Here is a 72089-nt window from a genome sequence, read left to right as displayed (position 1 = left end):
TGTTCATATAGTTCCTGTGTTTGTCTCGGAGATAGATTCCTAGATATTTTATTTTATCTAAGGTGATTTTGAATGGGGTTTCTCTTTCTAGTTTTTGCTGCTGAGCTGTGTTGGAGATATATAGAAATGCTGATGACTTATGTGGGTTTATTTTGTATCCTGCAACTTTGCTAAAGTTGTTGATTATTTCAATTAGCTTTTTGGTTGAATCTCTAGGATTCTTTAAGTAGACCATCATGTCATCTGCAAAGAGCGATAGCTTAGTCTCCTCCTTGCCTATTTTGTTGCCTTTTAATAGGAATGGGTGTTGTATTTTATCAAAGGCTTTTTCTGCGTCTATTGAGATAATCATGTGGTTCTTGTTGGTTTGCTTGTTGATGTGGTCAATTATGTGGATGGTTTTCCTAATATTGAACCAGCCCTGCATCCCTGGTATAAATCCTACTTGATCATGGTGGATGACCCTTCTGATCACTTGCTGGAGTCTTTTTGCTGGTATCCTATTTAAGATTTTTGCATCTATATTCATTAGGGAGATTGGTCTATAGTTTTCTTTCTCTGTTTTTGACCTTCCTGGTTTTGGAATCAGTACCATGTTTGTGTCATAAAAGGAGTTTGGTAGAACTCCCTCTTTGCTTATTATGTCAAATAGTTTCTATAGTATTGGGATCAACTGTTCTCTGAATGTTTGATAGAATTCACTGGTGAATCCATCAGGCCCTGGGGATTTTTTCTTAGGAAGTTCTTTGATGGCCTGTTGGATTTCATTTTCTGATATGGGATTATTTAAGAATTCTATTTCTTCTTCTGTTAGTCTAGGCAGTTTGTATTTTTGTATATATTCATCCATATCACTTAAATTTGTATATTTATTGCCATATAATTGGGCAAAGTAATTTTTAATGATTGCCTTAATTTCCTCTCCATCAGAGGTGATGTCCCCCTTTTCATCTTTGATGCTGTTAATTTGCTTTTCTTCCTTCCTTTTTTTAAATTAGATTGACCAGTACTTTGTCTATTTTGTTTGTTTTTTCAAAGTACCAGCTTCTTGTCTTATTTATTAAATCAATAGTTCTATCACTTTCGATTTTATTAATTTCTCCCTTAATTTTTAGGATTTCTAGTTTGGTTTTCTGCTGGGGGTTTTTAATTTGGTCACTTTCAAATTTTTTTATTTGCATTTCCAATTGATTGATCTCTGCTCTCCCTAGTTTGTTAATATATGCACTCAGGGATATGAATTTATCTCTGATTACTGCTTTGGCTGCATCCCAAAAGGTTTGAAAGGATGTCTTGCTATTGTCATTTTAATCGGTGAAATTATTAATTGTTTCTATGATTTCTTCCCTAACTAAATGATTTTGGAGTATCATATTGTTTAGTTTCCAATTAGTTTTTTATTTGTTTTTCCATGTACCATTACTGATCATTATTTTTATTGCCTTGTGGTCTGAAAAGGCTGCATTTATTATTTCTGCTTTTCTGTATTTGTGTGCCATGTTTCTGTGACCTAATGTATGGTCAATCTTTGTGAATGTGCCATGTGGTGCTGAGAAGAAGGTGTATTCCTTTTTATCCCCATTTATTTTTCTCCATATGTCTATTAATTCTAATTTTTCTAAGATTTCATTCACTTCTTTTACCTCTTTCTTATTTATTTTTTGATTTGATTTATCTAAATTTGATAATGGTTGGTTCAAGTCTCCCACTAATATGGTTTTACTGTCTATTTCTTCCTTCAGTTGTCCTAGTTTCTCCATTAGAAATTTGGGTGCTATATTATTTGGTGCATACATGTTGATTAGTGATATTTCCTCATTATCTAAAGTCCCTTTTAACAAAATATAATTACCTTCCCTATCCCTTTTGAGCAGGTCTATTTTTGCTTTGGCTTTATCAGATATCATGATTGCAACTCCTGCCTTCTTTCTGTCAGTTGAGGCCAGAAGGTCTTACTCCATCCTTTAATTCTGACCTTGTGGGTGTCTACCGCCTCATGTGTGTTTCTTGGAGACAACATATGGTAGGGTTTTGGATTCTAATCCATTCTTCTATTCATCTACGTTTTATGGGTGAGTTCATCCCATTCATGTTCAATGTTATGACTGTCACTTGTGGACTCCCTGGCATTTTGATATCCTTCCCTAATTCTAACCTTTCTTCTTCAGCTCTACCTTTTAGTCCAGTGATTTACTTTAAATCAATCCCCTTTGTATTCCCCTTTCTACCCCCCTCCCTTCTTATTCCCTCCCTTATTTTCCCCTGTAGTCTTTTTAAAATTCCCCCCCCTACCCTCTCCCTCCCTTGTACTGCTTCCCTCCCCACCAGTCTTTTTTTTACCCTTCTACTCCCCTATAGGGTGCAAATCTATTCTCTTCCCCAATGGATTGGATTGTTTTTCCCTCTTTGGGTCAGTTTCAAAGTATGTAAGAGTTGAGTATTTCCTATCTCCAACATCTTTACCCTTCTAGTATATCGATGTTCTCCCCCCTCCGCCATGAGCTTCTTTGTGACATATAGATTTACCCCCATTTGTTTCTTTTCCCATTTCTTTTATTCATAACCTCTTTTCTTTTTTAGCTTTAGTCATGTATATATATATACATACACATGTATATGTATTTATGCATGCATATATCTATATACCTATTTATGTCTTGTCCTTTCATCCTATACAGTTTGTCACTGTTCCCTCTGAGTGTAGTTCTTCTAGCTGCTTAGGTGATAGCAACAGTTTTTAAGAGTTGCCAATGATCTCTTTTCTTATAGGGATACATATCATTTTAACTTATTGAGTCTCTTAAAAAAAACCTTTTTTGTTGTTGTTGTTGTTTTCCCCCTCTTTTTTAATTACCTTTTGATGATTCTTTTGAGTTCTGTGGTTGGACTCAAATTTTCTGTTCAGGTCTGGTCTTTTATTTATGAATGCTTGGAACTCTTTTGTTGTGTTAAATGACCATACTTTCCCCTGTAAGAATATAGTCAGTTTTGATGGGTATTTTATTCTTGGCTGTAGGCCTAGTTCCCTTGCTTTCCGGAATATCATATTCCATGCCTTTCGGTCCTTCAGTGTGGATGCAGACAGATCCTGTGTTATTCTCACCATGTTTCCATGGTATCTGAATGGTTTCTTCTTGGCAGCTTGTAATACCTGTTCTTTCATCTGATTGTTTTTGAATTTGGCTATAACATTTCTTGGTGTTGTCCATTGGGGATTAAATACAGGGGGTGATCTGTGGATTCTTTCAATCTCCACTTTCCCCTCTTGTTCTAGGATTTCGGGACAGTTTTCCTGGATAATTTCCTCTAGTATTATGTCCAGGCTTTTTCTTTTGTCGTGGTCTTCTGGTAGTCCAATTATTCTTAAATTGTCTCTTCTTGAAGGATTTTCTATATCGTCTGTTTTGTGAATGAGATGCTTCACATTTTCCTCAATTTTTTCATTCTTTTTGTTTTGTTTTATAGTGTCCTGTTGCCTTGTGAGGTCACTTGATTCTAGTTGTTTTACTCTGGTTCTTAAAGATTGGATTTCATCTTTGGCTTTTTGGTCATCTTTTTCCTTCTGGTCTGAGTTTCTTTGAAGATCGTCTTTCATCCTCTTTATCTCGTCTTTCATCTCATTTGCCTCATCTTTCATCTCCTTTGCCTCATTTTCCAGCTGTATGATTTTGGCTTTCAGGACACTATTTTCTTGTTTTAGTTCAAGTGCCTCTGTTTCCAGATGACTTATCTTAATTTTTAAGTTCTTTCCCCAATTGTCTTCAGCCTCTCTTAGTTGTGTTTTGAGTTCTTCCACAGCCTTTATCCAATTCGCTGGGATTTCTGGTTTATCATTTGCTGATCTCTCCCCCTCTGTTCCATTTGGTGAATAGTAGCTGTCTATTGTAGTTTCTTTCTTCTGTTTCTGTTGTTTGTTCAAATTCACCCCTTCTTTCCTCCCCGTATTTGTCTGTGCTCTTGTTCCTCTCATTTTTTTTTTGTTTTTTGGGGACTTCTATCAGTCTCCCCTCTTGGAGCTTTAACAGAGGATCTCTTGGTGCAATCTCTGAGGGAGGGTTGTTGGGGGTTTGAGCTTTCCTGTCCTCTGGAGGCTTTTGATTGGCTTAAAGTCCAGCAGTCAATGAGGATGGATGGGGAGCCTGGGCTTCCCTGTGTTCTGGAGACTTTTGATGGGATTGAGTTCAGCTTAGTTGGGCTGGGTTTACTCTGAGTTTTAAACTTCCTGGACGGCTGGAGCAGATATGGAGGATCTCTAAGGCTCTGGCCAGGCTGCCAGGTCTATGCTCCTTCTAGGCTGCCATCTTGACTTTGCCTCTAGGTTTCTGTTTTTTCAGAAGATCCTGCTCTCTAAGGAGGGAGGGGTTGTGGCTTGCCTGGACTCTGAGGGCTCCTGATGGGATTAGGTTCAGGTGGTGAGGGCCGAATGATCCCCAAGCCAAAAAAAGGAAGGAAAAAAAAGCAGCCACCTCCTCTTCCACAGTCTGTGTTGAGTGCTCAGAAACTGGCCCGGGTTACTTTTAAGGTAAGCTCTTTGGAGCAACCCCTTTGCCAGCCCTGAGTTTTCTGTCCTTTCAGTAGCTCTGAGGGCTCTTGATGGGATTGGGTTCAGCTGGTGCCCTAAAGCTGAGACCTCCCTTGAGACTCAGATGGAAGGATCCAGCCAGGGGGCTACAGGCTTCCCCCTTCTCTCTATGTTTCCCTGCCTTCTGTGTTGGGTGCCCCGGAGACTGGCTCAGGTTGCTTTCAAGATGAGTCCTTAGAGCCCTGAGGTTCCCACTGCTGCCGTGGGCTCAGCACTCTGGGTTGGGGGGGATGGGTCCTGGGACCTTCTTTCTGTCCACCCCTTAGATCCGAGTGATCTAGGGTTCTGGCTTTTGGGGTGTGGTACTTTTTGATCCAGGTCCAGGAGGAGGTTTCCCCAGGTCTATCCTGTTGTTCAGCTTGAATTTCGGTGGCCTAGGAGCACTCTGTTTGCGATCGGTAAGGAAGGGTTTCCGAGGTCTGAACTTTCGCTGCTTCTACACCGCCATCTTGACCGGAAGTCCATACATTAGACTTCTTTTTTTTTTTAAACCCTTACCTTCTGTCTTGTGTATTGGCTCCAAGGCAGAAGAGTGGTAAGGGCTAGGCAATGGGGGTCAAGTGACTTGCCCAGGGTCACACAGCTAGGGAGTGGCTGAGGCCGGATTTGAACCTAGGACCTCCCGTCTCTAGGCCTGGTTCTCAATCCACTGAGCTACCCAGCTGCCCCCCATTAGACTTCTTACAATAAGTTGTAGCAAGCATTCTGTAAATTTTGTTTTCTGGCATAGTCTATAGGAGTTATTAATGAAAGAATCTCAGAAAAAGAAAATTTCCTTCCCCACCCCATTTTTTAAATGAGGAAACATAGGCCCACAGATGTAGCCACCTTCCCAAGGACACACAAATAGTAAGTAACAAAGTCAAAATTTGATTCCAGGTCCTCTGACTTCAGATTCAATATTCTTTTTAGTCTGCTTTAAAGTTATCAGAAATCAATTCTTGATTCCCATTCCCCCCTCCTTCTACCAAATCATGATTCATAACAAGGTTTTACTCACCTTCATCATGTGTAGGACCAATTGAGACTTTTTTTTTAATGGGAGAAGCTAAATTAGAACTAATGAAATTTTAGAATTATCTAATAAGCTTTTCCCATTTTCCTTGATGATGATTTCTGAGTCCATTTGGCCATGCACATTTTGGTGATGTATTGAGAATTCTCAATCTTTTACCAACGAAAGAACAGAAAATAAATAAATCTCTTTTTTCCAAATGACAAATAATTTTTGGCTGAAAATCAAATATTTGCATAGTACCCTAATAATTCTGATCAGTCAGATTAGGGATTATTCACTGAAGTGCAACTCAGTACTAGTTTACTTCTTGGTAAGATTCATTCCTTTGCATAATGATCTAAAAGATGTTTGGTATTTAGCACAGCAACATAGAATGATGGCTACATTTGTTCTTGTTGCTATTGTTGTCAAATCATTTCAAACTTTTCGTTACCCTGTTTGGGATTTTATTGGTAAAGATCCGAGAGAAATTTGCCATTTCCTCTTTCAACTCATTCTACAAATGTGGAAATGGAGGTAAGAGGATTAAATGACTTGCCCAGGGTCATGATTTTCCGTGAAATGTATATCATTACCAGGTATAGTAATGCTCCATTTAACTTTAAGTTTTTTTATCTTAGTTAACATTTTTTAATTCATCTTAGTTTTATGATAAGAGAAGTTTATTTCCTTAAATGATAACAGTTGTAAACCTTAAAATTTCCCAGACCCTACTTTATAAGATTGGATTAAGACCATTCCCCATTTGGGCAGTGAACTCTACTTAAAGCAGGAATGTGAGAATTCTACTTTACCTACTTGGGTCTGCCCTAGGGGAAGATAAAGTTGTAAACTCTTTTCTGAACAATGAAAAGTACTTAAACCCATACTTTTCTTAAGCTAAGTACCTATAAAGGTCAAGCAACTTGTGAATTTAGAAGGAACAAAGAACTGGAAAACTTATTCAGAGCTTTCCTGGTGTGAATTACTCAAAAATCCACACCTTCTTAGGTGTGGACTAAGAATGGGCGGTCCTTTAGAAACATCTACAGTGATTGGTAGATGTAAGGACTTAGGGGAGGTGACAGAGGAGATTTTGCCCTTAAAAATATGAGCTCAGAGAAGAGCAAGAGGATCTCGATTTCTGACTCTCATTCTGGAGGAGAGTTCCTTGAGGAGCTCCTCTGAGGGACTCTGTCCCTCTGGGGTAGGAGCTCTGGAGGCTCTTGAGAGAGGCCCTTTGAAACAATCTCTGGCTGGAAGACTCTTTGAGGAAGGACGCTGGCCTGGTGTTACTAGAATCCTTGTTTAGTCAGACCTTGTGGTGAGTTATAAAAAACTGACTGATTTCTCTTTTAAGACTCAGGCCTAGGCCATATTGGCTTGAGGCCCTTCATACTTATTCCTTTCTTACTCTCTCTTTCTTTGATTACTCATTGTATTGTTAATTAAAATCTCTATAAAACCCAGTTGACTTGGGTATTTGAATAATTGGGAATATTTCCCTGGCGACCACCTTATATTTAATTTTAAAACCCAAGACACTGTAGTGAAACATATTTCTGAGGTCAAATTTACTCACCCTCTCTTATATCTATCACAATTTATATCTTCCACCATTTTAATCACTACAGTTTAAGACCTCAACCATTTTAAATCTCACACAGTATAATTAATTTTATTGGATTCAATTCTTTTAAAAAAAAAAAACCCTTATCTTCCATCTTAGAATCAGTACTAAGTATTGGTTGCAAGGCATAAGAGTGGTAAGAGCTAGTTAAATGGGGTAAGTGATTTGTCCAGAATCACACAGATAGAAGGTCTCTAGGGCCAGATTTGAATCCAAGAACTCCTGCTTCCAGGTCTGGTTCTCTGTCCACTAAGATTCCTAGCTGCACTAATTAAATTATTTCTAACATGGATATTTCTCCCTGCCCTATTAGATTGTGAACTCCTTGAGAGTAAGAACTATTATTTGACTCTCATATCCCTAGCTCTTAGTACAGACCTTGGAACATAGTAAATGATGTTTATTATGGTGCTTAATGATGTTTTCTGATGGGCTAGAATGTTTTCTAGTAGAAAGTACAGTTACAGTTTTCCCATTTGTAAAATGGGACAATAATAATTGTATTCTCTGTCTCAGAGAATAAATGAGATAAAACTTAAAGACTGAAAACTTAAGCAAAGTGGAAAGGGGCCTAGAAAGGGTACTGAGAACATCTTTCCTTTAGTCTGGCACATCTTCCTTCCTCTTCATTTATCAACTTGCAAAATACATATTTTCGAAGCTTAGATACAGCAACATGGTAACTTTGCTGGTATTTATTTTTTGGCATAATGTATCATTTTTAAACCTGGGAAATTAGATCCTTGCTATATTGTAAAAATAGTTGAAGATAGCCAAAAACTTTCTTGTTAGCCTAAATAGCAGAGATGGACTTTGAAGATATTATTTGGGGGATTTAAATCACACATATAGGTTTAAAAAAATCAGATTATCTTAAATTTAGTTACAGTTATAGGCATGATATCACAGATTTTTTAATGGAATCATTGAGTGGCTGACTTTATCTGCATTATTTAATAAGAAGAAAAGTAATGTAGGATAAAGGACACTTGATTGGGGGCCAAAGGATCCAGGTGCTAATCCTATTTCTTCTGGAAGGTAGTTAGTTGTCTGACCTTGGTCCCATGAGTCCCATCATTTCTCTATAGTTCATTTATAAAATGAGCCATTTGGAGTTGATGATCTTAAAAGATCTCTTTTAGATGATATATTCCAATGCCTACAAAATCCATCTGTTCCTGAAAGCCCAGGTAGAAACCCATTAACTCTGTGAATTCTTCCTGGGTCACTCCAGACTACAGTAACCACCTTCTTCCTCTGAATTTCTATAGTACTTAATCTCCAAATGCATCATCTGACTCCTAAAATGAATATGTTACCTTATAGTCTGACATATGTGGCAGCTGGGTGGTACAGAGGATAAAGTGCTAGGCCTGGAATCAGGAAGACTCATCTTCCTGAGTTCAAATCTAGTTCAAGTACTTACTGTGTGACCACTAGACAAGTCATTTAACCATGTTTTCCCCTGTTTCCTTTTTGCCAAGAAATCCCCAAATGGGGTAACAAGAAGTTGGAAATAACTGAAAAATGAGTTAACAACAAAAGTCTGATGTGTGCACACCCACATATACATTTTCACCATCAAAATTATATATTTATTGAAATATTTTCCCTTGTTCCACTCTCAGCTATGATCACTGTACTATCTAGTATAATGAAGTAGTAGGAGCATGATAGACAAAAAAAATCATTAAATGATTTTTTTCTATACTACATAGAAGTCACTGTGCTAAAATTGACCTCAAAGAGACCTTATTCTACTGGATGAGATAGCATATAAGACACAGGCAGTATAAATGCACTATTTCCATGGAGAACATGGAGAAGTGGGATTAGTAGCAGAGATAACAGGATTTTTTAAAACAGAATCTTGAAATAAGCTAGGCAGCAGAGGTAAGGAGAGAAAACATTTCAGGTATTAAGGAGTGCCAGTGAAAATGCAGTTGGAGTTGGAGTATCTTAAGCAAGGAGCAAAAGGGAAGCCAGTGTCATTGGATCAAAGAATAGGGAGAAAAGTAAAACATAGGAAGACTAGAAATGTAGGAAGATGCCAGGTTATGAGTAGCTTTGAAAGTCAAACAGAATAACATAGTGTCATCGGGGTGGAACCATGATGGAAGAGAAGGTATAGTAACCTAAATGATTTCTATTAAATTATCTCCCAAAAGCTATCTTAGAATGCCTCAAAATGAATTCTGGAGAAGCATAACCCACAAAAAGACAAGATGATATAATTTCTCAGCCAAAAACAACTTAGAAGACTGGCATGAGGAATCAAGTAAACCAGAATGGAGGTGAAGTACATGGAACCAGGGCAGGTCCCAATGAGGTAAAAGGTCTTGGGTACAGCTTAAATAGTAGCCTTGGATTTGGGAACTGTTAGCCACAGATGGGAATGGAAGTGGGGTCAAACAACTACTCAGAAGGAGATTACAGGGGCCCTTTCCTGATTCTGTGTGCAAGACTCTCCTTGCATTGCCCATACATAGAACCCAGTTGCAGTCTTTGGGCCAAAGTCCCCGGGTGAAAAGGAACACTAGCATACACCAGCATGTGTAGCCACAGGGGATCAGGGGATGCTAGACACAATTCCAAGGGGCAAAAGTGTTTTGGGGGTGACTCATAGATCAGAGCACAGACAGGAGAGTATCAAACATCTCTCCTTATATCATACCACCTTGGAAGAACCAAAACAGATAGATCCCCAGTGCTAGCTTTGAAGGCAACTGTACAAAGAACCTAAAACTCTGAACAGTGCTCTCTTCCCAAATACAAAACCCAACTAAGGCAGGAAAATGAGCAAGTAAAAAAAAAAAAGAAACTCAGAAGAAGACAACAAAGTTAATAGTGCTGCATCCAAAGCCTTTGTGAAAAATATTAATTGATCTCAAGCCCAAGAAGAATTAATGGAGCAACTGAAAAAGGATTTTAAAATCAAATAAGAGAGGTAGAAGAAAGATTAGGGAAAGAAATGAGAATGATATATAGGAAAATCATGAAAAAAGTCAATAGCCTTGGTAAAGGAGGCACCAAAATACAGAAGAAATTAATAACTTAAAAAATAAAATAGGCCAATTATTAAAAGAAGCACAAGAATACAAAGAAGAGAACTTCTTTTAAAAAGTAGAATTGGCCAAATGGAAAAAAGATATACAAAATGCACTGAAGAGAAAAACTTGCTGAAAGACAGAGTTGGTCGTTTGGAAAAAGAGGTACAAAAATTCACTGAGGAGAAGAACTCTTTAGAAAGTAAAATTAACCAAATGGATAAGGAGGTACAAAAACTCACTCAAGAAGATCATTTCTTAAAAATTAGACTTGGACAAATGGAAACTAATGAGGTCATGAGATTTCAAGAAACAATCAAAGTCAAAAGAATGAAAAAAATGTGAAATATCACATGAGAAAAACAACTTATCTGGAAAATAAATCCAAGAGAGATAATTTGAGGATTATTCGACTACCTGAAAGCCATGATCAAAAAAAGAGCTTAGATATCATCTTTCTAAAAAATTATCAAGGAAAACTGCTCTGAAATTCTAGAACCAGAGGGAAAAATAGAAATCGAAAGAATCCACCAGTTACTTCCTGAACGAGATTCCAAAAGAATACTTCCTAGGAATAAAATAGCCAATTCTCAAGGCAAGGAGAAAACACCACAATCAATCTGAAAGAAAAAAATCAAATATCATGCAGTCATAGTCAATTTAACACAAGAATTAGCAGTTCTACATTAAAGGTTTGGTGGGTCTGGAATATGATATTACAGGGAATCAAACAGCTAGGACTTCAACCAAGAGTAATTTACCCAGCAAAACTGAGCATAAACCTTCAGTGTAAGAAAATGGGTATTCAATTAAATAAAGGATTTTCAAACATTCCTGATGAAAAGAATAGAGCTGAATGGAACATTTGACTCTCAACTACAAGCCTCAAAAGAATCATAAAAAGACAAACAGGAAAGAGAAATGAAAAGACATTCAATAAGTTTAAATTGTGTATTTCCCTACATGGGGAAATGATATTTAGAATACCAAAGAGCTTTGTCATTATTAGGGCAGTTAAAAGGAATATACATAGGCAGAAGGCAAGAGTGTAAGTTGACTAAGATGGGATGATATAAAAATAAATAAAATGAAATCAGGAGAAAGAGGAATGCATTGAGAATAGGGAAAAGGAAAAATAGAATGAAGTAAATTATTGCACATGAAAAAGGTATGAAAGAGCATTCACATTGGTGGGGAAGATGGGGAAGTTTGGGAGGAGAGCATGTGAACCTTATTCTCATTAGAATTGGTTCAATGAGGGAAGAACATATGCAGTCAGTTGGAAAGTAGGAGGGGAAGAGGATAAGAGAGGAAGCATGGCGCTGATACAGAAGAGGGAAAATTGGGGGAGGAGGAGGTCAGAAACTAAATAGGGGTAAATAGGATGGAAAGTAATATATCATAATCATGATGGTGCAAATTTTTTCTATAATTCTCTCTAATAAAGGTCACATTTCTCAAATATATAGACAAATGAGTTAAATATATAAAGAATACAAGTCATTTCCCATTTGATAAATAGTTAAATTATAAGAAGAGCCAGGTATCAGACAAAGTAATTAAAACTACAGTCATTCAAAAAATGCTCTAAATCACTCTTTAAAGAGAAATTTAAGTTAAAACAATTCTTAAGTACCTTTCTTCCCTCACCTATCAGATTGGCTTTTGTGACAGAAAAGAAAAATGAGAAAACTTGGAAATCTGGGACACAAATGCACTGTTAGGGGAGTTGTGAACTGATTCAATCATTCAGGAAAGCAATTTGGACTCACTGTATGCCCAAAGGTCTATAAAACTGTACATACCCTTTTACCCAGAAACACCATTACTAGGTTTATGTCCCAAAGAAACAAGAAGAATAAGGACTTATATATACAAAAACATTGAAAGGACCTATTTTTAGTGGGATAAAGAATTGGGAAAGTAAATTGTGAATGACTAAGTTATAGTATATGATTGTAATGAAATACTATTTTGCTGTAAGAAATGACAAGTAGGAGGAGCTCAGAAACCTAGAAACACATAAACTGAATCAGAGTTAAATAAATGGAACCGGGAAAACATTGTATGTGGTGACAGGAATACTTTACAATAAAGAACTGAGAATAACAGCTATTCTCAGCAATACAATGATCCAAAACTAAAAAGCCATCTACTTCCAGAGAAAAAGAATTATGTCTGAATCCAGACCAAAGGAATTTTTTTCACTTTCTTAATTTTTTTTCAATTTGAGTTTCCTTCCACAAAAGGATTCATATGGGAAAATGTTTTACATTACTGCACATGAAAACTCCATATGAAATTGCTTTCCATATCAAAGGGGGGAGGGTTTGTCAGAGAAGGTGGAAAGAGAGAGTTTGAAACTCAATATTTGAAAAATGTTGGAAACTATTTTACATGTCATTGTGGGGGAAATAAAAATAAAATTTAATACCTTTAAAAAGAGTCAAAACAGAATTTTATATTTGATCTTGGAGGTAATAAAGGCATTGAAGTTTATTGAGTATGGGAATGGCATCATCAAAGTTAAGGTGAATAGATAGCTGAATAGAGGTTGGATTGGAGAGGGAGAAAGTGGAGGTAGGGAGACCAGTAGGCAGCTTTGCAGTAGTCTAGGCATAAGGTGATTGATATGGGCCATGTTCAGGTAATTGTTGTGCCAGAAGAAAGAAAGGGACATATATGAGAAATTTTGAGAGAGCAAAATTGACAGACCCTGGAACATATTTGGATAAGGAGGAAGTGAGTGAAGAGTCAAAAATGATGTCTAAATTGCAAGGCCTAATAATTGGGAGGATGGTGGTAATCTCTAGAAAAATAGGGGAGTTTAAAAAGGAGAAATTTGAAGGGGGAAGATGAGTTTTATTTTGGATATATTGTTCAATTTTAGATTTTTATGGGGCATTTTATATAAAAAGACTAGTAGGTAGTTTGTGATATGAGTCTAGAGATTTGGAGAGTATTCAGGGATAGATAAATAGATCTAAGAATCATTGGCATAGAAATGATCATTGAATTTATGAGAGCGAATAAGCTCCCTATGGAAGATAACATAGAAGAAGAGAAAAGAGTCAACAGGCATGATCCAGATGAAAATACAGTAAAGGAATCCAAGAATTCAAGTAGGAGAAGAACAAGAAGAAAAGTATATCATGAAAACTCAGAGAGGGGAGAGTATCTAAAAGAAGAGAGTGACCAATTTTATAAAAGGTTCCAGGGTGGTCAAGAAGGATGAAGATTAAGAAAAGACCATTAAATCTGGCAATTTAGTGATCATTGTTAACTTTGATTAGTGCACATTCTATTGAGGTTAGGAGTCAGAATGCAGATAGTTCAGGAAAGAGTTTGAGAGGAAGTGGAGGCATTAATTATAGAAGACTTTATCAAGGAATTTAGTCACTAAAGGGGACACATAGAATGATAGCTGAAATTCAGATCAAGTGAGAATTTCTTAAAGTAGGAGTTATATGGAGGTATTGATAAGTAGCAAAGAAACAGATAGTAGACATTAGGTTCTTTATGTTCTTTAAAAAAATAGATTTGCTTAGATCAAAAAGGAGTATTTTTGAGGTCTCTCACAATAGTTTTATTGCCTGTTTCTTTGTTTAATTTATTTAGATTTTTAAAAAAAGTATTTAATGCTCTTTTTCTTGGCGTGTACACATTAAGAACTGAAATTAATTCATCTTTGGTACTTTTCAGTAAAATGTAGTTTTTCTGCTGATCTCTTTTAATTAAATCTATTTTTGCTGAATCCTTCTCAGAAATTATAATTGCCACCCTTTTTTTGAGTTTAGTTGAGACATAATAGATTTTACTGCAACCCCTTATTTTAAAGTCTTTCTAAGTTATTTTATTTCAAGTGTGTTTCTTGTAAACAACATATTGTTGGATTCTGCTTTCTAATCCATTCTGCTCTCTTCTATGTTTTGAGTTTACTCACATTAAAATTTATGATTTTTAATCGTGTATTTTCCTAATCCTTTTATTTTACATTTTTACCTTTCTGTTCCCTACTGCTTCTTTATTATAAATTTTAATCTTTTCTTTCTTTTTAATCCCCTTTTCATGATTCCCCCTACAAGTTAAAAGTTTGTTTTGTTTATGCCTATTCTCTCCTGAATCTACTTTTTTTCTTCCTTTCTTTCCCTTCATCCATTTTCTCTGTTGAGTGGAAAAGATTACTACACCAAAATCTCTTTATGTGTGTTCTAACTTCCTTTGATCAATTCAATGGAAAATGACTTTCAAATGGCAGTTATTCCCTCTACCTTTCCATATTTGTATAGATATTTACTTGCTCACTCCAATTATGTGAGATTCATTTCTTCCCATTTAACAATATTGATCACCCCCTCTTCCTTTTTCTTTCTTGTTTCAATATCATCAAAACATTACAAAAGCACCCTTAGGTTCTCTGTTGCATTTGACTCCCTCTATGATCCTTGTAGGGATTAGAGTTCTGAAGATTTCTTGTATCATTCTCCCCTTCATTAGAAAACAAATGGTTCATCTTGATAAAATCCCTCCTGATTATTTACTTCTATTTACACTTCCATTTTTTCCTCAACTTCTATATTTGTAGTGCAAAGTTTTTATTAAACTCTGACCTTTTCATTAGGAATGCTTGAACTTTGCTTATTAAATGAAGGTCCATTTTTTACTCGCCTAAAAGATTATACTCATGTTTGTTTGTTTTGGACAAGTTATTCTTGTTTGTATGACTCTATCCAGGAATGTGCTAGAGTGAGCCTGTATTATTTCAGAAATGCTGTTTATTAAAATTCAAGGTAAGCACTTATGCCTTGGAAATCATCAAATGCTATATATGAAGGTATTGATTTATTGTTTTGTTCATTTATATAACTAAAAGAAAGTGATGGAGAAAATGTAAATGGTCCAGATTAAACTTAAAAATGTATCACATATTTCAAAGATCCAATTATTAAACATTTGCCAGCATGCCCCTTCCTATAATTTTTGCCTTTTGGAATATCATCCTTGATTATTTTCTACTTTTTAGTGGTAGTTGGCAAATCTTGTATAATCTTGACTGTGGCTCCTCAGTACTTGAATTCTTCCTTTTTGGTTGCTCATGATATTTTTCTTTGATCTGTAATTCTGTTTTCATTTGGGAGTTCTTTTAGGAAAGGATTGTTGGATTCTTTCTACTTTCAACTTTACTTTTTTGTTATAGTAAGCACAAATAGTTTCCTTTCAAGATTCGTGAAACATGACATCCAGGCTCTTTTTTGGTTATAGATTTTAGATAGTTCACTGACCCTTATTTATTTATAAATAATATTTTGTTTTTAGGCAATTGCAGGTAAAACAAATTTTAGCATTTGTTTTCTTTAAAATTTTGAGTTCCAAATTCTCTCTTTTCATCCTCCCTCTTTCTCCCTGAGATGATAAAAAGAAGAAAGTGAATATAGTATGTTTCAGTCTGCATTCAAACTCCCCCAATTCTTACTCAGAGGGTAGATGGCATTTTCATCATGAGTCTCTGGGATTATCTGGGATGACTGCATTGCAGAGAATAACTAGGTCATTCATAGTTGTTCATCAAAAAATACTGCTGTCACTTTATTCATTTTTTTTCTGGTTCTTCTCATTTCACTTTGCATCAGTTTATGTAAGTCTTTTCAGATTTTTCTAAAATCATCCTGCTATCAAAACATTTCTCAAAGCACAATAGTATTCCCTTACAACAATATATCACAACTTGTTCAACCATTTCCCAAATGATAGATAGCCCCTCAACTTCCAATTTTTTGCCATTACAAAAGATTCACAATAAATATTTTTGTACAAATATCCTTTCCCCTTTTCTCTATCTCTTTGGGATATAGACCTAATAGTGCTTTGTTAGATCAAGGGATATGCACAATTTTAGAATCCTTTGGGCATAGTTCCAAATTCCTCTCCAGGATGACTGAATCAGATCATAATTCCAACCATGCTCCAATTTTCCCACATCCCCTCCAACATTTGTAATTTTTATTTTCTATCTTATTGCTTGATCTGATAGATATAAAATAGAACCCTAGAGCTATTTTAACCTGAATTTTTCTAATCGAGAGTGATTTAGAGTGGTTTTTTTTTAATGATTATAAATGGCTTTGATGTCTTTATTTGAAAATTGCCTATTCACATCTCTTCACCATTTATCAATTGGAGGGATTATATTTTTATACATTTGCCTTAGTTCTCTGTATATTTGAGAAAGGAGACTTTTATCAGAGATGCTTGCTGTAAAATTTTTCTCAGCTTCCTACTTTTCTTCTTATCTTGGTTGCACAATTAAAAAATTAATATAATCAAATTTATCCATTTTACATTCTAGTATTGGTCTGTCCCCAATCAATGTCATTCCATTTCCCAATTTTCCCAATGTTTTTTGCCAAATAGTGAGTTCTCATCCAAAAAGCTTGGATATTTTGATTTATCAAACAAAATTGCTCTGTTTGTTTATTCCCAGGTATTGTCTACCTAATCTAGTCTAATGATCTATTATTATATTTCTTAGCTCATACCAGATTGTTTTGATGATTTCTGCTTTGTAATACATTTAGAGATCTGATACTACCAGGCCACCTGCTTCACACTTTTTTTTTCATTGATTCCCTTGATAAATTGAACTTTTGTTCTTCCAGATGAATTTTATTATTATTTTACTTAGCTCTGAAAGATAATTTTGAGGCAGTTTAATAACTATGGGACTGAATAAGTAGATTAGTTTGGATAAAATTATCATTTTTATTATATTTGCTCAGTCTATGCATAGGCAATTAATATTTTCCCAATAATTTAGATCTGACTTTTTTTGTACAAGGGGAACAAATGTAATTGAGTTCCTATAGTTCCTGGGTTTGTCTTGTCAGGTAGACCCCCAATGATATTGTATTATTTACTCTTAAGTGACAAACTAATTACTTCAAACTAACAATCTATTCTTAATTGACCAGATTACTTAATTAGCTCTTAATTAATTATTACAATTAACTAATTATTTTTTCTTTGTGAATGATTCTAATATTTTCTCCTTGATGTATGAGCTCTGGAATTTGACTATAAATTCCTTCAAATTTTCATTTTGGGATGGATCTCTTTCAGGAGGTATTGGTAGATTATTTCAATTTCTATGTTATCCTCTGAATCTGAGACATCAGGGCAATTTTACTTGATCATTTCTATAAATATGATGTCTAGACTCTTTTTTTTGTTTGTTCATGACTTTTGGCCTACCATTAATTTAAGTGGAATTTCTTTTTTCTATCTCTTGCTGCTGAGCTTTGTTGGTGATATATAGAAATGCTGATGACTTATATGAGTTTATTTTATATTCTATAGCTTTGCTAAAGTTTTTAGTTATTTCAACTAATTTTTAGCAGATTTTCTAAGTATATGATCATATCATCTGCAAAGAGTAATAGTTTTGTTTCTTCATTACCTATTCTAATTCCTTCGATTTCTTTGTTTTTCTTTTATTGCTATCTAGCATTTCTAGTACAATAGTGAATGATAGTGATGTTAACGGGAATTCTTGTTTCACCCCTAATCTTATTGAGATATTTTCTAGTTTGTCCCCATTACAGATAATGCTTATTGATGGTTTTAGAAAGATACTGCTAATCATTTTTAGGAAAAGCTTGATGTAATTGTAATCTTTCTAATGTTTTATAGGAATAGATGTTTTCTGTCACATGCTTTTTTTACATCTATTGAAATAACCATGTGGCTTCTGTTGGGCTTATTGTTGATATGGTCAGTCAAATAGTGTGGATGATTCTGCTGTCTTTTCACCATTCTATTTGCTGATCACATATCTCAGAGTTAATATGAGATAGGTATAGATGGTTTTATACCTTCTGTAAGAAAATACTCTTCTTACAGATAATATATACCAGGGGTGAAAGAGGGAAAGGCATGGATGGGCACCTCAAGATTTGGGGTACTTGAGGTTACAGAGAACCTTCTCCCCTAAACCCCCCCCACCCTTACAAACATATTTGACGGCTTTTATTTAACTAAAGATGAATCATCAAGGTTTAATTATGTCTTTTCTATTTTCTTTCTTCTACTCACTCTGTGTAACTCTAGAATCTTGTTTTCATCATAGCCACATGTAGCCCCATTTCATTTGGCTTAGGCTGGTAGAATTAATAAGAAAGTACAACATTAATTGGCCTTCCTAGCATTGCTATTGTTCAGTTGTTTGTTAGTCATATCTGATTCATTGTGACCCCATTTGGGATTTTCTTGGTGAAGATACTAGGATGATTTGTTATCTCCTTTGCCAGCTCATTTTACAGATGAGGAAACAGAGCAACAGGGCTAAATGACTTGCCCAGCGACACACAGCTACTAAGTGTCTGAGGCTAGGAAGTGTCTGATGCTAGACTTGAATTAATTATTTAATTGGGTCTTCACTTAGCCAGGTTGAAAGTATAGAAGACTTAACTGTGATCTGCTTCCCTTAGAAACTTCCTAGGAGACAGATATTAGGAGAATGTATGTGTTTGTTTAATAGCTATCTAGCACAGTGCATGCAAAGCAGAATCTTATTTATTTCTGAGTGAGTAGGAAATCACAGAAGGAACTGAATCCAACATAATTAATGATCTCTTTCAGTTTGGTGGATTATGTTAAATAGCAGCAATAACTAAGAAAATCTTTGGGGAGACCATTTGGCACACTGAATAGCAGGCCAAAGTTGGTCAGTAAGACCTGGATATAAGTATTGCTTCTGATAGGTAACTACTAGAATAGGTAACTACTAGAATACTTCTGAGGTAAGCCAAAATATAAGCGTTTTTTGGTATCTGATGAATCACTTTGCAAGATTCTATTATCAACAAGCATTTATTAAGCATCCACACTAATTATGTACCGGAGATACAAATACAAAGAAATAAATAATCCCTAATCTCAAGAATGGAATCACAGATTCTCAGTGTTTATAGGATCATAATCTTCATCCGAAAAGGACCTCAGTAGTAATTATCTAATTCCTAAAATAATCCCACTATAACATACCCAAAATGCAATTCCATAGACTTTTCTTGAAGACTTCCTATTAGGGAGTCCTTTTCACCATTTCCTCTTCAGTTAAATTTAATTATTAAGAAGTTTTTTTCCCTCTACAGAACCTAAATCCATCTCTCTTCAACTTAAAAATGTTGCTTCTAGTTATTATTCCCTAGGTCAAATAGAATATATTCAACAATCCTTCTACATGGCAGTCCTCTAAATAATTTAACCTAATTTCTTTGTTTCTCCTTCTCCTCTCACTCCCTCCAAGTCTTTCACTGCTATATAATTTTCTCAATGACTGCTCTAAAAATATTCCAGAACCAGTCTATAAGGAGGATAAGGAGGCCTTTTAAAAGGTCTTTTGGTCTGAAATGGTTGAAGAGATCAGCTTAGCTCCATTCATCACATTGCAGGAAGCTGGCTTACTAACTAGAATTTTATCTTCTTTTTTTCTCCTTGTTTAGTTTTACTGATTGTAGTTCACTTTCTCTAAAAGCTAATATAGAATTATTTAGTCAATCAAAAATATTTTATTGAGCCCAAGGGAAAAAAGTTGTTCCAGTCAGAAAAAAATGTTTGGGAAAGCCTCATATATATGACATGTCACAATGATGTTAAAGGAACTCTAGTCTTAGAGTCAGAAGAACTGGCTTGAGTCCCAGCTCTGACCTTGGTGAGGTCATTTAATATGCCTTAGTTTTCTTTTCTAAATTGTTAATGGTAATACTTGACTAACCTATCTCACAAGTTTGTTGTGAGGAAAGTACTTTGTAAGCCTTAGAGAGCTATACATGTATGTATATGTACATATATGAACTGATTATACATGTAGATTGAGATTCCATGTATATTTCATCCCAGAAGACTAGTTGAAATGCAAGAAGTATTATAAAATCTGTTCAAAAATGGGTTGTCTTAATTCCTAGAACTTAGTTAACTACATCCTAACTGAATTGAATAAAGTGAAATTTTTGTGAGATTGATGTTCTGGGACCTTGCACTCCAGCTGATATGGATTTGATGAATTTTTCCTAAACCAACAATTTTTGTGTTAGCTGATTAACTGTTTGTTTCAGAACCCACAAAGTACATAAAAATGTATTTGCCTGAAGTCTGCTAAAGCTAATAAAAAGACTTTACATGAAAAGGAAGGAGGGTTAGGGTGAGGCAGAGAGAAATATCTTTGTAGGCCTTTCCAGTTTTGGGCTTAACAGAATATGTACACTTCCATAAGATTAGTGGAATAGATGTCCATAAATTCACAAATCCAAAGATGGAGCCAGTACGAAAACTCAGATATCTGGACACAAGTACACACAAGTAACAGAAAGATATGCAAATATACATACTGAACTTTACAAGCATCATGGAGACTTGGTAGAATAAAATCCATGACTGGATATGGCTCTGGGAAAATATATCTTTCCATTTGAAACAAGAAAATTCAAAGAAGCAGAGAAAAGAAAGTAGCCTTATATATTAAGAAGAAACACTTGGGAGCAGCTAGGTAGCTCAGTGGATTGAGAACCAGATCTGGAGATGGGAAGTCCTGGATTCAAATCTGACCTCAGACATTGCCAGCTATGTGAACCTGGGCAATTCACTTACCCCCAATTGCTCTTATTTCTCTTCTGACTTGGAACCAATAGATTCTAAGACAGGAGACGAGTCTTTAAAAAAAAAAAGACACGCCTCTAAGAGAATATATGAGAACCACTGAGGGGGAGCAATGGTGGAGAATATTTGGGTGAAGATCAATGGAGTCAGAGACAGAAGTAATATTGCTGTCAGAGAATATTATAGGTCTCTTGGACAGAAAGAGAAAAGAGTTTTGGAGATACATCACACGTCTGTCACAGAAGCATATCTAGACATCTGCTACATCTCTTGCTGCCAAGAACAGATTGGCTAATGAAGTCTCTCATGCCATTCTTATGGTGGAGAAATGTGGGTTAGACAATCGTCCAATTAGGTAGCTTTGGAATGGTTGAATGGAAAGACTCAAAGTGTAGTTAACAATGATTCAATGTTAACTTGAAAGAAGGTCTCCACTTGAGAGGCCTAGGGATCTGTTCTTGGCCCTCTGCTAGTTAATTTTTTCCCCTTAATGCCTTGAATAAAGGAAGAGATGGCAAATTTTCAGATAAAGTAAAACTAGAAAGGATAGCTAACTCACTAGAAATCGGGATTCAAGAAGATCCAGACAGTTTAAAGATTGGCCCATATCAAACATTTTAATAGAGATAAATGTAAGGTCTTATACTTAGATACAAAAATCAAATTCCTAAATATAAGATGGCAAAATTGTGGCTAGGGAGTAGATTTTATGGAATATATCTGAGAGTTTTAGTGTACTGAAAACTCAGTAAGTCAACAAAGTGACATCAGCCAAGGAAGCTAATATGATTTTATGGATTTTATGCTGTATGCCATGTCCAAGAGTAGGTAGAGGCTGATCTATATTTGGAATATCATGTTCAGTGTTTTAGAGATGACATTGACAAATTCTTGAACATCTAAATTCAACCAGAATTTTAATGAATTGAGTTCATGACATGAAACAGGAATATTTATCTTGGAGGAGAAAAGATTCAGGTCAGGTAATGGGGAGGACATGATAGCAGCATTTAGATATTTGAATGATAAAAGAAGAATTAGAATTGTTCTTTGTGGTCCTAAAAAGTAGAATTAGAAGTGAGTAGATACTAAAAAGAGATAAAGAATAAAGTCTTAACAATAAAAGATATCCAGATGTAGATTGACCCACCTTAGGAAATGGTGAGTACCATCTTAAAGAAATTTTCTAAGCAGTCTGAAGTTGCTTGCTCAGGCTTACACAACTAGTAAGTGTCTGAGGTCACATTTGAACTCAAGACTGATAATGTCTTGGAGTCAGAAAGAGGTGGGATTTGAGTATGTCTTCCTGATGTCAATCCAGGTACTTGTTCCACTTGTTCCGCTGCCTTCAATTGTTGACTGATTGATTTAGAATTTCTTGACAACTTAAATTACTGTAACCACCCAATGAAAACCCAAACATTATCAGTATTTACAAAGACAGAAAGCTCTAAAGCAGACTCTTTATGTATATGACATTTGCATTTTAAATTAAGGAGAATTTATCATAATAGAAGCTGATACACATACTTCTAACTTTTACAAAATTCCTACCCTCTTCACTATAATAAATCACTGAGATAAGTAGAACAAGTATTAAGACCTCATTTTATACATGTGAAAACTGAGCTTTACAGAGGGTGAGTGAATGACCCAGTGTCACACCGTCAGTGTGGCAAATCTAGGACCGAAATCCAGTTTTTCTTACTTCTAAATCCAACATTCTTGTCACTGTTATACAATCTCCTATGGGATGGCATGGGTTGATGCTGTAGACAAATGAGTTAGAACCTCTGTCTTCTGAATGAATAAGCACCGTTGCCTATGTAGAAAGTATCATCAATGCATCTCTTCCTTTGCTGCAGCATCTCTGATTGTTCATTTTTTTTCTAATAATTTGATTTGATGTCATCTTGTAGGAACCACTTTACTCTTGCTCTAGCCCAGCCCATAGTCCCAAAATACTCCAAACCCTTTCTTTTATACTCTTTGTCTCTTGCCCCGACCCCACCTCTCTCTCTCCTAATTTTAAAAGTTTTCCTTTTTTTTTCTGGTGGGTTTTCAACTTGGAAGGTTGAGAGGGACAGAGAAGTTGGCATCTTCTGAAAGCAAATGACAGATGAAGTACACTTGGGAGAGTACTCCTCCCTTTGGCTTGTGGGGCTCTGGGATTGAAGCAAGTGGTAAAGTGGGTACTTAGTGCTATTTACCAAACAGGAACCTATAGAAATTCCACTCCTCCAGTTGTATGACTGGCAGAAAGAGGCATTTGTTTGTCTGCACCCGTGGTGGATTGTAGTACGCATCTGTGCACTCCCATAAAGAAAGCACTGATGCTATTATCCAAACAAATACAGTAACTGATCACACATTGATGCTTCTGAGTCAAGCACACAGTGAGCAGTCCAACTCTTTTGTAAGAAAGCTCACATGATCCTTTTGTGATGACTGTGTGAAGAATTCTTTTTTTATGCAGAGAATGAAATCCTTTATATGTAATTTTAGATTTAACTGCAGCAATTTATCTGTAAAAGACTTTTGCATATATGATAGCTTCTGCGCTAAAATAAGAAACAGATGTGTGTAGCTCCATTTGAGCACAAATATGTACAAGGCATTCTTTCGATATGAAAATTTGCCAATGTGTGCAATGCGTAAAGAATTTAGCTTTTTATGTCTAGTTTTATTTAGTCCTGAGTAAAATATGGTAAACAAGGACCCAATAAACACCTCAGCTCATTGTCTGAAGGCAATGCTTCATGTTGTCTTTGAAGTTATTAAGAAGGGACAATGAAAGGTAAACAATATTTGAATAGTTCCCCAAATAATTAGAGTACTATTTTTGCATGCATGTCTAAATTAAAGATTGTAAAAATTTGTGCCCAAAAATATCCACAGAAACTTCCCACTGCTTGTGCATTAATTCCATTCCATTCCACTTAACAAGCATTAAGTGCCTACTGTGTACCAGACAGGTTGCTGACTTTGGGTATGGAAAGATAGTCTTTTCCTTCAAGGAATTTACATTCTACCAGATTGAATCAGGATGCACAGGAGTAATCAAATTAAAAAATTACTGAAAGTTATGGGGAAGAGGGATATATAGAACACTAATAACTATAGGAATCAAGAAAATCCCCTTGAATCAATGAGAATTATTTCAGAATAGCTGGTTTCCTGTTTATACAACTATTGAAATTTAAAAATTAGAAATACAATTAAGGTGGGATGACAGGAACTTTTTCATATGGTGACAAAATGTAAGAGGTGCAGATATCATTTTCAGACCTTTAACACTGTGTAAGTAAGCAACAGTGTTGAACAACTATTTAGGAAAAATAACTAGTTAAGCTGGGCGTGGTGGTTCACGCCTATAATCCCTAGGGAGGCTGAGGCTAGTAGATAGTTTGAGCCCTGGAGTTCTAAACTGTATTAGGGTCAAAGCAATTCAAAGGTCCACATTAAGATTTGCCCAGATATGGTGGGTCCCTAGGCTGCTCTCAAGGAGGGACTAGCCAGTCCAAGTTAGAAATGGAACAAGGCAAAGCTTTTGTGTGGGCCCATGGTGGGATCAAGCCACTTCCACTACACTTTCAACTTGAGAGAAAGAGGGAGAACCAATCTCAAAAAAAAAAAAAGGTTGAGAGGAAAATCCATTTTGTTTCTTCTGACCCTGACCCCATATTTTGTGGATGCACTGGTCTTCCCTGCTTCCCTCAGCTTTTTGTACTACTTGCCCTAAGGTGCAACGATTTTAATGATGGTTCTACTATGAGATTTTTTCCCCAGCATTAGCATTTAACACCAAAGAATAAATCATTGTAGCACTGTGATAACTGATATTTAGCACAGACTAAACCCTGCCTCTGAAGAAATATCATTACTCTTTCACCTTTCTGGAAAAAAAAAAAGAAGTTAAGTTCATTGAAATAATCTTTTTCAAAACTGCTTACAAATTTGTAGAGTTTCAGTGAAGTGTTTGATATTGGTACATTCAGGGCATCCCCTAACCTCACCAAGAGTTGTCTAACACAACTATCTATTTTCATGCCACTGTCCCTTTGAGTAAATACTTTTCAAAAATGTATCCAAGAAAGCAGTTTCTGGTATTGGTAAATAAAACTTCATTTAATTAGTATGTCTGTAATGGGTCTTTCTTTGGCCCCCACTCATCAAAATGTCTCTCTTTTTAAATTCAATTTCAGAAAATAATCTGTTAATTCACTTGTGCCAAAAGACAAAAAAAAAGCCAAGCCAATTGGCATTTCTAGGTAGTAGATGTAGTAAGAAGGAATCAGTGTCATTCCCAATAACCACAACCACAACAAACAAATAACAACACACAGAAAGGGGAGCCAAAGTTTGAGATAGGTGCTAGAGTCGAGAAATTAATTTGGTACCCTTCCATTGAATTTTCAGACAGCCTCAATTTCAGCTGCTGTTGGGTTTAGCGCCATGCTAGTCAGATGATAAGGATTAATTTTCTGTGACCTATTTGCTTTAACCTTTATGTGACCTCTGTTTTTTTTATTCTTTCCCTTTATCCAGCCTTTTCTCTATATTGCGCAGCCATGTATAACTTCAAAGTCATGTTCCGTATTGATACTTGTCTTTATAGCAGGGCTATTCATTCCAGTACATAAAACACCATTTGCCTATAAACACTGCCCCTTAAAATGGGGGCAAAAGGAGTCATTTAAAAATTTCCTGTGTTTCCAGGGGGAGATAAATATTGGAAGTGTGGGTAAGGGGGAGAACCATGATTCTGACATTCACTGGAAAATTTCTCTTGCGTCTTCAAAATTAACAGATTTTTGTCATCTCCCCCCTCCTCTGCCCCCCCCCCCCAGGCTTTAGGTGTAAGTCCCTTTAAGGACCCTATGCCACCCTAGAGTAGAAATCAGTAAGTGGATCCCCTTGCAGATAACTCAGCAGCCATTTTGTTGTTTGCTGTTGTGTTTGGCTGACTCTCCCTGTGACCTTGCCTTTTTGAAGAGAGGCGCAAAGCAGTTTCAGCAGACCAGTGTTGACGCTATTCAAACTCTGTGTGAACACAACTTGGACCCAGCTCAAACATAAAAAGGACCCACCCCTGTCTGACATGAATGTACATTGAGAGCATGCTCAATGGTGACTTGAAATTCCATAAATACATCCAGATTTGCTCAGGTTTCGATGGGTATGATGGAGAGGAAAAAAAGAGAGAACACTTACAAAGACTGAAAATGGCATATAAAACCATAGCCAGACTGAGTTTGGGCCATGGATAATCAGAACAATCTGCAAAGGCTTCCCGTCTGTGGCTAATGGGATGTTTCTCCCAGCTTTGTCACCATGGCAAATACTTTATAATACACAAACATTTGCAGGCGCTGAAAATCCTCCCACTCTTGTTGAAAGATGGCCAGGTTTTGTAAAATTACATTCCAGCTAGTGCTACCCTGCTGATTTTTAAGATAAGCCCTTTCTGTTTGCATTCCTCGGGTCTAACAAAAGAATGGTAGAAAAAAATGTTTGTAAGAACATACGTGGGCCCCGTACACAACCTAAATATTGTGTTCAAGAAATGGGCCATGGGTATGTATTTTGGTAATCACTAAAGTTGGCCAAATACTTTGTGCCTTTCTTTGCTTCTCAATCAAGTCCAAGGGCCCTTCTGAAATGAAGTTCGAACTCCTTCCTAGCTTTTCATCCAGCTTCCGGAGGGCCGGGTTAGAAGAGTGCCTAGTTTTAGCAGGACAAGAACACAGGAGGTTCCTTCCTGGCTTGGCTTCTCTAGCTCAGGCTGATGAGTACAGTCACCATCAATAGTCTACCTCATCCGTGTCCTTTAAAAAAAAGAAAAAGAGAACGAGCAAAGAACGAGGAATATTTCTGCTCGGGGCCAAAAGACCATTTTAAGGATTGTACGATGAGGCTGAGGAGATTCAGAGCCAGTGTGACTTAAAAAAAGCAAGCAAACAGGCAAAACAGTCTTCCCACAAGTGGGTGGGATAGGACAGCTCAGAGTTTTTCAGCATAAACATAGGTGTGCGTTTGCCAGAGAGGGCCAGTCCAAATATTTACATGAAATGGTGATATGCAGGGAAAAGCTGAGCTGAACAGAATGCTTGGGAGAAGGAGGGAATGACAGAGTTATTGGAGTCCCTAGTCATAACAACATGTTTGGTGGTGACCCATCTTTACAAGCCAGTTTTCACTGTTACCTCAACATCATTTTGCGTTATCATATGGTCTTTTCTCCGAACTTGCTGTTTCCAGTTAATCAGTTAGTAAACATCCATTATGAACCTATTATGTTCCAGCAACTGTACTGAGTACTATAAAAACAAAGAAAGGCCAAAGACAGTCCCTGACCACAAGGAGCTTACAATTTAATGTGAAAAGGAAATGTCCTTTTTTTTTAGAATTTACTCATTCTAAGGATCGATCTCTTCAATTTATTTCTTACACTGAGACAACACACACACACACACACACACATGCACACAGAGTGAAAATCAGGGGAGATGGGACAAAGGTACCCAGTCCTGCCCGGTGGGAAATTATGAGGTATTTACCCTGGTTCCCTCGTAATTGAGAGATTGAGGAACAGAGAGTAGGAAAAATATAGGAAGTTAGCAGGAGACCAGAGTACCATACTGCTGTTTCACAGTTTTTAGGTGTTTGGTGTTTGGTGGCTATAGCTATATTGCTTCTTCTAGAGAGATAGTATTATGTGATGGCTAGAGTACTAGGCTTGGTATCAGAAAGACCTGGGTTCAAATTCCATCTCAGATATGCAAGCTGTGTGACCAAAGGCAATTTCTTAACCCCCCTGAGCCAACTTTCTCATTTGGACAACATAGATCATAATAGGGCAGTTAAGAGGTTCAGTGGGTAAAGCCTGAAGTCAGAAAGCATCACCTTCTTGAGTTCAGATCTGGGCCTCAGACATTTACTAGCTGTATGATCCTGGATAAGTCACTTAACTCTGTTTGCCTCAGTTTCCTCATCTATAAAATGAACCAGAGAAGGAAATCATAGACCACTGGAGTATCCTTGCCAAGAAAACCCCAAAGGGGCTCATGAAGAATTAGAAATCACTAAAAAACAAGAGAAAAGATCATCATAGCACTTTTCTTACAGGATTGTTGTGAACCTCAAATGAGTTAATGTACGTAAAGCACTTTGAAAAATTTAACAGCTAGATAAATGCCAGCCCTTCTGCTTAATTTCCTGATGGTTACAAGCATTCAACTGAAAGAGGGTCTGTGACATCCAAAGGCACACAGGTATCTAGAGAGCAAAAGTGTGTATATGTGTAGACTGTGAGGTGAAGTCTGAAATGTAGAGAGAGGACCCACTATCATTTTAACTTGCAAATCATTCAGACTAAAATCCAGTGCATCCATTAGTCAGCTCTATCACCTTTGTGTTAGGCATAGAAACAGCTGCCCTGGAAAAAAGCATTTTGAGTATTCACATGCAAATGTGCAGAGCACCTGAGCTAATATTGATGCTTTCATTGTATAAAACCCTGTGTTTAAAAATATCCACATTAAGGGAACACCTAAGCTCCTCAGCTTTTTCACAATAGAAGGAAATTATCTTATTAGTACATGACACCTATGGCTAGCAAAAGCCATTAATGTAATGAATTTTCCCCAGGACATGGAAGGCTTGCATCTCTCTCCTCCCCCTCACTGAAGAAAACATGCATAGTGGTATAAATAGGCAGCAAGCCTTTGTAAATATTGACAATTTATTATATTTTAAATTAGTTTTATTGTGATCTTATATGAGAGTTGTACTCTTGATACTTTCTAATAAATTAAAAGAAACCAGATCTGATTCAAGCAACATCTGGCTATTTGAGTTGCCCCCTTTTAATAGTAATTTTAACAACTCCCAAATGGGTATAGAAGTACTACCTTTCACTTTGTTTAAAGTTCATTTCCTGTCTCTAGGATATTCACTGACCTTTTAATGCTGGCTATTTTGCTTTCTACTTTTCCTGTGAATCTTATTCCAGTTCTCATTGACTTCATTCCATTCTTGACCTCTTTTCCCCTCAAGAAAATTAAATGCAGCCCAAAACATGTTGGACACCAATTAGTTTTACAGCTCTTCTTACCTTCCCTCCTACCACATTCTTTAGTTTGGTCCAAGTCCAGTTTGCCTTATGTTTTCAAGAACCACAAACTCCTATAGATCAAATGGAAAATAAGTTCCCTCTCTCTATATTGTGTCCATTTCTATTTGTAAGAAATGTTTTAAAATTCCTCAAGCAAATATCAGAGCTTTTTTTTTTAATGGCACCTTTAATCATATCATTTTTATTAAATTTAACTTCCTGGAAGCCATGTTTGTTCCTTTGGATATTTTCAGTGGGCATCACTTTTTGATTAAAATCTATAATATACTTTATATCGTCTTTTCTTTAGATAAGTACATTTATGAATTAAAAAAGCAAAAAGTGTATGTTTTTAAGATAGCATTTTCCTTGGATAATATGCTAGGTTTCATATAAATATGCCACATATTATTCCATATCACTTATAATCCTAGAGAAGACAAACAAAATATATCCTTATCTTTGGGAAGAGATAATTTGTAATCTCTTTTTCCTAAGGGCAACGAAGTGCATGTGTAAGCTTGTTTGTGTTTCTAGAAATGTCTTTCATATTTCCCTGAACTCTGCTACGACATTTTCAGTGAAAAATGGCACTGCAGTTTGTTTCATCATGTTAATTGAAATGAATTATTGCACTGAAGAGAAAAAGGCCTTCTTCACTCCTAAATTAGACTTTGTAGAGTTCTCTGATCTACATGCAATTGGATTAGAAGAGTAAAATGATTCTTCAGAACTATCTTGTCTGGAGTAATAATTTGTGTTTCTTAGCAAAAATTCAAATAGTTAAGAAAAAAAAGAAATCTTTAATGGAGTATATGTTCCAGTTCTTAGTCTAAGGAGTCAACTAAGAATCATAGAATTAGATTTGATTTCAGAGATCATGTAGCCCAATCCATACCTGAACAAGTACAACCTCTTGCAATTGACTTAGCAAATGGCTATTCATCCTTTCCTTAACCACCCCCACTCTGGAAGAACCCATTGCTCTTTGAGGCTGTCTACTCCATTTTTGAACAGATCCATTTGTTTGGAAGTTTTCCCTTATATCAAGTCTGAATTCAGAAACATCCAACCACTGTTCTTAGCTTGGCCTTTCAAATGAATCTAGTGTTTCCACTGGGTATCATGTTCTCAATCTTTTTCCATCACCTCAACACTGCATGATGTTAAGCAATGGTTTATTAAGTTAAGGAACATCCATTCTGTTCTCACCCTTTCATCCACTGATTCTAAATGCTCAGTAAATCACTCACTGAGAAATGCCCTTTTCTTTCCTTTCTGTTTTTCTTGTTGTATGCATTACCTTGAGAAAAATGAGGCCATGCTGCTTTATAAAGTGTTATTGTTCTTCCACAATACCTCTTTAGTAAAATGTAGGTAATCTACTGTATTCCATGATCTTCATTTAATACAAAAAAATCACAGCCATTTCCTTAGTCCTTACTCCTTTTCCTTCCTCCCTTCCCTGAAATATTCCCTCTTTTGTACGTTTTAAAGTCCCTTTCTTTCCTCCTGACCACTTCTTGTTATCTTCAGACCCTCAGCTAACCCTGTCTATCTTGGGCTGGATAACCACAGACTGAATAACAGATAATAAATAGCCATGCAGTCAATCAATAAGCATTATTGAGTGCTTAATTTGGCAGACATTGTGCTAGATGCTAGAGATACAAGAAAAAAGAAAAACCATCTGTGCACTCAAGGGGCTTACAATTTTAATTGTATATATAGTTCACATACTAAATAGCAAACACATACACAAACTCCTCCTACTATTTACTTTTGCTCCAGAACTCATTCTCCACTACAACTTTGAACTACTTTGGGTTGGTAAATTTTAGTAAAAGGTTTACCCATAAGAATTATAAAAGAGGATACTTTTCTTTTCAATCATTATCATTAAATTCAATTCTCTGATACCTATGCATCTGTTTATGTCATGTTATGTCATGACATGTTATATTATTATGATGTTGAGCTTCACATATACTTTTCTTGAGCATCAAATAAGATTAATGAAATACCTACTTTGTATTAGGTACTAAAGATGCACATATAAGGAATGAAATCATTAAGACACTTAAATTCTATAGGGGAGACAGTATGTATATGTAGAAGTATATATAGAAAAATATAAAATAAAACAGAAGGTAATTAAATACAAATGAGAGAGGGAAACATTGGCTTAGGGGAGAGTCTGGTGTTGGATATATTGGTCTGTGAGTCACCTACATAGAAATTATAATTATATCCACTAGAGCTGATGAATTCATGGAGAGAGAGAATCAAGAGAATAAAGGGTCCCAGAGAGAGCCTTGGAGTAAACCCCAGCAAAGTGTCCCTTCAGGCTTGGCAGTACACCAAGTCTTTTAGAGATGCCACACCCTCTCCTGTCAGACCCACCCATCAGAATATTTTAAATGATGTGCCAATGGCTCCATTCATAGTTTTTGACTTCTCAGACCAAAACACCCTTTCATGGCCACTACTCACCTATATCTCTTGTTTCTTCTACTAGAACATAATCCCTTTGAAGGCAGGACTCTCTTTTTTTTGCATTTATATCCCCAGAAGAAGGCACAATGCCTGACACTTTAATTCATTTATTCTTTCTTAAAATTGTACGAATAAGGCATAAACCTTAGCAGGCTTTACCAAGCTAAGAATGGCCCCAGGATAGACTCCTTATTGTTTGAGGACTAGTCTTGTTAAACTTCATCACGAAAAGAGAGAATTGACCTCCAGATTCTCAGGCACTTCAAATAGGGCATGGAAGGGTTGTTATCTGTGTCAGTGTTGAAGAACATCTCTTGCAATCTCATACCTTATGTGATTAATCAGACTCTCACCCTTGTGGTTTAGATGACCCTTAGTACAAGAGTTGCTGTAATTAAATACTCCCTTTTTCGATCATTCTGTCCTTCAGGACAAAAAGTCATCTGGCGAGTGTGGGTCTATGAATTGTAATCTGGAATCTGGGAAGTCTGGGATTGGGAAAAGAAGAGCAGGGGGAAAAGGAAAGTGGAAAAGTCATCCTTGGAAAATCTGCTTTTTCATCTAATGTCTTGGGAGTTTTCTCTGATTGTTTCATGCAAGGGAAACATGTATTTTGAATCCTGATCCTCTTCCTGTCTTGTAACAATGAAGACTATTTGATCACTCATTTAGAGTAGGAAGACACCTCAGAGGAAAACGCCTAAGCCAACTGGCTCATTTTATAGATGAGGAAACCTAAGTTCATGGAGTTTGAATGACTTTCCCAAGAGTACACAGATACTAAGTTCCAGAAGCAAGATCTGAACTCTGTCTTTGGACTCCATAACCAGTGTTCTTTCCATTTTACCAAGACAAAGAGAGGAGAAGGGGATAAGAACTGAAGAGTTGATATGCTATATCCCATAGGTTTCTTAATTATTGCCAGGGATCCCCTGCTTTCATTCAAGTCAATGAACAATTACAAATTATATATTGAGAATAATAAGAGGAGAATATAACTTTTCTCCTTTTGATTAGAGACTTTCTTATGAATACTTTCAAGACTCCCTTTTTTTATTTCTGATTCTATCGCTTGCCCTCAGCATTCTTTTTTTTTTCATTACAGATAATACAAGTAATGAATTAATGCTATTCTTGGAATGTTGAAATAATAAAACAAATGATAAGCATTGACAATGAGTAGTGTTTTCCCAAGATGTTAAGCTTTGTTCTTTTTTATATAGGGGTGGGAGAATAGGGAGAATGAGGTTTTAGAACTACGGTGATCTAGCTAAAATTTATGCCAGTATTCTTGTCTGCATCTCCAGAAGTAAAGCTAATTAACATAATTAACACATTTTTCAGACCAATAATCCACACAAATATTAACAAAAACTCTCTCAAGAAAAGCTCAAATGGGGCTCAGTCATTCTATTTCTGCATGAGAAGGCAATATTATGAAGGAATGTGAAATCCTTTAATTAGACACAATTTAAAAGCCAGACAGAAAATTGAGATGCTGAGAATTATACCTAGAGAAGCAATATTCTGTACTCGAGTGTCAGACAATACACCACATGCAGATGCATGTTATTCAGTGCATTAAAAGTATCTCATCTCACCAAAATATGGCTCTATTCTAACCACATTAAGAGATACTGTGATCACAAGATACATCTCTAGATTGGTATTAAAAGAAAAAACTGTCCTTAAGTGGATGCTGCTAACCAATTAAGGAAGTTAGAAATTCCGATTCTCATTTGGGTGTCTTATTTGTGAGTGTATAGAGGCATCACTGATAGTTAGATAAGAGAACATATATCTGGAAGGAAGCTAAGATTATTATTGTATGCATTTGAGATGCAAATGATCTCTGCATCCCAACCACCTATACTACTAGAAGCAGTGGGAGAGTGCTCATTAGGAGTCCTGCAGTCTGATCCAGGATCTCTCCCTTAGTATCAATCAATTCAACAAACATTGATGAAGCAACTAATATTTGTCAGGTAATGTGATAGGTGTTGTGGATATAAAGGCAAAGGGAATTTGTCTCTGCTCCTCAAGGAGTTTACGCTTAGTTATGAAATAGGTAAGATATATATATATATATATATATATATATGTATATATAGCTAGACACAATAATACTATAATATATTAAATAGCATATATAATATATACAACAATAATGTCAAATTCAAATTAATTATTAAAATAACATAAGCTCACAACATATCCCTATATAGATATTTAATAGATGATAAAATATTTTTTTTTGGTGTGGGAGATGTGGAAACTGGGGAGACTATGAAAAGCTTCATGTAGAAGGCAGAGGTTAAGCTGAGTCTTGAAGTAAACTAGAGATTCTAAAAAGGGGATCGGAGAGGAGGAGTGAGTACAGTCCAGGCACAGGGGACATTCCTGGCAAGGATGCAAAGATGATAGATAGAATCGTATGTGGGAGAAACAGTAAAAAATGAGTTAGGGGATATTTTTCACCACAAAGTATATGGATGATAATAGCTAGATAATAATAATTTATGATGTTTTCAAAATGTTTTATGTATATTAATTCTTTTGTTCTTGAAATATGACCTTTTGGGGTCAAGGCTATTTCTTCATTTTACAAAAACTGAGAGGTTAAATTACTTGTCTAGGGTCACACAGGTAATCCATGTCTGAGGGTAGGATTCAAACCCAAGTCTTTCTGCTTCCAAATTTAATAACCCATCCACCATACTACCTGACTCTTAAGCAATGTTGGAAAGTAGGTTTGGGTCAACTTATGAATGCCAAAGTGAGGAGTTCATATTCAGTCACAGAAATAACAAGAAGCTATTGTAGTTTGTTGAGTAGGAAAAGTGGTATGATTAGAGCTCCATTTGAAGAAAAACACTTTGGCAACTCTATGGACAATGGTTTTAATTTGGGTGATACTTGAGGTAGGGAATCCAATTAGGAAGCTGTTGTAATAGTCTAGACAAGAAGGACTGAACAAGGATGACACTCAAATTAGTAGAGAGAAGGGAACAGACATGGGATGTGCATGTAAAACAAGGTTTAGAAATTGTTCAAATACATAGATAACATAGACAGCTAGGTGGCACAGGGGACAGAGTGCCAGGCCTGGAGTCAATAATATTCATCTAGCTATGTGACCTTGGGCAAGCCACATAACCCTGTTTGCCTCAGTTTCTTTATCTGTAAAATGAGCTAAAGCAGGAAATGGCAAAACATTCCAGTATCTTTGCTAAGAAAACCCTAAAGAGGGTCATGAAGAGTCCAACACAACTGAAAAATGACTGAGCAACAATAACATAGAAGATAGCTGTGTGGCTTTGAACAACTCAATCTGAATCAACCTGTTTGCTCATCTGAAATATAAAAAAGGTTTGGATAGATGATTTCTAAGATATATTTAAGCTCTTCTAGTAAAGAGCATTTAATATATTCTTTCCCCCAAAGGAGAAAACAGTTAAGAGAAAACAACAATTTGGGATCGCTTTAATATAAAAATAATTATAATAACTTAGAGATATAAAGAATTTCAGATATCATCCAGTACATTATTCTCATTTTTTAGATGAGGAAAACTGAGGCTCAGAGATTCTGAGTCCCGTATATTAAGTTGTTTAGTTCCATATGTTAAGCCCAAAGCTACATAAATAGTAACTAGGAAATCAAGAATTTGAGCATGACTCTTCTGCCTCTAAACTCAGTGTTTAGATGACACCAACCCTAACATTTCATGTGCTTTATGATCTCCCCAAAGTCAAAAGCATTAACGTTCAAGAAAAGACCACCAACAATGAGGTCTGGGAATGCTGTTGGCCTTCTAACATCGAAGCAATGCATCCTCTCTAAGGATGAATGTTTAAAAAGGGACTAATTAGGCTTTCTGGAAAGTGACCTAGCAAGGGAAAGAATTATAAAACTGATGATACTCTTTGCCCCAGTAATTCTAAAACTAGAATTGTAAACTAAAGATGCAGTTAAAAAAACTATCTGCACAAAAATATTCATTTTATTTTGTGTCAAAAAAATGGGAAACTATCTTTATGTTCAGTGTTTGCGGGATGGCAGAACAACTTGTAGCAAATCAAAGCAATAAAATATTATTTCCCTGATGAAAATGACAAGTAAGAGAAACATAAAGAAATATGGAAAGACACACAAAAACAATGGAAAGCTAAGAAAAGAGAACTCAAAAAATAACATGTATGGATTATGACAAGTTACAATAAATATTTATATGTACATAGATGAGAAGGAAAAGAGATCAGAAAGTAGAGAAAGTAAATCATTGTTATAATTTTTATGACATTATTTTATTTTTTAAAATGTATTTATTTAGAATTTTTTTCCATGGTTACATGATTCATGTTTTTTTCCCACCCAACTTCCCTCCTCCCTCCAGGAGCTGACAAATAATTCCACTGGGTTATACATGTATCATTGTTCAAAATCTATTTCCATATTATTCATATTTGCAGTAGAGAGATCTTTTAAAGCCAAAACCCCAGTCATATCCCCATTGAACCATTTGATTGATCATATGTTTTTTTTTTTCTGTGTTTCTACTTTCACAATTCTTTCTCTGGATGTGGATAGTATTCTTTGTCATAAGTTACTTAGAATCAGTTCCTGTATACAATGTTCTCCTTGTTCTGCTCCTTTTGCTTTGCATTAATTCTTGGAGGTCTTTTCAGTTCCCATGGAATTCTTCCAGTTCATTATTCCTTTCAGCACAATATTGTTCCATCACCAACATATACTACAATTTGTTCAGCCATTTCACAATCTATGGACACCCCCTCATTTTCCAATAGGGAACTGTCTGGTTCACAGTCTAGTGGTATAGATGGATCTAAACTATTAAAGAGCTATAAAGAAATGAGTGCTTCATGTACATAGTATAAATTTAAGTCTTTCAAAAGTTTCTGAGCCACTTGAAGTGGCTGATACAGAGATTCCCTCTGACTTCTGGTGGGTGTTCAAGCCCCAAATGTGTATTTTTTATTACAAAGTTGTGCTTTATAATTTTGTAATAAAGTTGAAATGTGATTGAAAACAACATGTAAAACCACGTGACCATGGAAAAATATGCAAAATTAATTAATTAAATAAAAAATTTAAAATAAAAAATAAATAAAAGCTGCCTGTTCATATCCCTTGATCATATGTCAATTAGGGAATGGTTTTATTTTTTGTAAATTTGACTTAGTTCCCTATATATTTGGAAAATTAAACTGTTGTCAGAGAGTTTTTGTTATAAAATTTCCCAGTTTGTTGCTCTCCTAATTTTGGTTGCATTAGTTTTGTTTCTACAAAACCTTTTTAAATTTAATATAATTGAAATCATTCATTTTACATTTTGTAATGTTCTCTGTCTCTTGCTTGGTCTTAAATTCTTTCCTTTCCTATATATCTGACAGGTACACTATTCTATGTTCATCTAATTTATTTATGATTTCATTCATATATCTAAGTCATTTCCCCATTTTGAATGTATCTCGGTATAGGGTGTGAGATGTTGATCAAAACCTGATTTTTCCCATACTGTTTTCCAATTTTTCCAGCAGTTTTTGTCAGTGAGTTCTTGACCCCAAAACTGCATTCTTTGGGTTTATCATACACTATCTTGCTGAGGTCATTTACCCCTATTCTCTTCCATTGATCCACTCTTCTGTTTCTTAGCCAGTACTATATTGTTTTGATGACCACTGCTTTATAGTATAGTTTAAGATTTGGTATTTCTAGGCCTCCATTTTTCACATTTTTTCATTATTTTCCTTGATATTCTTGATCTTTTTCTCTTCCAGATGAACTTTGTTGTAATTTTTTCTAATTCTATAAAAATGTTTCTTGGTAGTTTGATAGGTATGACACTGAATAAGTAAATTAATTTGGGTAGGATTTTCATTTTTATTACATTAGCTCATCCTACCCATGATCAATTAATGTTTTTCCAATTATTGAGATCTAGTTTTAATTATGTGAAAAGTGTTTTGTAGTTGTGTTTATATAATTTCTATGTTTTTCTTGGCAGACAGATTCCTAAATATATTATATTTTCTAGAGTGATTTTAAATGCAGTTTTCCTTTCTAATTCTTGCTGCTGGGTTTTTGTTGGAAATATATAGAAATACTAATGATTTATGTGGGTCTATATTGTACCCTGTAACTTTGATAAAGTTGTTAATTATTTCCATTAACCTTTTTGTTGATTTTTTTTGGGTTCCTTAAGTATATCATCATATCATCTGCAAAGAGTGGTAGTTTAGTTTCCTCATTGCCTACTTTAATTCCTGAATGCCAACACCAGGCCACAGCCGCACCTCCCATAACAAATGGCGTCCCATGCCCCATGTGCCACAAAATTTGCACCTCAGCCTTTGGACTCCAAAGCCACATGAGGGTACACCATAGATGAAACTACACAAAGACAATAGTAATTCTCGATCACCGAGAGACTACGACTATACTATACTTTAATTCCTTCAATTTCTTTTTCTTCTCTAATTGCTATTGCTAGCATTTCTAGTACAATATTATATAATAGAGATGATAATGGGCATCCTTGCTTCATTCCTGAATTTATTGGTAAGGCTTCTAACTTGTCCACATTGAAGATGATATTTGTTGATGATTTTAAATATATACTGTTTATTATTTTGAGGAATGGCCCTTCTATTCCTATTCTTTCTAGTGTTTTTAAAAGGAATGGGTGTTGCATTTTTTCTTTTTCTTTTTTTTTTAAACATTATTTTATTTGGTCATTTCCAAACATTATTCACTGGAAACAAAGATCATTTTCTTTTCCTCCCCGCCCCCCCCCTCCCACCACCTTTCCCTCTCCCATAGCCGACGCACGATTCCATTGGTTATCACATGTGTTCTTGACTCAAACCCATTTCCCTGTTGTTGGTATTTGCATTAGAGTGTTCATTTAGAGTCTCTCCTCAGTCATATCCCCTCAACCCCTGTAGTCAAGCAGTTGCTTTTCATCGGTGTTTTTACTCCCACAGTTTATCCTCTGCTTGTGGATAGTATTTTTTAGATCCCTGCAGATTGTTCAGGGACATTGCATTGCCACTAGTGGAGGAGTCCATCACCTTCGATTGAACCACAATGTATCAGTCTCTGTGTACAATGTTTTCCTGGTTCTGCTCCTTTTGCTCTGCATCACTTCCTGGAGGTTGTTCCAGTCTCCATGGAATTCCTCTACTTTATTATTCCTTTTAGCACAATAGTATTCCATCACCAACACATACCAAAATTTGTTCAGCCATTCCCCAATGGATGGGCATCCCCTCGTTTTCCAATTTTTGGCCACCACAAAGAGTGCAGCTATGAATATTCTTGTCTTTTTCCTTATTATCTCTTTGGAGTACAAACCCAGCAGTGCTATAGCTGGAACAAAGGGTAGACAGTCTTTTATCACCCTTTGGGCATATTTCCAAATTGCCCTCCAGAATTGCTGGATCAATTCACAACTCCACCAGCAATGAATTAGTGTCCCCACTTTGCCACATCCCCTCCAGCATTCATTACTTTCCATAGCTGTCATGTTAGCCAATCTGCTAGGTGTGAGGTGATACCTCAGAGTTGTTTTGATTTGCATCTCTCTGACTATAAGAGATGTAGAGCACTTTTTCATGTGCTTATTAATAGTTTTGATTTCTTTGTCTGAGAACTGCCTGTTCATGTCCCTTGCCCATTTATCAATTGGAGAATGGCTTGATTTTTTGTACAATTGATTTAGTTCTTTGTAAATTTGAGTAATTAAACCTTTGTCAGAGGTTTTTATGAAGATTGTTTCCCAATTTGTTGCTACCCTTCTGATTTTGGTTACATTGGTTTTGTTTGTGCAAAAACTTTTTAATTTGATATATTCCAGATTATTTATTTTGCATTTTGTAACTCTTTCTAAGTCTTGCTTGGTTTTGAAGTCTTTCCCTTCCCAAAGGTCTGACATGTATACTATTCTGTGTTCGCCTAATTTTCTTATAGTTTCCTTCTTTATGTTCAAGTCATTCACCCATTTTGAATTTATCTTGGTGTAGGGTGTGAGGTGTTAATCTAAACCTAATCTTTCCCACACTGTCCTCCAATTTTCCCAGCAGTTTTTATGAAATAGTGGATTTTTGTCCCAAAAGCTGGGATCTTTGGGTTTGTCATATACTGTCTTGCTGAGGTCGCATGCCCCCAGTCTATTCCACTGATCCTCCTTTCTGTCTCTTAGCCAGTACCAAATTGTTTTGATGACCACTGTTTTATAATATAGTCTGAGATCTGGGACTGCAAGACCCCCTTCCTTTGTATTTTTTTTTCATTATTTCCCTGGATATCCTAGATCTTTTGTTCTTCCAAATGAACTTTGTTATGGTTTTTTCTAAATCAGTAAAAAATTTTTTTGGAAGTTCCATGGGTATGGCACTAAATAGATAGATGAGTTTGGGTAGGATGGTCATTTTTATTATATTGGCTCGTCCTACCCATGAGCAGTTAATGTTCTTCCAATTGTTCAAAACTAGTTTTAGTTGTGTGGAAAGTGTTTTGTAGTTGTGTTCATATAGTTCCTGTGTTTGTCTCGGGAGATAGATTCCTAAGTATTTTATTTTGTCTAAGGTAATTTTGAATGGGATTTCTCTTTCTAGTTCTTGCTGCTGAGCTGTGTTGGAATTATATAGAAATGCTGATGACTTATGTGGGTTTATTTTGTGTCCTGCAACTTTGCTAAAGTTGTTGATTATTTCGATTAGCTTTTTGGTTGAATCTCTAGGATTCTTTAAGTAGACCATCATGTCATATGCAAAGAGTGATAATTTGGTCTCCTCCTTGCCTATTTTAATGCCTTCAATTTCTTTTTCTTCTCTAATTGCTACTGCTAGTGTTTCTAATACAATGTCAAATAATAGAGGTGATAATGGGCATCCTTGTTTCACTCCTGATCTTAATGGGAATGGATTTAGTTTATCCCCATTGCAGATGATATTAGTTGATGGTTTTAGATATATACTGGTTATTATTTTTAGGAACGACCCTTCTATTCCTATGCTTTCTAGTGTTTTTAGTAGGAATGGGTGTTGTATTTTATCAAAGGCCTTTTCTGCGTCTATTGAGATAATCATTTGGTTCTTGTTGGTTTGCTTGTTGATGTGGTCAATTATGTAGATAATTTTCCTAATATTGAACCAGCCCTGCATCCCTGGTATAAATCCTACTTGATCATGGTGGATGACCCTTCTGATCACTTGCTGGAGTCTTTTTGCTAGTATCCTATTTAAGATTTTTATATCTATATTCATTAGGGAGATTGGTCTATAGTTTTCTTTCTCTGTTTTTGGCCTACCTGGCTTTGGAATTAGTACCATGTTTGTGTCATAAAAGGAGTTTGGTAGAACTCCCTCTTTGCTTATTATGTCAAATAGTTTGTATAGTATTGGAGTTTGCTGTTCTTTGAATGTTTGATAGAATTCACTGATGAATCTGTCAGGCCCTGGGGATTTTTTCTTAGGAAGTTCTTTGATGGCCTGTTGGATTTCTTTTTCTGATATGGGATTATTTAAGAAATCTATTTCTTCTTCTGCTAGTCTAGACAATTTATATTTTTGTAAATATTCATCCATATCACCTAGGTTGGTATATTTATTGCCATATAGTTGGGCAAAGTAGTTTTTAATGATTGCCTCAATTTCCTCTTCATTGGAAGTGAGATCCCCTTTTCATCCTTGATGCTGTTAATTTGCCTTTCTTCTTTCCTTTTTTTAATTAGATTGACCAGTACTTTGTCTATTTTGTCTGTTTTTTCAAAGTACCAGCTTCTAGTCTTATTTATTAGCTCAATAGTTCTGTCACTTTCAATTTTATTAATTTCTCCCTTAATTTTTAGGATCTCTAGTTTGGTTTTCTTCTGGGGGTTTTTAATTTGTTCGTTCTCAAGTTTTTTGATTTGCATTTCCAATTCCTTGATCTCTGTCCTCCCTAATTTGTTAATATATGCACTCAGGGATATGAATTTTCCTCTAAGTACTGCCTTGGCTGCATCCCATAAGGTTTGAAAGGATGTCTCGCCGTTGTCATTTTCCTCAACAAAATTATTAATTGTTTCTATGATTTCTTCTCTAACTAACCGATTTTGGAGTATCATATTATTTAATTTCCAATTAATTTTTGATTTGGCTCTCCATGTACCCTTACTGATCAATATTTTTATTGCCTTGTGATCTGAAAAGGCTGCATTTATTATTTCTGCTTTTCTGCATTTGAGTGCCATGTTTCTGTGACCTAGTGTATGATCTATTTTTGTGAATGTGCCATGTGGTGCTGAAAAGAAGGTGTATTCTTTTTTGTCCCTATTTATTTTTCTCCATATGTCTATTAACTCTAATTTTTCTAAGATTTCATTCACCTCTTTTACCTCTTTCTTGTTTATTTTTTGGTTTGATTTATCTAAATTTGATAATGGTTGGTTCAAGTCTCCCACTAATATGGTTTTACTGTCTATTTCCTCCTTCAATTCTCTTAGTTTCTCTATTATAAATTTGGATGCTATACCATTTGGTGTATACATGTTGATTAGTGATATTTCTGTGCAAGTTTTCTTCCTTCTTATTATAGTGTGGAAATGTTCAAACCCCGTACCTTTGCTTCTGTGGGGTACTGGGGAGTCCTGTTGCTCCTTTGATGTAGTCTATTTCGTTCTGTGCCGGGGAGAGGAAGCATGTGGCGTCTAGATTGCAGCCATGATTACCTGGAAGTCTATTGCATTTTTTCAAAGGATTTTTCTTTATCTATTGAGATAACCATGTGATTTTTGTTGGTTTGATTATTGACATGGTCAATTATGTGGATGGTTTTCCTAATATTAAACCATCTTTGCATTCCTGGAATAAATCCCACCTGATCATAGGGAATAATCCTTGTGATAACTTATTGTAGTCTTTTTTGCTAGTATTTTATTTAAGATTTTTGCATCTATGTTCATTAAGGAGATTGGTCTGTAGTTTTTTGTTTTTTTTTTTTACTATTTTTAGTTTGCCTGGGTTTGGAATCAGTACCATATTTGTGTCATAAAAAGAATTTGGTTAGACTTCATTTTTGCTTATTTTGTCAAATAATTTGTGTAGTATTGGGATTAGTTGTTGTTTAAATGATATTTGATAGAGTTCACTTGTGAATCCATCTGGCCCTGGTGATTTTTTTACAAGGAAATTCTTTTGCGGTCGATCAAATTCTATCCCCAGGCTTAGGCTCAATTTTTGGTCTCACTGTGTACTTGATTCAATAAGATACACCCTTAATTGTACTGTCTGCCCTTAGCATTATGATCTGAAAAAAGTGCATTTATTATTTCTGCTTTTCTACATTTGTTTGCAATGCTTTTATCTCCTAGTTCAAGGTCAATCTTTGTATATGTACCATGTGCTGCTAAAAAGAGGGTACATTCCTTTTTATCCCTATTAAGTTTTCTCCAGATATCTATTAAGCTCTAATTTTTCCAATATTTCATTCACTTCCCTTACTTCTTTCTTATTTTTTTTTTTGGCTTGATTTATCTAGTTCTGATAGGGAAAGGTTGAGGTACCCCACTAATATGGTTTTACTATTTATTTCCTCCTTAACCTCTTTAAGTTTCTCCCTTAAAAATCTGGATCCTATACCATTTGGTGCATATGTGTTAAGTAGTGATATTTCCTCATTATTTAAGCTGCCTTTTGTCAAAATGTAATTTCTTTCCTTATCTTTTTTAATCAAATCTATTTTTATTTTAACTTTGCTACTCCTGCCTTCTTTGTCTCAGTTGCAGCCAAACAGATTCTGCTCCAGTCTCTTACCTTTACCCTGTTTGTATCTACCTGCCTCAAGTGTGTTTCTTGCAGACAACATTTGATAGGATTCTAGTTTTTAATACTTTCTGCTATCTGCTTCCTTTTTATAGGTGAGTTCATCCCATTCACATTAACGGTTATGATCATTGTGTATTCCCCTCCATTTTGACTTCCTCCTTTAATTCTAACCTTTCTTCTTTCCATTTTACCCTCCCCTCCAGTGTTTCACTTTTAGTTAGTCTCTTCGCTTTCACTTTCCTATTACTCCATTTCCCACCACCTGTCTTCTTATTCCCCTTTTACTACAGGGCCTTTTGAATGTCCTTCAACCTCTCCCTCCCTTGTATTACTCACCTCCCACCACTCCATTTCTTATTTCCCTTCTACTTTTCTACAGGGCAAGAGACATTTCTGTACCCTAATGGATCCAGCTGTTCTTCCTTCTCTGAACCAATTCCCATAAGAGAAAGGTTTAAGCATTACCTGATGCCAACCTCTTCCTTCCTTTCATTATATTGGTTTTTCTCCCCTCCTCTCCCCTGTGCTTCTTTATATAATATATTTTACCCCCATTTTATCTCTTTTCCCATTTTTTAGTATTATCCTGTTTTTTCACCCCTTGTTTTTTGACATATCATTCTATACAGCTTACCACTACACCCTCTATGTATATTTCTTCCAGCTACTATTTTAATAATAACATTTTTAAGATTTACAGATATCATCTTTCCATATAGCAATACTTGCCATTTGACCTTATTGAAGCCCTTAAATTTTTTCTTGTTCTTATTAACCTTTTTATGTTTCTCCTGAATTCTGTATTTGGGCATCAAATTTTCTGTTTAAATATGGTCATTTTTTAGAAATGCTTGGAAATCTTCTATTTTATTAAATAGCCAGTACTTGCTGCTGAAAGGATATAGTCAGTTTTACTGGGTAGTTGATTCTTGGTTGTAGACCTAGTTCTCTTCTCTTCTGGAATATCTTATTCCATGCTTTCTGCTCCTTCAGTGTAGATACTGCTAGATCCTGTGTAATCCTAATTGGTGCTCCATGATATCTGAATTGTTTCTTTCTAGCAGCTTACAGTATCTTTTCCTTGGCCTGGGTGTTTTTGTGTTTGGCTCTGCATTACTGGGAGTTGTCAATTAGGGGTTTAATGCTGGAGGTAGCCTGTGGATTCTTTCAATCTCCATTTTACCCTCATGTTCAAGGATTTCAGGGAAGTTTTCTTGAATAATTTCCTGTAGTATGATGTCTAGGTCTTTTTTTTTTTGTCATGATTTTCAGGTAGTCCAATTGATTCTTAAATTGTCTCCCCTGGAACTATCCTCTAGGTTAGTTGTTTTCACAATGAGGTGTCTCATATTATCTTCAATATTTTCATTCTTTTTATTTTGTTTTAATATGTCTTGGTGTCTCATGAGGTCATTAGATTCTAATTGCCCAATTCTAATTTTTAAAGATTAAATTTCCTCCCCAGGCTTTTGATTCTCCATTTGGCTGATTCTTCCTTTCAAATCATTCTTCTCTTCTTCCAATTTTTTTTGTGTCATTTTCCAGAGGTCAATTCTGGCTTTCCAGATGATCTATTTTCCTTTTTTACGCTCCTTTTGCCATTTTTCTTTAACTGTCTTATTTGATTTTTAAATTCCTTTATGAGCTCCTCATAGCCTGCATCTAATTCCCTGTTTTGTTTTGTTTTTGTTGTTGTTGTTTTGAGGCTTTGCTTGATGTTTCCTGGATCTCATCTTCTTCCATTGGTTATGTTCTTTCACCCTTACCTCCATAGAAACCTTCAATTATATCTTTTTCCCCCTCTCTTTTTTACTATTTTATTAATTTTTTCCTTCTGCCCTATTGACTATATATATATATATATATATATATATATATATATATATATATATATATATACTTGCCCCTCTGTTGATTTACTGAACCAGAGTGTTTGATATGTTTTGCCCTGAGGCCAAATATTTTTTCTCAATCCTTTGCTGGTATATTGGATTCAACTAGTTAAGCTAACTTGCTGAGCTGATCTGCCCTGGGGCAAATTTTTTGTTGTAGCCAGTGGATCAAGGGTGTCCACCTAGGTGCCCCCCCTTCCTCCCTGCTAGTCCTTGTTATAGCCCTACACTATGTGTGGTGGGTCAGAGACAAACCTTCACAGCTACAGTCTCTGCCTGGGTCTAAAACAGACAGCCTGGTCTTTTTACCGGTCTCTGCTTGGTGGGTGGGGAAGGGTGTCCTGCCTGATGCCCTCACTCCCCACCATGTTCCTCCCTACCAGCCATTTTCAGAGCACTGGGCCATGTGTATTGGGTCAGAGGCAAACCCTAGCAACTAGGGTCTCTTCCCAGGGGCTCACACAGTCACCCCAGTCTTATTGCAGGTCTCAGAGACCTGGCTAGGGGATGGTGCTTCTCCATTTTCCCATGAAAATAGACTGTGCCTACCTTTCAAGTTGTTTTCAGTAAGAGAGTATCATGATTTCTTCTTTTGGGGTTTGGATTTTTTTTTCTTTGAAGTACAATATAAATATTGGTTTGGAAGGATTGTTGGAGAGGTTATGTCTTTAGGTGCTCCTAAGCCACCATCTTGGCTCTGCCTCATGGCATTCCTTTAAAATAAAAATCATTCTAATAACAGGGATTTGTTTATTTTTCAACTTTCAGATTTATAGATTATTAGAGTTAGAAAAGATCAGCGGCCAGACAGAGGAAGGTCATATATTTAGGAGCAGAGGTAGGATTCAAATCTAGGACTCCTAATTCCTAGTCAATTAGTAAATATTTAATGAGCACCTAATACACTCCAAGCACTTTTCTAAGTGTTGGAGATAATAAAGAAGGCCAAAAGATTGTTCTTTCTCTCAATGAGCCTAACATGTAAACAACTACCCACAAACAAGACAAATACAAGATCAATTTTAATATTGGAGAGAGACTTGTATATTAATTTTTCTTGGAGATTTTGATGCTTAGGGTTAGGTTTAGGTTAGATTCATCATTTAGAGGACAAAGGGAAAGGCTGAGTAAGGTGCAGGTTGGTTACACCAACCATAGGCTTTTATACATTATGCTCTTTCTGTTGTATCAATCTTATTTGGGATTTTTTATAATACTTAAAAATGGAAAACAAATAAAGTGTACAAAAGCCTATGGGGGTGGGGTGGAGAATTAAGTAGAAAGAGGGAAAACTACAACTATACAACTACTGTTCTGGGGATCCCCAAAACATTCCATTTAGTAAAAATGGAATTTGTAATGTTAAAATGCATTTTGATCAATAACCTTTAACTACTACCAGAATTAGCTATGCCTCAAATGAGGTTTAATGTCTTAAATAAAAAAAGGAAAAATAGGAACTAAACCCCTTTCTTCCCATGTATACTGAGGTCATTTCCCCATCTTAAAAAACAAACAAACAAACAAACCACTCTCCCCTTCCTACCCTGTTGACTAACTAAAAAGAAACAAAAAAAGGAACAAAAACCTTTAGCAGTAATTTATGAGATCCAGACTGATTTTAAACAAAAAATTCCACTCCCTCCCTCCCACCACCACCCAATCCCCTGTAAATGGCTTGATTAGGCAAGGACTTTAAAGCATGGTAATGGAATTAGTTTGAGAGGACGATTTCTTTCAGGTTACTGACTTATACTTAGTTGATGTTTATTATAGGCAGCAAAGAGTAAATAAAAAAAAGAAATTTATTAAACATTTTCTTGCAAGGCATTGTGCTAAGTATTGTGTGATGCATTCTCTAGGTACTTAATAAATAAGCAGTGATCCATGATGATTTAGTTTCATTCCATTTACATTCATTAAGGACCAAAGCTAGTTATTTCAGAAAGAGCATTGGTTTAAGAATGGGAAAACCTCATTTCAATCTTATTTTTGACATTTCAAAACTATGAGATTAATAGCAAGTCATTGAATTTCTGAGCCTCAGTTTCCTCATCTTTAACATGGAAACTAATACTTGTTAACACCTCACAGATTTGTGAAGAAAGAGACTTCTATGGATGTGCTTTATGAATGTGAGCCTGCAGTCTCACATTTCCTCACCTAACTTTTAGATATTTCATAGATAACAAATGCAACATGTCCAAACTGAACTTATTAACTTTCCCTCTTCCTAACTTCCCTATCAATGCTAAGGATACAACTCTATTCCTTGTCACTCATGCTTGCAATCTAGCTATCATCTCTGACATCTCTGACTATCATCCTCATTCTCTCTCTACATCCAATCAGTGAACAAGTATTGTCATTTCTATCTTCATGATGGCTCTAGTATACACATATTTCTCTTCTGTAACACTATCACCACTTGATTGCAGGCTGTCATCACCTCATACTTGGTCTACTGAATTTAGCTTGCTGATCGGTCTCCTTGCCTTGTGACCATCAAGACATATCTTCCTATCCTTTACTTAGCTGTCAAATTGATCTTCCCAAAGTGAATGTCTAATCATACTATCTCCTCTTCCATTAAAAAAGTTTCCATTCGCTTTTTATTACTTCCGAGATTAAAATAAAAATTCTCTTTTTTTCTTTTAGTCCCTTACTTTCTGTCTTAGAATCAATACTTTGTATTGGTTCCAAGGCAGAAGAGCCATAGGGGCTAGGCAGTAGCAGATAAACAACCTTCCCAGTGCCATAATGATAGGAAGTGTCTAAGGACAGCTCTAAACCTAAGATCTCCCTCTGGACCTGCCTCTCAATGGACTGAGCCACCTACATGCCCTCAGTTCTCTCATAACCCAGTCTGTTTCTGCTTATCCAGTCTTCTTACAATTTACTCCCCACCTCCACCCCATATGAATCTGCAATTCAATAATAGTAGCCAATTTGCTAATCCTTTCATTCCATCTCCTGACTGAGCATTTTCAGATTGTCCTCTATGCCTAGAACTCTCTCCCTTCTGATCTCTACCTTTTAACTTCCTTTGGTTCCTTCTAGTCTCAGATAAAATCTCACCTTCTACAAGAAGGCTTGCCAAATTTCTCTGTATTCTAGTGTCCTGCCCTGTTTATTAAGTCCAGTTTGTCCTGAATATACAATGTCTGTACATAGTTGATTTCATATTGTTTCCTTTATTAGCTGTGAGCCCCTCAAGAACAGGGATTTTTTGTATCCTTCTTTGATATTTCTGATGCTTAACATAGTGCCTGGCACATAGTAGGCATTTGATAAATGTTAATATCTGTTCCTTTTATTTGTTCTTAGAACTTCATTTATGACTTGTTTGATTTCTTTTTCTGAGACTAGGTTATTTAAAATCTTTATTTTTCCACGAATCTGGGTATTGTTTATTTTTGTAAATAGTCATTTATCAATTTTTAAAGATATACTTGCAAAATAGTTACTAACAGGGTCCTTTATTTCTCTTCCTTTTTAATTTTTAATACTGACAATATGTTTTTCTATTCTTATTGAATTCAAATTATCTATTTTCTCCCAAGAAACACAGATGTTAGTTGTATTTGTCAATTTAGTGTCTTCAAATTTATTCATCTTCCCTTGAATTTTCAAAATTAATATATTGCTATTTAGTTTTTTATGTGTATGCTTTTCTGAACTTTTTTTTAGTGGTATGCCCAATTTATTCATCTGTTCTGTCCCTCTCTTATTGATAAAATAGGAACGTAAATTAGCCCCATAAGGATTACTTGGCTACAACTCAAAGGTTCTGGTATTTTCATTTGGTATCTTTTACTCTAATAAATGTATCTATCATTTCTAATATTTAAAAAATTTTTAAACTCAATGAACTTTAGGATTTAATTATTTTGTCTACTTTTATTTGAGTCCTTTCTTCAAGTCTACTTTATTGATTATACTTTTTAGTCCACTCTCAGCATTAAAATGTGAATTTGAGATTCCTACTTTTTTGAATTGATTCGTGAAGGCTTTTTGCCTTACCACAGGGTCAATTTTTGTGAAGGTGACACGTACAATTGAGAAATATACAAACTTTTTTCTCTTCTCATTCAGTAGATATTCTAATATTCTGTTAGGATGCTTAATTTTTCTTATTTATATTTTTGATAAATGTACATCAAATACTGATGTTAATTGATATTTTATGGTACCTTTAAGCTTAATGTATTCTTTATGTTTATCTCTTTTAACCATTTTTGTTTTTGCTGTCTGACTTCCTGATGGCTATTCTTGTTGTTTTTTTTTTTAGTTTACCTGAAACATAATAATTTCTGATCCAGCATAACATTTTATTTATTAATTAATTAAATTTTATTTTTTGATATTTCTCCACGCATACATGATTCATTTTCTTTCCCTGCCCTCTATACACCCCCCTCCCAGAGCCAACAAGCAATTCCACTGGGTTCTACAAGTGTTATCACTTGATATATATTTCCATATTATTCATTTTTGCTATAGAGCAGTCTTTTAAAGTCTAAACCTCAAATCACATATCCATATATACATGTGATAAGTGATGTCGTAAGTTTTTCTTTTGAATTTCAACTTCCATAGTTCTTTCTCTCAATGTGGTTAGCATTCTTTTCCATAAATCCTTCAGGAGTGTCCTGGCTTTTTGCATTGCTACTAGTAGCAAAGTCCATTACGTTGGATTGTTCCACAATGTTGTACTTTCTGTGTACAATGTTCTCCTGGTTCTGCTCATTTCACTCTGCATCAGTTCATTGAGGTTCTCCCAGTTCATATAGAAATCTTCCAAATTATCATTCCTCACAGCAAAATAGTATTCCATCACCATCATATACCACAATTTGTTCAGTCAATTCCCAATCAAGGGACAACCCCTCATTTTCCAACTTTTTTTGCGATCACAAAGAGTTCAACTATGAATATTTTTGTACAAGTATTTTTTCCTTATTATCTCTTTGGGGTAAAAATTTAGTAGTGGTATTGCTGGATCAAAGGGTATCTATTCTTTTAAAGCCCTTTGTGCCTAATTCCAAATTGCCTTCCAGAATACCAGCACCTAATTTTAAATGTGTGAAATTTCATGATACAAGTATGCTGCTTGGAAACAATATGCTATTGTCTCTGCTTTCTAATTCACACTGCTATCTTCTTCCTTTTTTATGGGTAAATTTCATTCTATTCACTTTCATGGTTATTTTAATAGCTAATCTCTCTTAATTTTTATTTCTCATCATATTGTCTTTTCTCTCTGACATGTCCTCCTCATCTACTTTACACAGAAAGAGACAATTTAAAAGGAAGAGTATGATCAGTTCAGTGATTGGTCATTAAAGCAATCATGTTGCACTACATGTTGTCTTTGTTCTCCTTCCTTCCTTCCTTCCTTCCTTCCTTCCTTCCTTCCTTCCTTCCTTCCTTCCTTCCTTCCTTCCTTCCTTCCTTCCTTCCTTCCTTCCTTCCTTCCCTTCCTTCCTTCCTTCCTTCCTTCCTTCCTTCCTTCCTTCCTTCCTTCCTTCCTTCCTTCCTTCCTTCCTTCCTTCCTTCCTTCCTTCCTTCCTTCCTTCTTTCCTTCCTTCCTTCCTTCCTTCCTTCCTTCCTTCCTTCCTTCCTTCCTTCCTTCCTTCCTTCCTTCCTTCCTTCCTTCCTTCCTTCCTTTCCTTCCTTCCTTCCTTCCTTCCTTCCTTCCTTCCTTCCTTCCTTCCTTCCTTCCTTCCTTCCTTCCCTTCCTTCCTTCCTTCCTTCCTTCCTTCCTTCCTTCCTTCCTTCCTTCCTTCCTTCCTTTTATTTTAATAGATTTCTCTTGGAGTGCATTTTGTGAGAACAGGGTTCCTGTGAAACCATTTAAAGCAGGACATTGCTATCCTAACCAGAAGTAACACTTCATGTTTTCTAGTGACCTCTTGGCTTCCATATGAGGATTTTGAAATTGCTTAGCAGTAAGTTGTTTTCATTCATATATAAAATAGAAGAACAAATTATTTCCTCTCTGTAGTATAAGATCCCAAACAGGAATATATACAATTGATCTTAACAATTTTGGCCAAAATACAAGGAAAAACTAACCCAAATTCAAGTAAAACTCAATAAACATTTGTTGATATTTATTATATGCAAAGAATTGTGCTGGGTGCTGGTGATACAAAGCTAGATATAATACAGACCCCACTCCTAAAGCATGATCAATCCAAATTGATAGAAAATACCTATAAAACTGAAATTCATGAATTAAGTTTTTCATTTGGACATCTGTGAGTTTTTATGCTATTGCTTATTCTGCCTTCTTGTGTGTTTTGTTTTGTTCTCTCAAGGATTCTTTTTAAACCTATCTTTTTAAAATCTTCTTTTTTCTCTTCTCATCACCCTCTCCTTTCCCTTCAGGTGGGATAATAGTTACAATGATGATCAGGACCAGGGTCAGAGGGAGGTGGTTACAGAAACTCCATAATCCATTTCTGGGAACTGTTCTCCACTCTGAGACCTCTATCATGAGCATAATATATACTGAAGTAATAAAAAAAAGTTCATTTTAGAGAGGCAATACAGTATAGGAAAATCAATTCTGGTCTTGTACTCAAAGGACCTACTTTGAAATCCCAACTCTAATGCTTATTGTGTCATTGACAAATGTCTTAAATTTGTTTTCTAAAAATCTCTGTAAAATGGGGCTAATAATACGTTTGACACCAGTATCACAGAAATCTCTTTGTAAATTGTAGCATGGTATAGATATATGAGTTCTTATTGTTGACTTGCAAATTTTACTAAATGTGAACTTATTTTAGGCATAGAGTTGATTAGATTTAAGGATTACATTGTGCCCTCAAACCTCTAATAATTTGCTGTAATCTAAAAGAATTCACAATAGTGATCTAATAAGGGTCTCTCTGGTTTTGTTTTCCATGCTCTCTGAATGTTTTCCACTCCTTTGAAATCTGTGTCTGGGCACTGGGAGTTGTGTCATCGAATAAGGAGACTTATGGGAAATAGGAAGAGTACCATGGGAAAGTTTAAAATGGTTTCACCCTTGAGATCAGTAGCCTGTTGAACTTCTAAGAAACATATAGAAAGCAGAGTCAAACTACTAAGGCTGGAGTATCAAACTAAAGTATACATGTAACATCATAGGACATTGTCAGCTGAGGAAATATATACAGGAACCTAGTTCCAAAGAGAGGCATCAACTTATCCTTGAGTACTCGTTTATTGGGTACTTGTTTTCTTCCTCCACTGGTACAATCAATTTCTCTGTGCGGGTCACAAACATTTGTGTATGGAGGCTAATAATAATTCTATTACTTGATTTTCTTTGTTATCTGTTTAAATATTCTGTCTCCATTTAATACTGTGCTATTTGGGTTGAGGTTTCTCCCTAGACTATTGGTAGAAAAATGCTCAGAATTGGAGCAAGAGCTGAATATTAGCACACTGAATCTGCATAGCAATGAGATTCAGGAGTTGGGTTGGGTATCAAAGTATTTTCTGGGGCAAAATCTAACTCAGAATGATATAGTGGAAAGAGCATTGAGTTTTTAAGTAGCAGATATGTTATTTTCTGGAACTCTGACTTAATACCTCTCTGACTTTGAGCAAATAACTTTTTTTCTTCCTTATCCTTAGTTTCCCCATTCATTAAAAATGATGATCTGTGAAAAATCTGGTCTCAAATGTCTTATAATTCTAAACTCTAAGACATGTATTCTTTATGAAAAAGAAAGATGCAAAATTAGCTTTACTATTTGTTTAATTTTAAATGTTTTGCAAATTAAAGTTTATTAACTTTAGTTTGAATTCTTCTTTTGCTCTTTCAGGTAAAGAGCTAATATACAAAGATGAAAAGTGGTTGACTTCAGGGATAATTTCACATACTTAAAGGACTCAGAAAAGAAAGTTTCCTCTCTTTGCCTTTACTTTTCCTGCTGCCAATTGCTGATGTAAAAGATAAAATATTTCTGTTTAACTATCTTTAAATATATTTCTGAGGGTGGTGTTGACATTTTTGTGTGAGGCATGGCATTTAAAACTGGTTCAAGATAATTAGCAAATTATGAAGCTACAAAGCTAATTTATGCCTTTTTAGACAATTCATTTCTGAACCATCAATTCTCTGAGCAATTCTACAGTGCCAATGGAAATGCTTTATCTTGGCAAAACTTGTAAAATTCTATCCAGGCAGGTGTTGATGGATCCAGTTCTACTGAATTTAAACAGAATAAGTACGGTTTGAATTGTCTTTTATGTGTTAACCCTTCAGGCTCCACAAAATGAATATTTCTGAGGGATTTGAAAATGTTATACATTTGACATGTCATTTACAGAACATATGCTGTTGAATGATGAACAGAAATGGTTTCCTTCTATCTTGCAATGAAATGGAAAGAACCCTGGATTTGGGATCAGAGGCTCAAAGCTCAAATGTTTACATACTACTCACATGATGTTGGGAAAGGTATCTCATCTCTGATCCTCAGTTTTTCATCTGTAAAATGAGGGGGTTAGACTTCTAATGTTCTTTTAATTTTAAAGCTATTGTCTTATTAATTTTGTAAAATAGATACAAATCATGTTCTAAACCTTGCATCGTAAACCTTAGGAATTCTTGGGTTCAGCTTCTAACTACGTAACACTAATTCTGCAACCTTGTACAAGTAATTTTATTTCCCTGAACATTAGTTTATTCAATGGGGGTAACAATGAATATATTACCTACATTGCAGGGCTGTTGTAAGGGAAGTTTTATTATTAATATCACATTCTCTTCTTTGGTGAGCTAATCTTCCATTCCCATGGGTACAACATATATTTCCATAGTGACCACTAAATCTTCTGACTTCAACAGTTCTAAAATAAAAGTTACACCGATGCATGTTATACACCTTCCATGATTTAGTACTAGTTTTGTTATTACCAAAAAAAATCATCATGTTGGTGACCAAACTTCTGATTATAAGCTTCTTTGAATTTTGCTAGCAGGATGGTCTTTTGGCAACACACAGTCACAAAGTTAAATCAAAATCAGCCAGAACTTTTATTCAGCTGATCTAGCTTTTAAGAACTTTAGGTCAACTCCAGGCCATGTAAATCCCTGAGAAGACTCTGATGAAGGCTAGCTGTAGCATAGTGCAATGACCAATGATTATAATGTTGATTTAATTATAGTGAATACTTTGCTTAAAAGGAAGGGAAGTATATAACAATTTTACAGTGGTTTATTTTAAAAGGTAAAATTTCAGTACAGGTAAAATTTCCAATAGGTAAAATATCCAGTTATCTAGAAATTCTTGAGTTATACATGTATTATCATGTAAAACATATTTCCATATTGCTCACTTTTGTATGAGAATAATCCAATAAAACCAAATCCCAAATAAACAAGTGAAAAATCATATGCTTTGACCTGTATTCTGACTTCAATAGCTCTTTCTCTGGAGGTGGATAGCACTCTTTTTCATAAGTATCTTAGAATTGTCCAGGATCATTGTATTACTGAAAGTAGCAAAGTCTTTCACAGTTGATCATCCCACAAAATTGCAGTTACTGTAACTCTGCATCAGTTCATATAGGTCTTTCCAGCTCTTTCTGAAATCCTCCAGTTCATCATTTCTTACAGCACAATAGTAGTCTACCACCATCATGTACCACAATTCATTTTTCTGACTAAATGCAGTGTTACATAAAATTTTTGTGTCTTCCCTAGTAAACATTCAGCTTCATGTCTTGCAGAATAAGTGATTGATAGACATTTGTTGTTTAATTAAATGACTAATTAATTAATTTGCAACAAACTATATTGAAAAAGGAAGTTTCTTTCCAATCTATATAACCATATTCAGTAGTCAGAAAGGAAAGTACACATAATAATATGATTCTGAGCTGTTTCTTCCTCATGCTCTATTTTTGTGAAGGAGATAGATTAATGGTCATTTTATCAAGAGATGCATCAGATCAGGGAGACAAGGTGAACTTTAGGTTGAGTTTCTCATATGCATCTAGCTCTGATAAATTTGGTGTGAAACATGCATAGCATTTTGTGCCTTTCTTCTACACTCGTTTTTTTTTTCTGTTATTTTTGTATTGTAATGTTGAAGAGGAGAGAAAATGGGAAAAGTCTGCAGCAGAGCTAGAGATGCCAGGACTGCAGAATCTGTCAATCAAGATGGACATTCTAAATAGAATGGGAACCAGGAAGGACCATTGAAAAAGGAAAAAGCAAACTGAAAACCTTGGTCTCTTGCCCTGGGACAGAAAGGAGGAAGGACAAAAGTCCTGCTCTCTGGTTTCTCTCTACTCTACTACTGTGACTGAATCTTCAAAATTGTTGACCATTTTCCCAAATCTGAACTCTTTTCCACCATCCTCCAACTGGGGAATTGTTTTAGTATTAGGGAAACCTCAAATCCTCTCTCCCTTCAACTTCTTACCTTTCTCCTTCTCCCAAGTAAAACCCCTTATTTAAACTTAGAAAAGAGAGAGTATTTTGTTTGGTATACCAAGAATCTCACTTTGAACTGACTTCAGAGCTACCAACAGAAGAATCAACTAAGGGGGGGGGGAAGGGAGGGGTAATGGGAGGAAGGAGGGAGGAGGGAGAAGATTGGCAGATCTGATCTTGAAATTATCAACTCCCATTTAAATAATCCCCTAATACAGTATATATATCAAAAGTTTCATGATTAACCAAGCTAATCTCACTGTACTTTATGTCTTCTCCAGGGCTGAGTACCAATGTTTTCTTGCCCACAGTAGGTGCTTGATGAATATTTGTTCAATTGAATTGACTAATATTGAAATACTTTTGAATTATCTGTGAATATCGATTACTCATATTATCTTTGTCCTCATTGTTATGGCTAGTAAATAAATGGGTACTGAAATGGAGAAGGTTTTCTCCTTATTGAAGTAACTCAAATATTCAGATGGAACTGTCATCTCATGGATGTGTATATTCCTCTAGCCATGCAGATTATGAGCCTTCCATGCCTGACCATCCTGATTTATTCCTGTTTTCATCTCATAAACTCACCACAGGGCTCCATCCAACTTGCTAAAGGCCTTCCCACTTTTCTCCTGAAACTAACAGGTTATTGCTTGTGGGGAACGCATGCTTTCACCTTTCTTCCACTCAGGATTTGTGACTAGCCTGCTTCTTTTCATTCATGTTTCTTCTATTTCTTTTGCAAATAAATGATTGAATTTCATAAATTGAACTTACTATTATAAGTACATTAATGAAAAATTAGATTGGACAAAGGAACAATATTTGAACAAAACCACAGTTTTTCTAAAAGTCATTGGTAAATTCATTACTTATTCCCCCTTCCTAAAAGATCCCCTATATAAACTATAATGAAATATTGACCATTTCTTTAGATGTTAAAACAAAAATAGGTATTTATTTAATTACATGAAAAATAAATCTTGATAACTGTTAGGATGGCAAGGAAGGTTTTTGGAATTCCAGGGTTGATTGACAGGATTGGTAATGGCAGTTGGAAGAGCAAGGGCTTATGGGACAAGAACGGTGAGCTGGTGGGGATTCTGAATAGCCTGTTGGGGTCTTCAATCTCAGGACTGAGAGCTGGAAGGTCCAGTTTCGGAGTTGGCTGAAGGACCTCTGAAGCAACCAGTGAAGACCCTGAATTCCTGCCTTTAATCAGTAGCTGCATTCTCTCCAGAAATCCTACTACTGTTTCCTCCACCTGCTACAAACAACACAGATCCCTGAGGGGGTGCTGGCTAGGACTCTCTGATCAGAACCCAGCCCTCCTGAAAGTCGTCCTTGTCTCCCTGAACTATTTCTAAGTTAGTCCCTTAGGATATACTAGCATCTAGATTTTAAAAAGGCATTTAGCTGGGAAAGGGAAAGAGACCTTTATGGGCACTGACATTGGCCCCTTGGACCATCAACTGCATACGTAACCTGTCAGGGCCACCTCTGCCCACTTCCATTCAACCCATTTACTTTATGCTTTCAATAAACCCATTAGTTAGTAGTCATATTTTTGGTTGGTCTAATTCATTAAAAAGATGAGTGTTGGGTAACTGAAGACAGGTCTCAAAGCTTGAGACCAGTCTTTCTTCTGTGATGATGCCAGACAAGGCCTGCCACATATCTTCTCTAGGGAAGGTTATATAGAAATCTTCCCCTGGAGCTGCTGACAGAGGAGACTGACATCTCTCATCCCCTCAGCCATTGCTCCAAAAGGGACTGAAGAGATACAGTTTGCTTGCTATCACTTGAGAAGGTGAGAGAGAGGAATTATCTTTCCCTCTCTTGTGAAGATTAAAATTAATTCTCCCCTGATTGTGAAGATTAAATTGTAACCCTTGTCCATTTTTTGATAAATGTAAGAATTAAAATTAATCTCAAATAATATATTATATTTTAGGGATTTATTAATGATCATTAGAAATCATGAAATGAAGAAGATACAAAATAAAGACCATGTGCCCATGGCTGATCAGTCGGTTCAAAAGCCCATCTTAACACCACCAAGCTTGGAACAGGAAGTAAAGAGCCCCAAGAGGCTTGCCCACTTGGTAATATCCTCTATATACAGAAAGTACATAATGACAGGAAGTCAGTGGGCTCCTGGGAAATGTAGTTCTTTTTTTAGGGTAACAGATTTTCAGTTATACATTCTTAGAGTTTACCTCAAACTCTTGCTACTGTTCACTCTAGGGAGGGAGAGAGAAGTGTTGCCATTTTTCCTCTTTGAATAGATTTTTACCTCAACCCCTGTTCCTGATCCCTTGGTCCTCTCAACACCCCACTGGTATAACACCTCAACCAGTGAGGCAAACCATCCATTATTATTATTATAAGAAAGAATCCTCCTTTTTACATAATACACAGTCCAAAGATAATCTGGCTACCTTTGCTTTATTCTGATGTTCTAAAATTCCCAAACAGCCCCACTCTCTGCTTAATCATTCCTAGACACATTAAAAAAAAGTTAAGCATAGCGCCATGCCTATAAGGCTATTCTTGTGCCATTCATATGTTACTTTAATATCCTTCTTTTATATCGTTTCTCCATTATGATTCATTTTTATAATGTGAATTGAGATATTATACCTAAATAAAAACTAGATCATTAGATGAATAAAATTTCTGGTAAGAATCACTCTAGACTCAAAGGATACCAAATCACAAAATATTCTGAGATGATTTTTAGAGATCACCAATTCCACTAAACTCATTTGAAGGAAGTCACTTTCAATTTGAAGGGACTGAATGGGAACCATTTGATTTCTGAAAGTAGTCTATCTTTTAAAGAAAGTAATGGAGAAAACACCAAAAGCAAAGAATATCTTCAGTTTTCTGACTATTCAAATCTATATTGATTTCGAATTTCTAAAAAAATCCTTTAGTCTTTAGTCAGAGATTCTCCTCCTTGACTAAGCTGGAAAAAAAAAATTTAAAACAAATAATGATCTCATAACCAGTAAATGAGGGTCAGTGTATTGACAATTCTGGGAAAAAAAATTCTGAAGAGTGTTTCATGTATCCCTCAGCTATTATAAAGTTAAAGAAATTCTCCCAGATTTCATGAGTTATGTATATGAAGTCTATACTACCCTGCACAAAACTATTATTAGTATGTTCTGCTTAAGTTGTGAATCATTACTAGCCATTTAAACCCTCTAGCCGAAGAATCAGAATTTGGTAGAATTGTACTCTTATTTATTGCATGAATCTATCAAATATTGTATTAAAAAGATCACTGATCTCTTGGGGGAAAAGAGTGGGGCAAAAGGGTACACCATCAAAAATCTATTCAGCCTGTCTAGAAAAGATATTCAATCAATAGTGTCTGCTTGTTTTATGCTTATTATATTCCTGGTCTCCACATAAGTCTAAAGATAAAGAATGTAAAAAAGATGAAGGACCCTCAATCAACTTTAAAACCTTTTCCTTCCAATTCAAATATCTGTCCAATCTACCACCTTAACACAGACAGTAATTAAAATGAATTCCCAATAATGCCAACACCCTAGAAAATAGCTGAGGCCAGAGGAAAAGAGGTATAATGACACACAGAGTTCCTCATACTGTTACATAGCAACCATACCCCATTTTGAGTCCAGCTTTCCTACCCAACCCAGGCCATTTTTTTGGTTACAAAAGCTCAATACCAGGCTTCCCTGCACATATGATGCTTTTTCTGAAAGCAAATTTATCCTTACCTCTAGAATTCCCTTCTGGCTAATCTGGTAAATGTGATAGAATTTATTTCCAGAATTCTTGATCATTTTGTAAGGCAGCAGGATGAATTGAGATTCAATCCAAACAATCATTTATTAAGCCCTTATGATGTCATAGGCACTGTGCTAGGTGTCAGGAATAAAATAACAAAGACAAAAACTAATCTCAACTCAAGAAGAGCTTGCATTTTTTTAACATTATTTTATTTGGTCATTTTCAAACATTATTCATTGGAAAAAAAAGGTCATTTTCTTTTCCTCCCCCCTCCCACCACACCTCCCATAGCTGACGCATGATTCTACTGGGTATCACATGTGTCCTTGATTTTAACCCATTTCCATGTTATTGGTATTTGCATTAGGGTGTTCATTTAGAGTCTCTCCTCAATCATGTCCCCTCAACCCCTGTAGTTAAGCAGTTGCTTTTCCTCGGTGTTTTTACTCCCACAGTTTGTCCTCTTCTTGTGGATTGTGTTTTTTCTCCTAGATCCCTACAGAATGTTTAGGGACATTGCATTGACACTAATGGAGAAGTCCATCACCTTTGATTGTACCACAATGTATCAGTCTCTGTGTACAATGTTCTCCTGGTTCTGCTCCTCTCGCTCTGCATCACTTCCTGGAGGTTGTTCCAGTCTCCATAGAATTACTCCACTTTGTTATTCCTTTTACCACAATATTATTCCATCACCAACCTATACCACAGTTTGTTCAGCCATTCCCCAATTGAAGGGCATCCCCTCATTTTCCAATTTTTGTTCACCACAAAGGGTGCAGCTATGAATATTCTTGTACAAGTCTTTTTCCTTATTATCTCTTTGGAGTAAGAACTTGCATCCTAATGGAGGAGACAGCAGGTTCATATAAAAATATATAGAATCAATATGAAGTGTAAAAATGGAGATTTTGAACCCTAGATTTCAGTCCCCCCAAATCCTTGGTATTTCCCAGAATTCCCTATAATCTCACCTGTGTTCCCACATTGGCTAAATCATAATTGGAATTTAACTGGCAATAACACCTCCCACGCTCTCTTCTCTTCTTTCCTTTGCAAAGATGTAGCAAGTATAGTGGTAAAATAAGCCCGGGGATTTTGAATAGGCTAATCAGCCACGAGCCTGTTGTTTTTATTTTGTATCTTTGATTTCTAATAATCCATAATAAACCTCATAAATATAATATTTTTATTAGTAGAAATATAATTTAATTTTTACAGAAGTCAGTGAATATCAATGTATATAACCCTGTTAAATACAGGGTTATTTAGAAGGGAGGATACTAGCATTTGTGGGGAGGAGAATTAGAAATGATTTTGAAAATGGGATTTGGGGTATGCTATTCAAAATTAGTTATACATAAAAAAGATAGGAAGCTGATTTTAAAAAATAATCACAGGAGGCAGCTAGGTGGCTCAGTGGATTGAGAGTTAGATGCAAAGATGGGAGGTCCTGGGTTCATATTTGGCTTCAGAAGCCTCCTCGCTGTGTGCAAGTCACTTAACACCTATTGCCTAGCCTTTACTCCTGTTCTACCTTGGAACCAATACATAATATTGATTCTAAGGGAGAAGGTAAGGGTTTAAAAAATGAAAGCAGTTTTATACATGGTAAATTGCATCTAGGTTGCATGAGAAAGTTGGGCAGGTTGCAACTTTGGGGCATCAGAGCTAGAGGCCATGTTGAGGTGGGTGGGCAGTAGCAGGCCAACCAGCCCTCCTTCATTTACATATTCTACTGCACCAGAAGATATTAAATAATTTTGTCACCTTAACTTGACAAAGACCTGAGTTTTTCTTGTGGAAGTAAGGATGGAAAGTTTGTAACCTAAGAGTGACAGGGAAATGGCACTGTTAATTGAATTCTTTTTTTTTTAAACCCTTACCTTCCATCTTGGAGTCAATACTGTGTATTGGCTCCAAGGCAGAAGAGTGGTAAGGGCTAGGCAATGGGTCAAGTGACTTGCCCAGTGTCACACAGCTGGGAAGTGTCTGAGGCCAGATTTGAACCTAGGACCTCCTGTCTCTAGGCCTGGCTCTCAATCGAGTGAGCTACCCAGCTGCCCCCTGTTAATTGAATTCTTACTATTTCTTGTAAATGAAATCATATGAAAGCATACTTAAAATCTGAGTTATATTGGACCAAATATATGTTATAATTTAGGTTAAATATTTAAACAAATAAATAAGAATTATTGATGTTAAAAATGTTAAATATAAATTTATTTTAAAACATATGCTATATCAGGACTGACTGTATAAATATATTTGTGTGTGTATATATATATATATGTGTATATATGTAAATATTGTGATGAAACTCAGAGGGAAGACACTAGCATTAAAAGATAATGGGAAAGGTTTTGCAGAAAGTAGAATTTGAACTGAGTCTTTAAGGAAACCAGGGGTGTTGGTAGGTAGAAATAAGGGAAAAGATCATCAGAGGAATAGGGAACAGTTAGTGAAAATGCATTGAATCAGGGAATAGAATAGAAAAGCAAAAAGGCCAATGTCAATGGATAATAGAGTAGTTTAAGAAGAGTAAAAGAAAAATAGAAAGGTAACCAGTTATGAAGGATTTAAAAAACCTAATAGATGATTTTCTATTGGATCTTGAATGTATAGGGAGTCAGTGGTATTTATTGAATAGAGTTATGATGTGGATCAGGCATACATTTTTAGGAAGATTTTTGGCAGTTGAGTGGAGTATAGGCTGAAATAATAGGCAGGGAAACCAGCTAGAAGACAAGTACAATAATACCGGAGTGAGGAAATTAGGACTGTACCATAGCGGCTACAGTGTGAGAAGTGAGAGGGGGCCATATATGATATATATTATGAAGGTACAATCAGTAGGACTATCAATAGATTGGATGTGACAAGGAGTGTAGAACTGGGGACCAAAATCTGCACTGTAATATTAGGTCACTAGAAAGATGGTGAAGTATTTGACAATAACAGTGAAATTGGGAGGTGAGGATTTAGGGAAAAGATAATGACTTCAGTTTTGGATATGTTAAGTTTACAATATCTAGAGGACATCCATTTCAAGATGTTGAATAGGCAGTTAGAGATGGGAAATGAGGTCAAGAGAGAGGTTAAAGCTGAATAAATTTATATGAAGATGATATACACAGAGATGATTATTGAGTCTATTAGCACTCATGAGAACACTAAGTGAAAAAGTAGAAGAAAAAGAAAAGAAGACGCAGGATAGAGTCTTAATGGAAAGCAATGGTTAATGAATATGACTTAGGTGAAAATCTAACAAAGGAAACTGAGGAATGGTCAGTCACTTGTGGAGGAGAAGATCATTCAAGACTAGTCTCACAAAAATCTAAAGGGAAGGAAGTATCAAGGAGGAGAGAGCAATCAAAAATTGTCAAAGGCTTCAGAGGGGTCAAGAAGGATGTGGGGGACAGCTAGGTGGCTCAGTGGATTGAGAGGCAGGCCCAGAGATGGGAGGTCTTGGGTTCAAATTTGGCCTCAGATACTTCCTAGATGTGTGACCTTGGGCAAATGACTTGACCCCCATTGCCTAGCCCTTACCACTCTTTTGCCTTGTAGCCAATACCTAGTATTGATTCTAGATGGAAGGTAAGGATTAAAAAAATAGAAAGAAAGATAGGAAGTGAGAAAAGATAATTAGCCTTGGAAATTAAGAGATAGTTGTCAAGTTCATAGACAGTAATTCCAATTGAATCATATCAGAATTTTTGTTGTTTCTTCCATTGTTTCTGACTTTTTGTGACCCCATTCAGGGTTTTCTTTGCAACGACACTGGAGCAGTTTGCCATTTTCTTCTCCAGCTCATTTCATAAATTAGGAAATTGAGGCAAATAGGGTTAAGTGACTTGCTGCAGGTCACATAGCTAGTAAGTACTTGAGGCTGAATCTGAACTTAGGAAAATGAATCTTTCTGACTCCAGGCCCTGAGCTTTTTCCACCATGCCAACTAACTGTCCTAGGAAATCAGAAGCCAGGATGCAGAAATAGAATGAAATCCTCATACCTCTCACCTCAGTTTCCCATCCTGTTATCCCAATAAACCCCTTGACTTGAAAAAGGAAAGGAAAAGAATATCTTTATAGTTTACTCAAGTGGGAGGGAAGGAGCCAAAGGCTTCAAGAAGAACTGGGTGGAGAGGGTTGGTTAAGGGAGGGACTAAGGGAGGAAGGAGATTAGGAAATAGATTGATGAATCAGCTATCAGTAGGTATCAGTAGGCAAACCCCAGAGTAAATCCCAGAGCAGACCCTAGAGCATTCCCTTGTAGGCAGCTCCCCTGTGTACCAGCATCCCTGGGTGGCATCCCTCAGCATTTCTCATTTCTACCTCCATTACAAATAAGCAGCCTCGGGTTCCTATAGGCAGCTCCCTCTAGACACAGCCAGCCAGAGAACAACAGTCATTGTAAAAGAAACAGTTTTCCCATCAGTTTACTCCTCTATTTCAATCAGTAGTAGTTTCTCATCAGTTTAATATTCTATTTCATTAGGGAGGAGTTACAAGGTTGACTGTGAAGTAACAATTGAATTTTTTAGTAACAAATTTGGAGTGCACCTAGTCAAAACAATTTCATATTTTTCTCTAGCCCATTCAGTAGCTTAAGAATAGTAGCAAAGGAAGCAGATAGTGAGAGTTATACAAGGTTGGAGTTTGGCAAGATACAATTGGCAATAAGATAAGGAGGCAGGGTATTCAAGAATAGAAGACTGCATGGAGTTGAATTAGCTCACTACCATATTTTCTTGGTTTCCCTAGATGGGAAATGGAGGAGAATATAATCAATGCAGGATGATGACCTTAGAAAGAATGAAGAGAGTCTAGAGTGGGTGGATATCACATTGAGGGCAAAGATTGGGGTTAGGGATCATAAGGCAGAGAGAAATTTTAGACTTCATAAACATGGATGGTGGTTGCAAGGTCAAAGGTATGTCATTTTGTATTTAGTAAAGGGGGAAGAAGGAGTAGATCATGGGAAATGAATGAATTGAAAAACTAGTATGATGATTGAGAAGGACCATCGATATTCATACTGAATTCCTCAAGTATTGAGAAAGACTTGGGGAGGAGAGAAAGGCCTTGAGTTTGGCACTGACCTCACTGGGGAAGAAGAATTTCTCAGGGGTTAGTAGATAGTAGTTACCAGGATTTCATTTGAGTGATATTTATGGATGGAATGAATCTTCAAAGGAGGAATGATGGCAGTAGAAGAAAGGTCTGGATATGGCAACAGAGACCAAGAAATACTTGGACTCTTCTATCACAATTTGTGAGATATGCTTATACAGCCAGTATAGTGTCCCTCGTAAGGTGATAGTTCTGCTTGTCTTAAAGTATTAAATTCCATTTGGGTCCAATATTTGAGCAAAGTAAGCAGAGGTAGGAAAGAAGAAAAGCAAAATAAAGATGCCATAAAGCAGTGGTATTGTCTGTTGGTGGTTGTAGTAGCAGCAACAGCATCACTCTGCTAATCACCCATATGTAAAATGGTACATCTTTGACTCTTCTCCCACCCCCACCCCCACCTCCAATTCTAATTGTTTGCCAAATATGACTTATTCTACTCACATGATTTTCATCTTCAATAATATTTCTACCATACTATTTTAGACTTTCATTACTGCTCACCTGGAATACTGAATCACTCTCCTAGTTTCTCTCCTCTCCAATTTGTCCTTCATAAAACTGAAAAAAAAAAAAAACCCAAACCCCAAACCTCCATATCTACAGATCTGATCAGGTCTCTTTCCTATTCAAAAACCTTGGCATTACTTCTTGTTTCTAGGGTAAAATGTATACTTCTTGTCCTGGCCTTTAAGGTCCTCCACAAACTGCTTCCTTTCCACCTTTCTTTTATTCAACTTCCTTTCACCCAGTCTATTTTCTAGACATGACTAGAATGATTTATTTAGAACTTGAAAACATCTTGAAAATCAACAAATCCATCCCCTTTGTATTAAGGTGAAGATGTCTCATCTTGAGAATGGCCCATTTTAAAATTTCTTTTTATTTGTATATATACCAATATATACTATAATTATAACATAATATATGATTTGTTAAAATATGTAATAAATTATAACAAATAGGCTTATTCAAAAGAAATACATTCTCACTTTACCTATGTCCAAAAATCTATGACGCATTCTTTCCCCCCCTTCCTTTCATCTCTCCTAACTCCCCAAGAAGTCAAGTAATATGATATAGGTTAAACATATATTATCATATAATACATATTTCCCCATTCATCATGTTGTGAAACAAGACACATTTATACTAGAGAAAAAATCATTGAGGAAATAAAGTGAAGCATGGTATGCCTTTTTCATCATGAGTCCCTTGGGGTTGTCTTGTAATCCTTCTGTATTGCTGATAATAGTTATGTCATTCATAGTTGATCATCAAATATTATTTCTGTTACTGTGTGTGTGTGTGTGTGTGTGTGTGTGTGAGAGAGAGAGAGAGAGAGAGAGAGAGAGAGATCATGCAGTTCATCATTTCTTATGGCACAATTATATTCTATTACAATCATAAACTACAACTTCTTTAGACATTCCATAATTGATAGTTTCCAATTTTTTACCACTACAAAAAAAGCTACTGTAAATATTTTAGAATATAGAGTTTTTTTCTCTTTTTCCTTGATCACTTTAGGAAATAAAACTAATAGTGGTATTGCTGGGTCAAAAGATATACACAGTTTTATTACTTCTTGAATATAATTCCAAATTGCTCTCCAAAATGGTTAGAACAGTTTAATATTCCATCAATAATGTATTTGTGTCCCTATTTTTATATGCCCTCCAATATTTGATATTTTGCCCTTTTATAATTTTAGTTAATCTGATAAATGTGAGATATCTCAGAGTTGTTTGAATTTGCATTTCTCTGATGAATAATAATCATTTAGAACATTTTTCATATAGTTATATATAGTTTTGATTTCTTCATCTGCAAACTATCTATTCATATCTTTTTACCATTTGTCAATTATGGAATGTTTCATATTCCTATATATTTGACAAAGCTCTTTTTATATTTCAGACATCAGACCTTTATACAAGAAGCTATGTATAATTCCCCCCCCCCACATTACTTTCCTTCTAATCTTGGCTGCATTCATTTTATTTGTACAAAATTTTCAACTTTATATATTCAGAATTATCCATTTACATCTCATAATGCTTTTTCTTTTATTTATTTATATTTTTCTCCTATCCATAAGGCTGATAGGTAATATGTTCCCTGTTCTAATTTGTTTATATATTTTCTTTATAACAATGTCACATATGCATTTTGATTTTATCTTGGTAAATGGTATAAGATATTGATATGTATATAGTTTCTGCCAAAGTAATTTATGGTTTTCCCACTAATTTTTTAATCAAAAAGTGAATTCTTATTCCCAAAACTTGGATCTTTATTTTTGTCAACACAACGTTGTTATAATCTTTTACTATTGTTTGTTCTGATTCACTAATCTACTTTATTTCTTAGCCATTACCAGATAGTTTTGATAATTACTGTCATATATATATATATATATGTATATATATAGTTTAAAATCTGGTACTGCTAGACAACCATGAAGTTTAATAGTTTTAACGGAGTCACTTATCTAGTAAGTGTTTGATGTGGGCTTTAAGTCAGGTCTTCCTGAATGAAAATGCAGAGTTTTATCTCCTCCCTTCTCACCTATATTCCCCAAAGCTATGGCTTATACCTGGATTCCTAGAACATGTCCACATTTATACCTATTGAAATCCTTCTCTTCCTACAGGTCTCAGATTTGTTCTTACATCCTCCATTAAATAAGCCTTCTCTAACCAGGTCAAAGTGATCTCTCAGTTCTCTTTCCTCTACCTCTTTGTATCTCTCATTTGCTCTATTATCTTGAATCATAAATGTTTGTATGGATCCTCAGTTTTCTCTATCATAAGGTCCTTGGAAGAAGAGATTGTATTAGTTTTCTTCTTAGAACATTGCCTCATATATAGAATGTACTTAACGTAGGTTGAATTGAATTGATAGAGACAATAGCATGCTGGAAGTGAAAAGATAAAGAAAAAATGAAGAAGGGATTAGAGTTTTGGAAAACTGGAATGGCCTGCTTTATGAAGCAGTGGGCTTCCTACTCATCAGAGTTTTCTAACAGAGATTGGCTAACCATCTTGATGATGCTATTGAAGATTCAGGTATGGCCTAGATTTTGAGTCTCATCAAGTTCTGAATATCTGTGAATTCAGTGGAGATCAGTGGGGGGGGGGGAGGTAGTAATTGTAACAGTAGTAGTAGAGGGGATTGGAAAAGGGTGTCATTCAGCAGTAATTCTTGCCACACAATTAGCCAATGATGATATAAATTAGCCAATGATGATATAAAAGTTAGAAGAGCTCTGCAGTGTGGGGGGAGGAAGGGTCACTATTAAACTGTGCTTCAAGGTAAATTTTTCCAGAATTCATTCATCTAAAGGCATTCTAAATTGGATAATATTGGTGTGGTGATGCCAACACAGCCCAAACCAGGCCACCTAGGAAGCTAAATGATTTTATGAAAATTGCCTTAAGGGAAATGATTCTTCTTCCAACATTGACACAGTATTCTCTTTTCTTCTGCTGCAGCCTGAAAAAAGACACTAGAATTTTTCATTCTCCAAATATTTGTCAGTTATCCTCTCTGCATACTATGTAAAATTAGTTTGTTACATGCTATTGGATACAAATAGACAGGTAATATATACCCTGATCCCATGGAACATACTATCTAATGGGAGAAAGACAAATTAGTCGGATACAAAGGAGACTAAGGCAAAGGCAAGGAAGTCCAAGGAAAATACTATGAGAAATATGAGGATTGTTTTCCTTGTGGGATTGTGGTTATGGGATATTGAGGAAGACTTCATAGAGGAAGTAGTAATCACATTTAACACTGGAAAAAGGGAAGTTTATTTTTTAAACCCTTACCTTTCATCTTGGAATCAATACTGTGTATTGGTTCCAAGGCAGAAGAATGATAAGGGCTAGGCAATGGGGGTCAAGTGACTTGCCCAGGATCACACAGCTGGGCAGTGTCTGAGGCCAGATTTGAACCTAGAACCTCCTGTCTCTAGGCCTGGCTCTCAATCCACTAAGCTACCCAGCTGCCCCCAAAAGGGAAGATTTTTAACAGATTGCATGACAAAACTATCCAAGCAATGGAATCACTGTAAGCAAAACCACGGAGATAGAGGAAAGAAGGAAGAGAATGAAAAATGGAAAATAGTCCATCCAGTTTTCCTAGTATATGGAGTACATGAAAAGTAGTTGCATGGAATAAGACTGGAAAAGTTGAGTGGAACCAAGTTGTGAAGGGTTCTGAAGGTTATAATCAGAGGTTTATACTTTATTTGGTAAGCAACAGGGACCAACTGATTGTTTTTGAGTAGAGGAATGAAAAGATCAGAACAATAACTTAGGAAACAGTAAGGCTCAGCGACTTCTTCATGAATATCAGGAAGGCAGCTTAACCTAACAAAACCTATGCCATAGTATGTATGTGTCCTAGGAAGATTTTTGCTTTAAATTAAGAGATTCAAAATGAGTAGAATAAAATGTTTTAATGCTGCCTAGGAAGAAAAATAAATAAAAAACAGTAACTGATAAGTTAAGGAATAATGAGTCAGGTGCTGGATTATATCAGGGGATATTAATTTTTCAGTAAAATAGCTTTTGGATACCACCTTTTGATAGTCGTATGTGGGCTTTGAGTCTAGGTCTTCCTGAATTGAAGTGTAGAGTTTTATCTCCTCCTATGTTGATAGTTGTTGATAGTGTTGATATTTTTATTTTTTCTTTTCATTTAATTAAAGGGTTATATTTTCCTATAAAATGAAAAGATGATTGATTGGAAGAGTGTCATGATCTATCTTTTAGGTAACCACTCCTCTGGAAAACCTGACTGGACCTAAGCATTATTTTACAAGCAAAATGTCTAAGAGGAAGTAAACAGTTGAACTTGAGATTTGAAATCTATACATTGACCATAAAATTGCAGATAGTGAAAGTCCTAATGAATTAGTCAAGCAGCAGAGTAATGAGACATCACTGTTAGAGAAGTCATTTTGATTTGAGGAATTAATTCCTGTTGCCAATGCTGATTCTATTAATCAAAGGAATCTTCTCTTTTAAGGAATGGTCAGGCTCTTGTTTAGGGAAGAACAAGTCTCATGATGTCTTGGACCTAATAAGTTGATAATGATTAAAAACAAATGTAAGACTTGTTCTACGGATTTTTCATCAAAGGTTGTCAAAGACCTATTAAATTCACTACTAAAGCAAGAACCCTTATGTAACATTCAACTCAGTATAAATTTAGTGACCTCTTTTATCTGTCTATGCTGTAGGGCTGTAGGGACCACCAGCATGATGTCAAACTAGAACATCAAACTTAGCATGCTCAAAATGCAAAAAAATACAAAAAAAACACACACACAAAACAAAACAAAACAAAACAAAACCCTCTTCATGCAGTTTTTTTTTTTTAAACCCTTCCCTTCTGTCTTCTATATTGGTTCCAAGGATTAAGAGCAATAAGATCTAGGCAACAGAGATTAAGTGACCTGCTCAAGGTCACATAGCTAGGAAGTATCTGAGTCCAGATTTGAACTAGGATTGCCTATCTCTAGGCCTGGTCTTTAATCCACTGAGTCACCTGGCTACTCCCTATTCATGCAATCTTAATGGTGGTAAGAGAAATAAATAGAGGGGGAAAAAAATCTAGATATGTAATCTGGATCCTTGCCATGAGGAATAATATTATGAAAGTCCCAATGCAGCTTAACTTTGGCTCCACAGATACACTTTAGAAGGTGTTATGACTAACAGTATCTTGAGGAGATGATTTGGGGTAAGAAATATCAATTTACTGAATATATATCCATTTATTGGTTAGGCCAGCATCAAAACTGATAAAGGAATATATAGATCTATGGTTCTTTTGATTGAACATTGACATGGAAGCTGTGTCAGGCAACTTAATAAATAGTTTTAGGAATTCATTGTTCATCCCATCTCTTGAATATCCCAAGACATTTCTAATTGGTGGATAGCTATTTAAAAGGTGATCTATCAAATGATCAATCCTCCTAATGCTCACAGGTGGACAGGTTCCCTATACAGAAAAAGAAACCTTCTCTCCTTCATTTATCAACCAAATTCAATCAAAAAGGAAGACATTCTTTGGGATTCCTAAGGACAAAGAAAATGCAAAAAGAAATAGACTGGGTGGAATCTCTGACCTAGACCAAAACCAGAAATATATAATAATTCTCCCTAATGTAGAGGAATTGATTTAGAGCTTTTCTACTCTAGAGTCCTGATATAAAAATAATATTGTATGTGAAAAGTAAATTCTCACAGAGGTCTATGAACTTGGCTAGGGAAAATAATTGTATTTTTATTTCCAAATAACAATGGGGTTGGACTACTTTGTAATTCTATGTATTTTATTATATGCATTATTCCATGAAAGAATCCATGGGCTATAATAGATTACCAGAAGGGTCCATCACACACACTTTAAGAATCCTTGTTTCAAAGAGAATTTCAGTTATATTTATTTCTAATTTATATAAGCATAAATGAAAATAGGTGTAATAAACATGAACAATGATAAACCATATATTTTCCATCTTATATATAAACTTTTCATAAAATATATCTATTATAAAAATATTTTGCTTTTGGTGGTGCAGTGGATAGAGACAGATCCTGGAGTGAGAAAGACTCACCTTCTTGCTAGATATGTGACTATGGGTGAGTCACTTAATGCTATTTGATTTCCTCAACTGTAAAATGAAGTGGAGAAGGAAATAGCAAACTACTCCAGTATATCTGCCATGAAAACCTCAAATGGTGTCACAAAAAAATCAGATATGACTGAAATGATTGAACAACAAAAAATTCCAAGAAAAGTTTCTTTTTTGCCCTCCCTTTGTCTTTCTTCTCTCTGATTATAATCTGAGTAATTATTTTTACCTAGAAATACCATTACTATGTCTTTTCCCAAAGAGATCAAAGATAGGTAAAAAGGACCTACTTGTATAAAAATATTTATAGCATTTCTTTTTGTGATGGCAAAGAACTAGAAACTGAAGCGATACCTTTCAGTTGGGGAATGGCGACAATCTATGGTATAGGATTATAATGAAATATAACTGTGCCATAAGAAATTATGAACAGGATGAACTCCAAAAAACCTAGAAGTGATGCAAACTGAAATGAGCAGAACCAGGAAAATGTACATAATGACAGCAATAAGAGATGATGGTAAGCTGTAAATGACGTATTATCAGTAATGCAAGAATCCAAGACAACTCCAATGGACTCATGATGAAAAAGGCTGTCCATTGCCATAGAAGGAACTGATGGAGTCTGAATGCAGATTGAAGCATAGCATTTTTTATTTTGTTTCCTTCTTGATTCTTTTTTCTTATATGTGATATACATCTTCTTTCCCAACATGATGAACATGGAAATATGTATTGCATGATAGTACATGCTTAACATATATCATATTACTTGCTGTCTTGGAGAGCCAGGAAGGGAGGAAGGGAGGTAGGGAAAGAACATGAATCACAAAATGTCAT

The sequence above is a fragment of the Monodelphis domestica genome, chromosome 4 (assembly GCF_027887165.1).
Source record: "Monodelphis domestica isolate mMonDom1 chromosome 4, mMonDom1.pri, whole genome shotgun sequence".
Taxonomy (NCBI): domain Eukaryota; kingdom Metazoa; phylum Chordata; class Mammalia; order Didelphimorphia; family Didelphidae; genus Monodelphis; species Monodelphis domestica.
This window is presented reverse-complemented; position numbering follows the sequence as displayed.